The 60,948-nt window shown below is 53.6% G+C and overlaps 3 protein-coding genes across 3 annotated transcripts in view; all 3 read left to right on the forward strand.

Annotated features, from left to right (window-relative positions):
- The window catches only part of LOC140417923 (uncharacterized), a 15,525-nt gene extending 1,221 nt beyond the window's left edge, over nt 1-14,304 (forward strand). Inside the window, exon 2 of the mRNA XM_072501355.1 lies at nt 13,339-14,304. Within this exon, the coding sequence (XP_072357456.1) occupies nt 13,339-14,304 (966 nt within the window). The remainder of the gene's footprint in view (nt 1-13,338) is intronic.
- Nucleotides 14,305-23,057: 8,753 nt separating this feature from the next.
- Nucleotides 23,058-39,399, forward strand: LOC140422691 (uncharacterized). The gene is made up of 2 exons (XM_072507656.1): nt 23,058-23,146; nt 37,676-39,399. Exons 1-2 carry the CDS (start codon nt 23,078-23,080, stop codon nt 39,320-39,322), a joined length of 1,716 nt encoding a protein of 571 aa, XP_072363757.1. The 5' UTR covers nt 23,058-23,077; the 3' UTR covers nt 39,323-39,399.
- Nucleotides 39,400-48,127: 8,728 nt separating this feature from the next.
- Nucleotides 48,128-58,850, forward strand: LOC140419813 (uncharacterized). The gene is made up of 2 exons (XM_072503827.1): nt 48,128-48,223; nt 54,128-58,850. The coding sequence occupies exons 1-2, from the start codon at nt 48,164-48,166 to the stop codon at nt 58,691-58,693; spliced, it is 4,626 nt and encodes a 1,541-aa protein (XP_072359928.1). The 5' UTR covers nt 48,128-48,163; the 3' UTR covers nt 58,694-58,850.
- The last annotated feature ends 2,098 nt before the right edge of the window (nt 58,851-60,948 follow it).

The raw sequence follows: 60,948 nt of genomic DNA on the forward strand, positions 1-60,948 counted from the left end.
TCTACACTATTCCCTTATCGCCCATATGTCTATCCAATGACCATTTGAATACCCTTAGTGTTAGCGAGTCCACTACTGTTGCAGGCAGGGCATTCCACGCCCTTACTACTCTCTGAGTAAAGAACCTACCTCTGACATCTGTCCTATATTTCCCCTCAATTTAAAGCTATGTCCGCTCGTGCTAGACATCACCATCCGAGGAAAAAGGCTCTCACTGTCCACCCTATCCAATCCTCTGATCATCTTGTATGCCTCAATTAAGTCACCTCTTAACCTTCTTCTCTCTAACGAAAACAGCCTCCAGTCCCTCCGCCTTTCCTCATAAGATCTTCCCTCCATACCAGGCAACATTCTGGTAAATCTCCTCTGCACCCTTTCCAATGCTTCCACATCCTTTACTATAATGCGCCGACCAGAATTGCACGCAATACTCCAAATGCGGCTGCACCAGAGTTTTGTACAGCTGCAACATGACCTCATGGCTCCGAAACCCAATCCCTCTACCAATAAAAGCTAACACACCTTACGCCTTCTTAACAACCCTCTCAACCTGGGTGGCAACTTTCAGGGATCTATATACATGGACACCGAGATCTCTCTGCTCATCCACACTGCCAAGAATCTTACCATTAGCCCAGTACTCTGTCTTCCTGTTATTCCTTCCAAAATGAATCACCTCACACTTTTCTGCATTAAACTCCATTTGCCACCTCTCAGCCCAGCGCTGCAGCTTATCTATGTCCCTCTGTAAGTTGTAACATCCTTCCGCACTGTCCACAACTCCACCGACTTTAGTGTCATCTGCAAATTTACTCACCCACCCTTCTACGCCCTCCTCCAGGTCATTTATAAAAATGACAAACAGCAGTGGCCCTAAAACAGATTCTTGTGGTACACCACTAGTAACTGGACTCCAGTCTGAACATTTCCCATCAACCACCACCCTTTGTCTTCTTCCAGCTAGCCAATTTCTGATCCAAGCTGCTAAATCACCCTGAATCCCATGCCTCCGTATTTTCTGCAGTAGCATACCGTGGGGAACCTTATCAAACGCTTTACTGAAATCCATATACACCACATCAACTGCTTTACCCTCGTCCACCTGTTTGGTCACCTTCTCAAAGAACTCAATAAGGCTTGTGAGGCACGACCTACCCTTCACAAAACCGTGTTGACTATCTCTCATCAAATTATTCCTTTCCAGATGATTATACATCCTATCTCTTATAAAACTTTCCAAGACTTTGCCCACAACAGAAGTAAGGCTCACTGGTCTATAGTTACCGGGGTTATCTCTGCTCCCCTTATCATAGAAGTTACAGTGCAGAAGGAGGCCATTCGGCCCATCGCACCTGTGCCATTCAAATACAACCATGTAAATATTCTAACCCCATTTTCCATCATTTGGCCCATGACCTTGTGTTCCCTGAGATCACAAGTGTACATCTAAATACTTCTTAAATGTTCTGAGGGTTCCCGCCTCCATCCCCCTTTTCAGGCAGCGAGTTCTAGACTCCCACCAGCCTCTGGGTGAAAAGGTTTTCCCTCACATCCCCTCTAAACCTCCTGCCCCTTACCTTAAATCCAAGCCCCTGGTCGCTGATCCCTTCACCAAGGGGAAAGGTTTCTTCCTGTCTACTCTTATCTATACCCCTCGTAATTTTATACACCTCAATCATGTCCCCCCTCAGTGTCCTCTGCTCCCAGGAAAACCATCCCAGTCTATCCAATCTCTCTTCACACTAAAACTCTCCAGCCCAGGCAGCATCCAGGTAAATCTCTGCATCCTTTCCAGTGCGATCATATCTCTCCTGTAACGTGGATTCCAGAACTGCACACAATCCGCTAGCTGTGGCCTAACCAACATTTTATACAGTTCCAGCACAACCTCCCTGCTCTTAAACCATATGCCTCGGCTGATAAAGGCAAGTATACCACATGCCTTCTTAATCACTGTATCCACCTTAAGGGATGGGTGTACATCCACACCAAGGTCCCTCTCTGATCCTCGGGGCTTACCAGGGTCCTGCCATTTATCATGGATTCCCTTGCCCTGCTTGTCCTTCTGTTATGGGCCAGGGTTTAGAGAACCCCAAAGTGTATCATGGTATCACCTGACCCACAACTTTTACTAGATTGTGGTATGGGGAGCACACGGCCCAGTCTACAGGTGTGGTACGGCAGAAATGGAAAAGTATGTTTTAAAGCAAAACAATGTTTATTCTGTAAACTCAAGTTAAACTTTTTAAAACATACAGTGAACATCTCAGCAATCGTCAATTCAAATACAACCCCCAAAGAATACAACACTAAGTAATCCTTTAAGCTTTCCTTTTAACATCCATAAGACTTAAAACACCTTTTACCAGAAGCACATCAGGTTAAAGTCACTCCTGTTATTAGTTTTAAATCACCAGGATCGATTCACAGTCTTTAGAGCCCCAGGGTGAGTTTTCAGCCGCACATTGGCAGCCTCCATTTGGAAGACGGCCTCTTGTTTCCACTTCCGCGACACTGGCCGGCTTCATTCCCCCCGTCTCAGCTCGTCCGCTGCTGAAACCCCTCGCCCATGCCTTTGTCATCTCCGGCCTCATCTCTCGGCTGCTCTCGTTAAACGCCGGCTCACCCAAACCCCTGGCCCTCCCATGTCCGGGATCGCGCTGACCCCTCATTACAGAATCCCCAGTGACGAAAGAGGCCATTCGGCCCGTCGAGTCTGCTCCGACCCTCCGAATGAGCACTTTACCGAGGCCCACTCCACCCACCACACTATCCCTGTAACCCTGAGCAGCCGGAGGAAACCCACGCTGACACCGCGAGAATGTGCAGACTCCGCACAGACAGTGACCCAAGGCCGGAATTGGACCCTGGCGCTGTGAGGCGATAGTGCTGACCAACGTGCTGCCCTTGGTCCAGCAACACCTTAATTTTAAAATTTGCACCCTGGTTTTAAAATCCATCCATGGCTTCATTCCTCCACCCCCTGCCGCCTCCCTATCTCTGTAATCTCCTCCAGACCCAACCCCGACCATGGGGCAACATGGTAGCACAGTTTCACAGCTCCAGGGTCCCAGGTTCGATTACCGGCTTGGGTCACTGCATGTGCGGAGTCTGCACGTTCTCCCCGTGTCTGCGTGGGTTTCCTCCGGGTGCTCCGGTTTCCTCCCACAGTTCAAAGACGTGCAGGTTAGGTGAATTGGCCATGTTAAATTGCCCTTTGTGTCCAAAAAGGTTAAGTGGGGTTAGTGGGTTACGGGGATAGGGTGCAGGCGTGGGCTTAAGGGTGCTCTTTCCAAGGGCCGGTGCAGACCCGATGGGCCGAATGGCCTCCTTCTACACTGTAAATTCTATGGTTCTATTCTCTCCGCCTGTCTACCTTGCTACCCTCCTTTCAAACTCTCCTTACAACCGATATCTTCTGGTTTCCTTGGAGCAGAGAAGGCCGAGGCGGTGGGGGGGGTGGACCTGATCACGGTGCACAAAATTATGAGAGACTTAGATAGAGTGGGCAGGAAGAAACTTTTCCCCTTCGCGGAACGATCAATAACTATTGGTCTAAGGTGAGGGGATTTGAGGAAAATCGTTCTCACCACCAGAGGCTGGTGGGAATCTGGAACTGGCTGCCGAAAGGCTGGTGGAGGCGGGAACCCTCACAACATTTAAGGAGCACTTTGATGACCACTTGACACACCACAGCGTACAAGGGCAGCACACCAAGTGTTGGAAAACGGGATGAGAATAGATAGGCCGACTTGATGGCCGACGTGGACAGAATAGGTCGGAGGGCTTCTTTCTGTGTCTGTAAGGCTGTGTGACCCCAGCGAGGGGGGGCAGGAAGGGTGTTCATTTGCACTAGAGAGGGTGCAGAGGAGATTCACCAGGCTGCTGCCTGGGCTGGAGCGTTTCAGCGATGAAGAGAGGATGGTTAGGGCTGGGGCTGTTTTCCCTGGAGCGGAGAGGGCTGAGGGGAGCCGATCTCGTCTGATCTCGGAAGCTAAGCAGATTCGTGCCTGGTTAGTACTTGGATGGGAGAGAAGGCTGAGGGGGGGGGGACTTGGTTGAGGTGTACAAAATTATGAGGGACATAAATAGGGTGGACTGGAAGGAACTTTTCCCCTTAGAAGAGGGGTCAATAACCAGGGGGCGTAGATTTAAGGCGATGGGCGGGAGATTTAGGGGGGACTCAAGGGAAAATCTGAGGAGACCCAGGTTCCAATCCCGTCACGGCAGATTGGTGAAATTTGAATCTGGGCAAAGATATACAATTAAAAAGAACCGTACTTGTCCGCTAATGTCCCCTTTAAGGAAGGAAATCTGCCGGCCTGGCCTACACGTGACTCCAGACCCTTGTCAGGGTCCTTCCCGTTCTTTCCCCTTTCTTTTATTTTGCCGTTAACATTTTTGATCCATGGATGATTAATGGACCTGTGTCTTCACGTCAAGCTGCAGAGAGAATGAGGAACCGAGAGGTTACAGGAGTGAGTGAACACTCTGCTAGTATCTGCTAGTTTGAACAGGAGCTTCATTTGGCACCAGAGAGAGAGAGAGAGAGATATGGGTCGGAACTCTGTTACGACACCCTGGGCTAGTGCGCGCTCAATTCCAGCCCCACATGCGCCAGAGTCACAACACAAATGAATGGACCGATAATTTTAATAAAAATCTTTGGCCCGTGGCTGTCCAATAATTACAGTCACCCGGTTTGTAAGTTGAAACACAATTACTGTTTATAATGAGGATAATGGTGAAATATGCAGTAAATACAACTGGATTAAAGGGGACAGGCTAATGCCGACTACCCTCCTTTAACTGTCCCACCCTCTACCCCCACACACAAGACAAACAAACACAGAGGGGTGGAAAGGGGTAAAACTAATACGGGTGAGGGTCAAAAGATAAGAGTATTTGCTTCGAATGGTGGTTCTTCGCCACGCGCTCCTCACAACACGCTGTTTTTTTTAATATAAATATTTTATTGAAAATTTTTGGTCAACCAACACAGTACATTGTGCATCCTTTACACAATATTATAACAACACAAATAACAATGACCTGTTTTATAAACAGAAAATGAATAAATAATAAATAACAAAAATGAAAACTAACCCTAATTGGCAACGGCCTTATCACAAGTAACACTCTCCAAAAATATAATTTAACAGTCCAATATATAATTATCTGTCGCAACGACCTATACATATTATACCGTATATATTAACAACCCTGAGAGTCCTTCTAGTTCCTCCTCCGAGCCCCCCCCCCCCCCGGATCCTGGGCTGCTGCTGCTGCCTTCTTTTTTCCATTCCATCTATCTTTCTGCGAGGTATTCGACGAACGGTTGCCACCGCCTGGTGAACCCTTGAGCCGACCCCCTTAGAACGAACTTAATCCGCTCTAGCTTTGTAAACCCTGCCATGTCATTTATCCAGGTCTCCACCCCCGGGGGCTTGGCTTCTTTCCACATTAACAATATCCTGCGCCGGGCTACTAGGGACGCAAAGGCCAAAACATCGGCCTCTCTCGCCTCCTGCACTCCCGGCTCTTGTGCAACCCCAAATATAGCCAACCCCCAGCTTGGTTCGACCCGGACCCCCACTACTTTTGAAAGCACCTTTGTCACCCCCATCCAAAACCCCTGTAGTGCCGGGCATGACCAAAACATATGGGTATGATTCGCTGGGCTTCTCGAGCACCTCGCACACCTATCCTCCACCCCAAAAAATTTACTGAGCCGTGCTCCAGTCATATGTGCCCTGTGTAATACCTTAAACTGAATCAGGCTTAGCCTGGCACACGAGGACGACGAGTTTACCCTGCTTAGGGCATCTGCCCACAGCCCCTCCTCGATCTCCTCCCCCAGCTCTTCTTCCCATTTCCCTTTTAGTTCATCTACCATAGTCTCCCCTTCGTCCCTCATTTCCCTATATATATCTGACACCTTACCATCCCCCACCCATATCTTTGAGATCACTCTGTCCTGCACCTCTTGTGTCGGGAGCTGCGGGAATTCCCTCACCTGTTGCCTCGCAAAAGCCCTCAGTTGCATATACCTGAATGCATTGCCTTGGGGCAACCCATATTTCTCGGTCAGCGCTCCCAGACTCGTGAACTTCCCATCCACAAACAGATCTTTCAGTTGCGTTATTCCTGCTCTTTGCCACATTCCATATCCCCCATCCATTCCCCCCGGGGCAAACCTATGGTTGTTTCTTATCGGGGACCCCCCCAAGGCTCCAGTCTTTCCCCTATGCCGTCTCCACTGTCCCCAAATCTTCAGTGTAGCCACCACCACTGGGCTTGTGGTGTAGTTCCTCGGTGAGAACGGCAATGGGGCTGTCACCATAGCCTGTAGGCTAGTCCCCCTACAGGACGCCCTCTCTAATCTCTTCCACGCCGCTCCCTCCTCCTCTCCCATCCACTTACTCACCATTGAAGTATTAGCGGCCCAATAATACTCACTTAGGCTCGGTAGTGCCAGCGCCCCCCCCATCCCTGCTACGCTGTAAGAATCCCTTCCTCACTCTCGGGGTCTTCCCGGCCCACACAAAACCCATGATGCTCTTTTCAATCCTTTTAAAAAAAGCCTTCGTGATCACCACCGGGAGGCACTGAAACACAAAGAGGAATCTCGGGAGGACCACCATCTTAACCGCCTGCACCCTCCCTGCCAGTGACAGGGATACCATATCCCATCTCTTAAAATCCTCCTCCATTTGTTCCACCAACCGCGTTAAATTTAACCTATGCAATGTGCCCCAATTCTTGGCTATCTGGATCCCCAGGTAACGAAAGTCCCCTGTTACCTTCCTCAACGGTAGGTCCTCTATTTCTCTACTCTGCTCCCCTGGATGCACCACAAACAACTCACTTTTCCCCATGTTCAGTTTATACCCTGAAAAATCCCCAAACTCCCCAAGTATCCGCATTATTTCTGGCATCCCCTCCGCCGGGTCTGCCACGTATAGTAGCAAATCGTCCGCATACAAAGATACCCGGTGTTCTTCTCCTCCTCTAAGTACTCCCCTCCACTTCTTGGAACCCCTCAACGCTATCGCCAGGGGCTCAATCGCCAGTGCAAACAATAATGGGGACAGAGGGCATCCCTGCCTTGTCCCTCTATGGAGCCGAAAATATGCAGATCCCCGTCCATTCGTGACCACATATCGGGGCCCTATACAACAGCTGCACCCATCTAACATACCCCTCTCCAAAACCAAATCTCCTCAACACCTCCCACAAATAATCCCACTCCACTCTATCAAATGCTTTCTCGGCATCCATCGCCACTACTATCTCCGTTTCCCCCTCTGGTGGGGGCATCATCATTACCCCTAACAGCCTCCGTATATTCGTGTTCAGCTGTCTCCCCTTCACAAACCCAGTTTGGTCCTCGTGGACCACCCCCGGGACACATTCCTCTATTCTCATTGCCATTACCTTGGCCAGGATCTTGGCATCTACATTTAGGAGGGAAATAGCTTTTCCTTCTTTAAGAGAAGCGATATCGTTGCTTCAGACATAGTCGGGGCAGTTGTCCCCTTTCCTTTGCCTCATTAAAGGTCCTCGTCAATACCGGGGCGAGCAAGTCCACATATTTTCTATAGAATTCGACTGGGAATCCATCCGGTCCCGGGGCCTTTCCCGCCTGCATGCTCCTAATTCCTTTCACCACTTCTTCTACCTCGATCTGTGCTCCCAGTCCCACCCTTTCCTGCTCTTCCACCTTGGGAAATTCCAGCCGATCCAAGAAGCCCATCATTCTCTCCCTCCCATCCGGGGGTTGAGCTTCATATAATTTTTTATAAAATGTCTTGAACACTCCATTCACTCTCTCCGCTCCCCGCTCCATCTCTCCTTCCTCATCCCTCACTCCCCCTATTTCCCTCGCTGCTCCCCTTTTCCTCAATTGGTGTGCCAGCAACCTGCTCGCCTTCTCCCCATATTCGTACTGTACACCCTGTGCCTTCCTCCATTGTGCCTCTGCAGTGCCCGTAGTCAGCAAGTCAAATTCTACATGTAGCCTTTGCCTTTCCCTGTACAGTCCCTCCTCCGGTGCTTCCGCATATTGTCTGTCCACCCTCAAAAGTTCTTGCAGCAACCGCTCCCGTTCCTTACTCTCCTGCTTCCCTTTATGTGCCCTTATTGATATCAGCTCCCCTCTAACCACCGCCTTCAACGCCTCCCAGACCACTCCCACCTGGACCTCCCCATTATCATTGAGTTCCAAGTACTTTTCAATGCACCCCCTCACCCTTAGATACACCCCCTCATCTGCCATTAGTCCCATGTCCATTCTCCAAGGTGGGCGCCCTCCTGTTTCCTCCCCTATCTCCAAGTCTACCCAGTGTGGAGCGTGATCCGAAATGGCTATAGCCGTATACTCCGTTCCCCTCACCTTCGGGATCAACGCCCTTCCCAGCACAAAAAAGTCTATTCGCGAGTAGACTTTATGGACATAGGAGAAAAACGAGAACTCCTTACTCCTAGGTCTGCTAAATCTCCACGGGTCTACACCTCCCATCTGCTCCATAAAATCTTTAAGTACCTTGGCTGCTGCCGGCCTCCTTCCAGTCCTGGACTTCGACCTATCCAGCCCTGGTTCCAACACCGTATTAAAATCTCCCCCCATTATCAGCTTTCCCATCTCTAGGTCCGGAATGCGTCCTAGCATCCGCCTCATAAAATTGGCATCATCCCAGTTCGGGGCATATACGTTTACCAAAACCAGCGTCTCCCCCTGTAGTTTGCCACTCACCATCACGTATCTGCCCCCGTTATCCGCCACTATAGTCTTTGCCTCGAACATTACCCGCTTCCCCACTAATATAGCCACCCCCCTGTTTTTCGCATCTAGCCCCGAATGGAACACCTGCCCCACCCATCCTTTGCGTAGCCTAACCTGGTCTCAGTTTCAGGTGCGTTTCCTGTAACATAACCACATCTGCCTTAAGTTTCTTAAGGTGTGCGAGTACCCGTGCCCTCTTTATCGGCCCGTTCAGCCCTCTCACGTTCCACGTGATCAGCCGGGTTGGGGGGGCTTCCTACCCCCCCCCCCTTGTCGATTAGCCATCACCTTTTTCCAGCTCCTCACCCGGTTCCCACGCAGCTGTATCTCCCCCAGGCGGTGCCCCCCCGCCCATCCCCTCCCATACCAGCTCCCCCCTCTCCCCAGCAGCAGCAACCCAGTAATTCCCCCCTCCCCCCCCCCCCCCCCCCCCCGCTAGACCCCCCGCTAGCGTAATTACTCCCCCCATGTTGCTCCCAGAAGTCAGCAAACTCTGGCCGACCTCGGCTTCCCCCCGTGACCTCGGCTCGCACCGTGCGACGCCCCCTCCTTCCTGCTTCTCTATTCCCGCCATGATTATCATAGCGCGGGAACCAAGCCCGCGCTTCTCCCTTGGCCCCGCCCCCAATGGCCAACGCCCCATCTCCTCCACCTCCCCTCCTCCCCCCATCACCACCTGTGGAAGAGAGAAAAGTTACCACATCGCAGGATTAGTACATAAAACTCCTCTTTCCCCCCTTTTTAACCCCCCTCTTTGCCCCCCACATTCGCCCCACCACTTTGTTCAAACGTTCTTTTTAATAACCCGCTCATTCCAGTTTTTCTTCCACAATAAAAGTACACGCTTCATCCGCCGTCTCAAAGTAGTGGTGCCTCCCTCGATATGTGACCCACAGTCTTGCCGGTTGCAGCATTCCAAATTTTATCTTCTTCTTATGAAGCACCGCCTTGGCCCGATTAAAGCTCGCCCTCCTTCTCGCCACCTCCGCACTCCAGTCTTGATAAACGCGGATCACCGCGTTCTCCCATTTACTGCTCCGAGTTTTCTTTGCCCATCTAAGGACCATTTCTCTATCCTTAAAACGGAGGAATCTCACCACTATGGCTCTGGGAATTTCTCCTGCTCTCGGCCCTCGCGCCATCACTCGGTATGTTCCCTCCACCTCCAACGGACCCGCCGGTGCCTCCGCTCCCATTAACGAGTGCAGCATCGTGCTCACATATGCCCCGACGTCCGCCCCCTCCACACCTTCAGGAAGGCCAAGAATCCTCAGGTTGTTCCTCCTTGCGTTGTTCTCCAGTGCCTCCAACCTTTCCACACATCGTTTCTGATGTGCCTCATGCGTCTCCGTCTTCACCACCAGGCCCTGTATGTCGTCCTCATTCTCGGCTGCCTTTGTCTTCACGACCTGAAGCTCCCGCTCCTGGGTCTTTTGTTCCTCCTTTAGCCCTTCGATCGCCTGTAGTATCGGGGCCAACAGCTCTTTCTTCATTTCCTTTTTGAGCTCTTCCACACAGCATTTCAAGAACTCTTGTTGTTCAGGGCCCCATGTTAAACTGCCACCTTCCGACGCCATCTTGGTTTTTGCTTGCCTTCCTTGCCGCTGTTCTAAAGGATCCACTGCAATCCGGCCACTTTTTCCATCCGTATCCAGGGGGGATTCCCTTCTGGTTTACCGCACAGTGTTTTTAGCCGTCAAAATTGCCGTTGGGGCTCCTATCAAGAGCCCAAAAGTCCGTTTCACCGGGAGCTGCCGAAACGTGCGACTCAGCTGGTCATCGCCGGACCCGGAAGTCCACACAACACGCTGTTGATCAAAGCATCCAGTTTACCGCTGGATGATCTTCCTCGCAGAGTCATTCATTCAGGACTCGCATGCCGCAGGCTTTCTTCAGGAGAGACACTTTGGTTTTTATTAAACTGGGCCTTCATCTCGAAGGCTCACGTTCCGGCCTATTTCTTGAGGCACTTTATCGCACGTCAAAGCCGGCTTCCAGATCGTGGTCTGACTCCACGGCCTCTGCAGCCCCCAGGGAGCGGTGCCCCAGGGACTTGCCGGGGAGAGAGTCGGCCCACAGAGTGGCCTTCTGTCGCGGGCTCAGCTGGCTCCTTCGGGAGAAGAATAATTCGAACCCTCCATCCAAGCTGCAGAATTAAAAGTGAAACCACACTGGAACCTTGTGACTTCAGAATCTTGCCGGTGTGGTGAGATCCAATTGCCACCTGTTACCGGGCAGACCTCAGCCCTTTGGGACAATTCATTGGCCACCAGTCAAATCAATCAATCCAAGCCATCACTGATGTAAGTCAGAGTCAGTCGAAAACAGCAAAGCCTTCTGGATTCTCCTGTTTGAATTAAAGGCACAGGCTGCATTGCCAAGGGGCTGGCTTAGCACAGTGGGCTAAACAGCTGGCTTGTAGTGCAGAACAAGGCAGCAGCGCGGGTTCAATTCCCGTACCGGCCTCCCCGAACAGGCGCTGGAATGTGGCGACTAGGGGCTTTTCACAGTAACTTCATTGGAGCCTACTTGTGACAATGAGCGATTATTATTATTATAAAGTCACAGGTCCATTAGGCAACCATGGATCAAAAATGTCACGGTAAAAATAAAAGGGGAAAATAAGGGAATTAAACAGCAAGGAGCCTTGCAACCTGGTTTGATTTGATTGGCTGTGGCCCAATGAATTGGCCCAAAAGGCGATTGGATCCTGTCCCAGAGTGAACGGTTTTCAGAGTCCCAAGGAGTTTCAGTTTAACTCCTGGACACAGAAACACAAGGACCTGCTTTTTCTCCCTCTTCAGAAAGGCTGTGAGTTGATGTATTCTTGAAGCTGCGGCGAACCTGGATGAATGAATCAACAGGAAAAGCATTAAAGGCTGCAAAACAAAACCAGGACACTCTCTCTCCAAAAAGGCTGCGATTGCTGTTTCCTTAAACTTCAGAGGCCTGAATGTATCTTCGGCAACAAACTACAATAGAAAGCAAGGTTTGATTAGGAACAGGGTGCTGGGAACACCCGCCTGCAACAAAGACTTTTTCTTTTTGACTTTTTTTTTTACCCCTTTCTTCGCCTCTGTGTTTTTCTGTCTTGTGTGTGTATAGAGGGTGGGGGAAAGTTAAAGTGGGGAATTAGGAATTAGATAAGAGTTGACCAGTTGTATTTGCTGCATATTTCAGCATATGAGCAGCAAGGTAGCACAGTTGTTTCACAGCGCCAGGGTCCCAGGTTCGATTCCCCGCTGGGTCACTGTCTGTGCGGAGTCGGCGCGTTCTCCCCGTGTCTGCGCGGGTTTCCTCCGGTTACCTCCCACTGTCCAAAGATGTGCGGGTTAGGTGGATTGGCCCTGCTAAATTGCCCTTTGTGTCGAAAAAGGTTAAGTGGGGGTTACGGGGATAGGGTGGAGACCCGGGCTTGAGAAGGGTGCGCTTTGTAAGGGCCGGTGCAGACTCGATGGGCCGAATGGCCTCCTTCTGCCCTGTAAACTCTGATTTTATTATAGTTCTTTTGTTGTAAATAAAAAGTGTTTACTTTTACAAACCTTCTCCCCTTCCCCATTTTGTACCCCCATCCCACTTCATACTCCCATCTCATTCACTCCCCTCACCCCAAACCTGGTGACTGTAATTATTGGCCCGCCAAGGGTCAAAGACCTTGGGTATTTTTCGAGGAATTATTGGTTGATTCACTAATGTTGTGACTCAGGGGCCTGTGTGGCTGGAATTGACCGCACACCAGCCCAGGATGTCGTAACACCCTTGCCTCTTAAAATGCCCCTCAAGCGGCCTAAGAGGGGCAATTAAGAATGGGCAACACATGCAGATAGTGAGCCCAGATCCCATGGACGGTCGATGATGTTGCCGCAGTCACCGTTACTGAGATTACTGCTGTAATTTCAATATCTATTCATTAGAATTTAAATGCCTCCAGTTGTTTGTGAGATTTGAACCTGTGTCCCTCCCCACCGAGAGCATTAACCTGGATTACAAAGCCAACGTGTCCCCATAAGAGGGGTGGGCAGTGAGGGGGGGAGAGATGGGATGGGGCGGTGGAGGGATGGGATGAGGGGGAGAGGATGGGATGAGGAGAGTGAATGAGATGGATGAAGTGGGATGGGGGTACAAAATGGGGAAGGGGGAGAAGAGGGGACGGGGGACAGAATGGGATGGGGGAAAGGGACGGGATGGGGGGGTACAGAATGGGAGTGGAAGAGAATGGTTGACGGGCGGGAGTGAGATGAGGTACGGAATGGGATGGGTCCGTAGAGGATGGAGTGAGGGGAGGAAATGAGAAAGGGGGAAGAGGATGGGATGGAGGAAGGGGGGGTGAAAAGGGTGGGATGGGATTTGAGGGCAGAAGATTGGATCGGGGACAGATTAGGGGGGGTTGTGTAAAATGTGGGATGGATCTGGGCTGAGGATGGGATTGGGTGGGGTGAAGGGTGTGTTTGGGTGGGACGACCGGAGAAGGTAGGACATGTTTAACAGGGGTAAGGGCAATGCCCTGGGGGAACTCCCTCTCATTCTCCTCTCTGTTCTGTCTCCGCCCCCAGGCCTCACACACGTCGGACGAGTTCAGGATCTCGAGCATGGAGAACACCACTTCCGACGAGATAGAGAGCATCATGTCGCTGGCGCAAGAGATAGTGGCAACGCAGCAGTCGTCAGGAACCAAGGACCGGGCCTCCGATAGCGTCTGCGATTTCCAGGCCATGGAGACCCCGGTGGCCGAGAAGGCAGGGGGGAAGCGGGGCAGCACCGGCAGTTGCAAGGACCAGGAGTGGAGGCCCGAGACAGAGCCCATCGCGCCCGACGAACTGGAGCTGTGTTGCATCCTGGACCAGCGCTCCGACATGGAGCCCACTGCCTCGCACCTGCGTCTCCGCTGCTTCATCGCTGGCAGCAGCAAGCCCTGGAGCGATGGGGGGCCACAGCCAGCATCCACCTGCTCTTCCGCCGGCCAGCGCCCGTTGTCGGCGGAGCCCCCTTCTGGGCCGGCCTCAGCCCACCTCCTCCCGGAGCAGCCACCCTGCGGCTGCGTTAGCGAGATGTACCGGGCTGCCGAGTCCATCTGGGAGGCCGAGTTGTCCGTGCTCTCCCACACCGATGATTACAGCTCAGCATCCGGCATGCCGCTCGAGGTCTCAGTCACTGACCTGGGCCTGGACTGCCTGACAGCCGCCTTCTCTGAGAGCCCTCCCCTGTCTCCACAACTTTCCTTGCAGTGGCAGACTGCCGCCCAGAGGCCCAGCTCCAGACCTCCGCTGCTGGCAACAGAACCCCAGCAGACCGGCCTGTACGGCAACACTTGCTCCATGCTCAGCCCCATGCCAATCTCAGTACCGTGCCAGAGCCTCGAGCCCATCCGTAAGTCCAGCGTCGGACCCAGCCAGCACCCAAGCCCTGGACACAGTCCAAGCCTCGGGCCTAGTCAGAGCACCGGATCTGGCAGCAGGCAGGTGACCGCGTCAAGCCAGAGCCCCAGGTCCAGCCGGAGTCCCAGTCTCGGGCCTAGCTAGTCCTCCGGGCCCAACCACAGCCCTAGCCCTAGCACCGGGCCTAGCCAGAGCCCCCTGCTCAGCCACTGGCCTAGTCCTGGGCATAGCCAGAGCCTTCAGCCAAGCCTGGGCCCCAGCCTCCCGCTCAGCCATGCTTCTCAACCCAGCTTGGGGTATGTCCCTGGGCCCAGCCAAATGCTGAACTCCCGGGTTAGCCTCGGTTCTCAATCCAGCACGTCGCCCAGCGTCCACTTCCCTCAGCCCGCCAACAGCCCTCAGACCAGCAACGTGGTGCTGAGCCAGCAGACTGAGTCCCTAACGGGGACCAGCTGGAGCCCCGCCCAGAGCGTCCTGACCACCCACAGCTTGCAGCTGGGCCACACGTCGGAGCAAGAAAATGACCCGAGGCATACGCACAGCGACGGGTCAAGCATGTTCTACATGAGTTCGGATGTCGCCACGTCAAGGACCATCGAATCATTCCCCTTGGGCAAACAGAGTGACTTCTACAGATACCGCAGCCCGGGAAATCAGCAAGGAGGGAGGGAGAGGAGTATAGATTCCCGTTTGCAAGCGTCTCACATCTTGGGCACCCAAGCCAGACCGCGCAACGGCAAAGATGACGATCGGCGTTTAGATCATACCTATTATGGGAATGTAGACATGGAGTACTTGTACCCCTCAGAAGAAAAAAGCTGAAGGCTTGAGCACGAGAGGCGGAAAGGGGCAAATGGCTTGGTGGTGGCGGTCGGGGTGGAGGCATTGAGTGGAGCAGAGGGCGGGAAAGGCAGGTGGCTGCTGAGGAACCACTCGCAGAGCAAAGACGTGTAAATAACTGGCATAAAATAAAGATTTTTTTTTTTGGTCTCCTTTCTGACCAAGACTACATGTAACACATATATATATATGATCTTTATTGTCACAAGTAGGCTTACATTAACACTGCAATGAAGTTACTGTGAAAAGCCCCAGTCGCCACATTCCAGCCCCTGTTCGGGGTCACAGAGAGAGAATTCAGAATTCTCAGCTGGTACAGGAATTGAACCCACGCTGCTGGCCTTGTTCTGCACCACAAACCAGCTGTCTAGCCCACCGAGCTGAACCTGTGAGGTCTTTGACAGTTCTGTCAAAGCTTTTCAGCGTCGCCCCATCAGGACGACGCGCAGGGCTCCCCATGTCAGGACGACGTCAGAGTGTGCGGGCAGCACGGTGGCGCAGTGGGTTAGCCCTGCTGCCTCACGGCGCCGAGGCCCCAGGTTCGATCCCGGCCCCGGGTCACTGTTCATGCGGAGTTTGCACGTTCTCCCCGTGGTTGGGTTGCTTTCGCCCCCACAACCCAAAGATGTGCAAGGCTAGGTCCATGACTGTCATGGAACAAACAAATGAGCTGATTCCTGTCCTGTTCAGGAACCACATAAAGGGTGTCTTTTAACACCACACCGTCATGTGTGGTCAGAGCATTTTTAAACCTATCGTAAGGTGCTGTAAATTTTCCTTTTAAAATCTCCCTGAGATTGCTGTCCTGCTTCTGGGCCTGCACTAAATCCTCGATATTAGTCTGCGAGACCTGAACTGCATTCACTGGTGCGCATTCGGGGGTGTCCAAAAATATTCATGCCTGGAACCTGCTTTTGCCCCCCAGGGGGGGGAGGAACGATGGTGACTACGAACTTTAACTATTCCAAAAGTCCTGTTCTGTGCTCGTTCTAAAATGTGACGGAGCAATGGGGCTGAAGGGAGGGGTTTTCCATCTGCGGAAACAAATCCTCTTGCTTTCCACAGGGGTATGAATTCTGTCAGGCTGTTGCAGACATAGAGGCTGTCCGAATATATGTCTGCTGGGCTGGGGAAGGAATCTGGGTGGTCCACTATGTATGCGATGGACGCAAGTTCTGCTGCCTGCGCGCCTAAGTGTCCTGGAAGTTTTATTGCTATTTCTTCTAGGGCACGTCCCTGCTCGTCCTCGACGTAAATGCCGCATCCTGTTGTGCGCTTCCCTTCTAATACTGTGGAAGAACCATCCACATATATCCTAATGGGTTCGCACGTGTCTGTGTGCTTGGGGCTCTGGGTTGAACTACCTATCTTTCTGGGGGGTGTTTTAGCAATAAAGGGGCCTGTGTTGTGGTGTGGAGAGATAATGTCACATTCATGGGGGGTTCCGGGGTACTGTAGGTTATCGGCTAAAAAGGTGTGGGTCTTTGTCCTTTTAATAGCAATGTGCCGTCCCTGCAAAAGAAGGGTCCATCTCGCTGCTCTTATTTGACTGACGGTACCGTCTTTAAGTCTTCCGTCCAGTAAAAGTTGGGTGGGGGTGTGTTCTGTGAGGATTGTGATGGGGTTTAGTCCGGTTATGTAAGGAAAATACTGTACTGCCCAAAAAACTGCGAGCAGGTGCCTTTCACAGGCTGAAAATCCCTGCTCCACAGCATCTAAAACTCGGGAGGCGTAAGCCGTGCCGTTACTGGAGGAGCACGGCCGAAAGGGTGCGGTCTGTGCTTGCTACTTCTATAGCGTAAGGGGAAAGCGGGTCTGGAACTTGTAGTGCGGGGGCTGCTATGAGTGCTCTTTTCAACGAGTCCACAGCATCCGTATGCTGCGGAAGCCATTCCCAGGGGGCTCCTTTCTTTAGGAGGTCTGAGAGGGGTGCTGCCTTGCTGGCGAAACCGTCAATATGGTTTTGGCAGTAGCCAACCAGTCCTAAAAACGACCGGAGGGCTGAAACGTTCTGGGGAAGGGGCAATTTAGCAATCGAGTCAATCCTTTACATGCTCGATCTCGCGTTTACCATGTGTGATAATTGTACCCAAATATATCACCTTGTTTTCCAACATCTGGGTCTTTTTGGAGTTTACTTTACATCCAATTTCTTGTAGGAGTTCCAGGAGTTCGGACAGAAGCTCGATGTGCTCTTCCTTGGTGTCTGTCTGCAGTAGTAGGTCGTCTACGTACTGGACCAGACATTCGGGGCGAGAAAATTTGGCTAAACCATTTGCCAGCTGTCGGTGGAAAATGGAGGGGGAGTTGTGGAATCCTTGTGGCAGGCATGTCCACGTGTACTGTTGGTTTTTAAAGGTGAAGGCAAATTTGTACTGGCACGCCTTTGCCAATGGAATGGACCAGAATCCATGACTGATATCCAAAACCGTAAAGTATCGCGAATTGAGTCCTTGCTTGAGCATGGTCTCGGGACTTGTGGCTACTGTGGGGGCTGTTGCGGGGGTGATTTTGTTGAGTTCCCGGTAATCGATGGTCAGTCGCCATGATCCATCGAGCTTTCTCACTGGCCAAATCGGGGCATTATTAGTGGAGGCTACTGATCTAAGTACGCCCTGCTCTAATAAGCTGTTGATTACTTTTGCGATTTCTCCCTGTGCTTCTTGGGGAAATCCATATTGCTTTTGGGGTCTAGGGACAGGTCCTGTGATTTGTACTGAACCAGTCATCCAGCCACAGTCGTGTGTGTGGGTCGCGAATGCTGTCCTGTTCTTTTGTAACACTGCCCTAACCTGCTTGTCCGTGCTAATCGTGGTCGGGTTAAACCAAAATCCGCCTACTGCACTAATTTTGTTGTCGTATTCACCTATTGTGAGCGTTGCGGGGGCTCTTGCGGATTTTGCCATTTTCCAGACACATTGGTTGACTGGATCAAAGGATAGGTTGTGGGAATTCATAAAATCTATGCCCAAAATGTGTTCTGCTGTGTGGGGCAGGTCGACTAAGACTACGGGGTGCTTGGTGGTGATGTCGCCAATTTGAATGGGTACAGGGGCTGTGATGTGTCCCTGCTGTGAGTGGCCTGTAAAGCCACTGAGGGTGATGGTGGCTGTAGTGGGCCACGTGTCCTTTTGGAACATGGTGGAGGAATTTATTGTGGTGCGGGACCCTCCTGTGTCCCAGAGAAACTCGATGGGCTGTCCCTGTATTTTTGCTGCAACTACCGGTCGGCCGGACCTATCCCAAAGGGTGTCGCAGACCCAACTGGGGGAGCCCGAACACTGTCAGTCCGTTCCGTTCAGGTCCGTCTGATCTGAACGGGTGCTCACACTATGTATGGGCTCTGTCTTATTCTTATTCAGGGTGCCTGCCTGCTGGGCTCTCGGTGGCTTTTGTGGGGCATTGCATTCTCTTGCAAAGTGTCCTAACTGTCCACAGTTGTAACACTCCTGTGAATTTGGTGGGGGGCTGTTCCTGCCTTCATTTACCCATGCGGGGTTCTGGTGTGCCTTAACTGCGTGGATGTCTGCTTCTGCCTGTTGTTCTTCGGGATTTTTAACTGCGGGTTTGTTTTGTACAGACTGCTCCCAGGCGCGGGACAATCTTTTTACGACCCATTTCTCATTATGAGCGTCCTCTGAGGGGTCATAATTCGCGCAAGCTTTTTGTCCTGTTTCTGTGGCATGGGAGATAAGGGTGCAGGTCCATTTGGCCAAGTTGTCTGGGAACAAATAGGTGCGGTCTAAGTCTCCGAAAACTGCTGCAAAATGGATCCATGGGTGCTCGGTTTTCTTTTGCCTGCACTTATTGAGGCCATCTACGGGGTCACCCCGGTTATACCCGATCGCATCCAGGATCGCGGTATGCATTTCTGTAAGGGCGCCTCCTCCTACATTCTGTGGGTCGGGAAGGGCTGCGATAACCGAAGGGTCTAAACTCAAAATTGTGAGCTTCCCGTGCTCTCGCTCACCAGGCCGTACATGGTCGCCTGCTGCTTTACTCTGGCAAAGAAGTGGTGCGGGTCTGAGGTGGGGAGGAACGGTTTGATTTTCTCGCACGGGTCCCGTAATTGGGTCACTGTTAAGGAGGTGGTGTACAAAAATTCTGTGTCGTCCGATGTGGCTGTGCGGTGGGTGGTGACCAGGTTCATTGGAGCCTGAATTATCTGCTCTGTGGGGGGTTGGGGCGCTTTTCTCTTTTGGGGCTTTCCCTGCGCACATGTTCCCTGAACATATCTCTGCGCTGTTTCATTTAACTCTTCCCAATCAGGGCCGTCTTCCTCATCTAACTTTGATCCAAAGGTTTCCTGGAATCCTTTTTGAACTGAAAGCAGAGATTGCAGATCTGCAATCTGCTTCCGGCACTTTGCGTGGTCTCGTGAGCTTTGTCTTTGCTCCGTGGTGGCAGCATGGAGTGCTCTTAACGCTGCCTTCAGGTCACTACACTGCCTCTGCAATGCCTCTACCTGCTTCGTGGTTTCCTCTCGTACCAGGACTGCACGTTGCGTGTCCTGATAGGCCTTTTCGTACTGGAATTGGAAGCTGCTTAAGTGCGCCAGACAAGACTGGTGTGCCCACTTGGCATCATCCACCTCTCCGTCTTTTGCTGCCAACTTCCTCCTTAACTCTACGTTCTCTCTCTCTACCTCACTGACATCGACCTTGCTCATTCGATGTATGCCTACTATCTCTTCCCGGAGCGTCCTAACGACCTCCTCTGTGCCTCGCAACTGTGCCAAACAGGACACGATTGCCATCGGCCTGCAAGCTTTTCCTAGGCTCTTCTTATGAATCTCGCTCAGGTTCTCCCACCAAGTATGTCCTATACTCCCTGGACCTGCTTCCTCATTGTTACAGAATTTGCTCCAAAGGGGCCATCCTTTCCCTTTGAGGTACTTCCTGATTTCTTCTTCCCAAACAGGACATTGTCCTACTCTACCGCTGCTGGTCGCTGCGACCACGAATTCTTCTGGGTTCATGAGGCGTTGCATTGCCATCTTTCCCATCTGAATGCTTCTTTAAAATTTGGAACAAGGGGGACTAAGGCGGTGCTGTAATTACGGGTACGGCTTTCGCTATTTTCCGGAATACAAACTCCCGACAGTTTTGTCGCAACAAAAATCTACCAGTATTACCTTATCGCCCTGTTAGTTACGCATGCATACACACACTTCCGAATTATGAGGATTGATCAGAACTGCTTGAACACTTGTGGTTTTCTGTTCCCAATTGGATCTTTAATTCAAATATTTGGGTTCTCCCAGAGTGGTTAAGCCACTTCTAGATCAGGTCCCGTCAGATGTCGCCAGTAATATGTTGCTAACTTTTGGTTGGTTCAATTGGCTCTGTATTATAACCTTTGCTCTCGAGTCACCAGATATCTTTATGATACCGCCACGAGGTTCAAGTTCAAGTAATGATTAATAACTCAATACACCAATTAGTAAGATTCAAATCAAAGCACATTTATTATACACAGTAAATCGCTACTCATGCATAAATTCTACTTCCAAGCTACTTCTATAACTAACAGGCCTATACTTAGCTTCGGACTGGCCCACCAGGTCAGGGGAACAAATGGCCTTTCGTTCGGGTTCTGAGTCTGCGGGATTCAAAAGCCGGTATGGATTGGTAGCTAGGAGCGTCTATCTCGTAGCGAGCGTTGACTTAAGACTTACGGTCTTTTGGCGGCAGCTGAACAGGTCACGGTCAAGGGTTGGTTCGCGTTGCTAAGTGACCCTGTCAAGAAGGATGATTTGAACTTGGGGGCTTAACTTTATAGTCCCCAGGGGCTTCCCGCCTTTCGGGGCGGACCCCGTACCTGGTTCCAAGTGATTGGACTTCGTTCCAATCGCTTGGTTCGATTTCTCCAATACTGGAATGGTTCCCTGATCGATGGGTGGTCTTGAGGTGTCCGTTAACCTCTTTTATGTTGGCTCCTGCTGGCGCCGGGTGTCTGTCTTAGTTTTGTTTATCCCAAATGTTTTGATTGTTCCCGGGGAACGCTCATTAGTATGTTGATGGCTGCTACATTATTATGCAGATGGTTGCTGGTATCGATGCTGTCTGTGCTTTTGCAGAGTTTAATACACAGTAAACTTGCACCTGCTAGTTTCTGCCTGTGTTGGCTGAATTTCCCTTCAGCCTTTGCTGCTCTCCATTTTACGTCGGGAGTTGGCCAACCCAGGTGGCTTCAGCAACCACTGTCATCAAGGCCCTCGATAGCATCTTTGCACTGTTCGGGTTCCCCGCTTACATACACAGTGATAGGGGGTCCTCCTTTATGAGTGACGAACTGCGTCAATTCCTGCTCAGCAAGAGCATTGCCTCGAGCAGGACAACCAGTTACAACCCCCGGGGTAACGGACAGGTAGAGAGGGAGAACGGAACGGTCTGGAAGACCTTCCTACTGGCCCTACGGTCCAGGAACCTCCCAGTCTCCCGCTGGCAAGAAGTCCTCCCGGATGCCCTCCACTCCATCCGGTCACTGCTTTGTACGACCACCAATCAGATACCACACGAACGTCTCCTTGTCTTCCCTAGGAAGTCCTCTTCTGGGACCTCGCTCCCGACCTGGCTGGCAGCACCAGGACCCATCCTGCTCCGAAAACATGTGCGGGCGCACAAAAGTCGGACCCGTTGGTCGAGAGGCTCCATGCTAACCCCCAGTACGCCTACGTGGCGTACCCCAACGGCCGACAAGATACGGTCTCCCGACGGGACCTGGCGCCCGCCGGAACCCCACGCACATCCCAGCCACCAGTCCTCCCCCCACAGGCGCTCCCTTCCCAGGTCAACCGTTTTCCCCACCAGCGCCGTCTATGGGTGCCGAAGCCACGCTCCGGGAGTCACAGATGCCCGAGCCTCCACCGGAGTCACCACCGAAGCTCCGACGATCACAGAGGACAACCAGGGCCCCCGATCGACTGATTGCTTCATTTTAATTGTAAACTGTAAATATAAACCATCAAATGTACATAGCTATCAGAATTGTAAATAGTTACTAAACACTGTACGGAGGTATTACGGTACCTCCATAACTAATTATACCATGTTGCCATGTTTTGTAGTTTCAGGCCACCACCCCCGCCGGACTCTATTTTAACAGGTGGTGAATGTGGTATTATAGGTATTACGGTACCTGATAGGCTAAAGCACCATTGATGGAAACTATATGCTTTCTATTGGTTAGAATGATAGCTTCGCCCTGCTAGGCGGGGTATAAGAACCCGTGCCGCCCCAGCAGCCTTCATTGTGTACCTGAGCTGCTGGGGGAAACATCTAGCTTATTGAAGCCTTCAGTTGGACTACAACCTCGCTTTAGTGGTCATTAATCGTGCATCAAACTGTAAGCTACTTTTGGGTTTTGATGTTCAATATTTTAATCGTGTGTTAGTAATACAGTTTGTTTTAATATAACCACATCCCTATTTAGTGTGAAATCACTCCTGGAGCGAAGTATACTTTCCTCACAGTCTTGCAAAATTAAAATAAAATATTGGGGTTTCTGTCCAGTACCCTAGCAGCTGATGGGGTCTGGTCTGGGATCATAATAACTAAATTAATTTAAATTCCACCAGTTAGGTGGCAGCACGGTGGCGCAGTGGGTTAGCACTGCAATCTCACGGCGCTGAGGTCCCAGGTTCGATCCTGGCCCCGGGTCACTGTCCGTGTGGAGTTTGCACATTCTCCCCGTGTTTGCATGGGTTTCGCCCCCACAACCCAAAGATGTGCAGGGTAGGTGGATTGAACACGCTAAATTGCTCCTTAATTGGAAAAAATGAATTGGGTACTCTAAATTTATAAAAAATAAAAAAATAATTCCACCAGTTATGACTGCCGGATTTGAACCTGTGTCCCCAGGTCAAGCGGGGCGAAAGATTGCGCGCGAGGGCGACCATGTTGGGAGATGCGGCAGACACCTTCTCGCGTGAGTTCCCATGTACCCCTCCCCCCGAGCAAGGGAGAACTTCTGCTCCTATGGGATGCAGGAATTGAAACCTCAGGGTTAACCGGTGAGGTGTGAGAAATTACTATAACTCAGTTTCTTCCTGTTTCCCAAGCAATCAGACAAAGGCATGGATCCTGCCAGAGCTCAAAAAACATCGCCAGTGACCATCAGCTACACCGACGTTGACCAGGCTGAGGTAGGGCATCGTTCCCGCCCTTCCTCGCGCACGGTCTCTGGGCCGTGGACTTGGGTTTCGAGAGCAGACAATCTGGCTGCCCTGGGAACGGGATTCAGAAATCGTTGCGGTTGCTCCTCCTCTTCCCGCAGTGGATGATTCGCGTGCGCCTCCTTCCCCCCTGTCACCTCAAACCCCCTGCTCCATTCGACACCATCATGGCTGATCTTCGAGCTCAGCTCCTGCTCACTCCCCAATCGAATCCAACACTTCCCTCAGTGTCCAGAAATCTGTCCGGCCCAGCCTTGAAGGCACTCAACGGCGGAGCCTCAACCGAATTCCCAAGATTCACAACTCTCCGAGTGAAGACATTTCTCCTCCTCTCGGGCCCAAAATGGCCGCCTCCCCATCTGAGACTCTTCTGTATTCCCCATCCTAGCTGGGGGGCGGGAATCGACCTTTTGGCCTCTCTCCTTTTGAATTTTATACGGTCCATCAAAATCGACTCTTATTCTTATAAACACCAGACGATCGACTCAGCCCCCTTCTTCTCAGAGGACAGTCCCTTCTTCCCAGGAGGTTTTCCAGTGCACCTTCATTACACTCCCTCAAAAGCAGTTTTCCCTCAGCAAGGAGACCAAAACCGAGCACATTGCTCCCAAAGGAATTGAAATCTGATGTTCAAACGAGGGAGGGGAGACCGAGGGAGGGAAGGGGAGGAGAGAGGCTGTGGGAGGAGAGGCTGAGGGGGGCAGGGGGGGGGGGGGGGGGGCGAGGGGGGCGGGGGGGGGGGGGCGAGGTGGGGGGGGGGACTGTGAGACGGAGGGGAGGCAAAGCGAGGGGAGACCAAGCGACGGGAGGCCAAGCGAGGGGAGACCAATCAAGGGGAGACTTGAGCGAGGGGCCCGAGACAGGGGAGGCTGAAGCACGGGAAGCCGAGGGAGGGGAGTTCGATGGAGGGAGGTGTGACCCAAGGGAAGGGAGATCGAGGGAGTGGAGACCGAGGGAGGGAGACTGAGGAGTGGGGGTGGGCAGGGAGACCGAGGGATGGAAGGGAGACTGTTGGGGAGAACGAGAAAAGGCAGATATGGGGAGGGATGACTGAGGGGAGGGACACTAGAACATAGAACATTACAACGCAGTACAGGCCCTTCGGCCCTCGATGTTGCGCCGAACTGTGAAACCACTCTAAAGCCCATCTACACTATTCCCTTATCGCCCATATGTCTATCCAATGACCATTTCAATACCCTTAGTGTTAGCGAGTCCACTACTGTTGCAGGCAGGGCATTCCACGCCCTTACTACTCTCTGAGTAAAGAACCTACCTCTGACATCTGTCCTATATCTCCCCTCAATTTAAAGCTATGTCCGCTCGTGCTAGACATCACCATCCGAGGAAAAAGGCTCTCACTGTCCACCCTATCCAATCCTCTGATCATCTTGTATGCCTCAATTAAGTCACCTCTTAACCTTCTTCTCTCTAACGAAAACAGCCTCCAGTCCCTCCGCCTTTCCTCATAAGATCTTCCCTCCATACCAGGCAACATTCTGGTAAATCTCCTCTGCACCCTTTCCAATGCTTCCACATCCTTTACTATAATGCGCCGACCAGAATTGCACGCAATACTCCAAATGCGGCTGCACCAGAGTTTTGTACAGCTGCAACATGACCTCATGGCTCCGAAACCCAATCCCTCTACCAATAAAAGCTAACACACCTTACGCCTTCTTAACAACCCTCTCAACCTGGGTGGCAACTTTCAGGGATCTATATACATGGACACCGAGATCTCTCTGCTCATCCACACTGCCAAGAATCTTACCATTAGCCCAGTACTCTGTCTTCCTGTTATTCCTTCCAAAATTAATCACCTCACACTTTTCTGCATTAAACTCCATTTGCCACCTCTCAGCCCAGCGCTGCAGCTTATCTATGTCCCTCTGTAAGTTGTAACATCCTTCCGCACTGTCCACAACTCCACCGACTTTAGTGTCATCTGCAAATTTACTCACCCACCCTTCTACGCCCTCCTCCAGGTCATTTATAAAAATGACAAACAGCAGTGGCCCTAAAACAGATTCTTGTGGTACACCACTAGTAACTGGACTCCAGTCTGAACATTTCCCATCAACCACCACCCTTTGTCTTCTTCCAGCTAGCCAATTTCTGATCCAAACTGCTAAATCACCCTGAATCCCATGCCTCCGTATTTTCTGCAGTAGCATACCGTGGGGAACCTTATCAAACGCTTTACTGAAATCCATATACACCACATCAACTGCTTTACCCTCGTCCACCTGTTTGGTCACCTTCTCAAAGAACTCAATAAGGCTTGTGAGGCACGACCTACCCTTCACAAAACCGTGTTGACTATCTCTCATCAAATTATTCCTTTCCAGATGATTATACATCCTATCTCTTATAAAACTTTCCAAGACTTTGCCCACAACAGAAGTAAGGCTCACTGGTCTATAGTTACCGGGGTTATCTCTGCTCCCCTTATCATAGAAGTTACAGTGCAGAAGGAGGCCATTCGGCCCATCGCACCTGTGCCATTCAAATACAACCATGTAAATATTCTAACCCCATTTTCCATCATTTAGCCCATGACCTTGTGTTCCCTGAGATCACAAGTGTACATCTAAATACTTCTTAAATGTTCTGAGGGTTCCCGCCTCCATCCCCCTTTTCAGGCAGCGAGTTCTAGACTCCCACCACCCTCTGGGTGAAAAGGTTTTCCCTCACATCCCCTCTAAACCCCCTGCCCCTTACCTTAAATCTAAACCCCTGGTCGCTGATCCCTCCACCAAGGGGAAAGGTTTCTTCCTGTCTACTCTTATCTATACCCCTCGTAATTTTATACACCTCAATCATGTCCCCCCTCAGTGTCCTCTGCTCCCAGGAAAACCATCCCAGTCTATCCAATCTCTCTTCACACTAAAACTCTCCAGCCCAGGCAGCATCCAGGTAAATCTCTGCATCCTTTCCAGTGCGATCACATCCCTCCTGTAACGTGGATTCCAGAACTGCACACAATCCGCTAGCTGTGGCCTAACCAACGTTTATACAGTTCCAGCACAACCTCCCTACTCTTAAACCATATGCCTCGGCTGATAAAGGCAAGTATACCACATGCCTTCTTAACCACTGTATCCACCTTAAGGGATGGGTGTACATCCACACCAAGGTCCCTCTCTGATCCTCGGGGCTTACCAGGGTCCTGCCATTTATCATGGATTCCCTTGCCCTGCTTGTCCTTCTGTTATGGGCCAGGGTTTAGAGAACCCCAAAGTGTATCATGGTATCACCTGACCCACAACTTTTACTAGATTGTGGTAGGGGGAGCACACGGCCCACTCTGCAGGTGTGGTACGGCAGAAATGGAAAAGTATGTTTTAAAGCAAAACAATGTTTATTCTGTAAACTCAAGTTAAACTTTTTAAAACATACAGTGAACATCTTAGCAACCATTAATTCAAATACAACCCCCAAAGAATACAACACTAAGTAATCCTTTAAGCTTTCCTTTTAACATCCATAAGACTTAAAACACCTTTTACCAGAAGCACATCAGGTTAAAGTCACTACTGTTATTAGTTTTAAACCACCAGGATCGATTCACAGTCTTTAGAGCCCCAGGGTGAGTTTTCAGCCGCACATTGGCAGCCTCCATTTGGAAGACGGCCTCTTGTTTCCACTTCCGCGACACTGGCCGGCTTCATTCCCCCCGTCTCAGCTCGTCCGCTGCTGAAACCCCTCGCCCATGCCTTCGTCATCTCCGGCCTCATCTCTCGGCTGCTCTCGTTAAACGCCGGCTCACCCAAACCCCTGGCCCTCCCATGTCCGGGATCGCGCTGACCCCTCATCACAGAATCCCCAGTGACGGAAGAGGCCATTCGGCCCGTCGAGTCTGCTCCGACCCTCCGAATGAGCACTTTACCGAGGCCCACTCCACCCACCACACTATCCCTGTAACCCTGAGCAGCCGGAGGAAACCCACGCTGACACCGCGAGAATGTGCAGACTCCGCACAGACAGTGACCCAAGGCCGGAATTGGACCCTGGCGCTGTGAGGCGATAGTGCTGACCAACGTGCTGCCCTTGGTCCAGCAACACCTTAATTTTAAAATTTGCACCCTGGTTTTAAAATCCATCCATGGCTTCATTCCTCCACCCCCTGCCGCCTCCCTATCTCTGTAATCTCCTCCAGACCCAACCCCGACCATGGGGCAACATGGTAGCACAGTTTCACAGCTCCAGGGTCCCAGGTTCGATTACCAGCTTGGGTCACTGCATGTGCGGAGTCTGCACGTTCTCCCCGTGTCTGCGTGGGTTTCCTCCGGGTGCTCCGGTTTCCTCCCACAGTTCAAAGACGTGCAGGTTAGGTGAATTGGCCATGTTAAATTGCCCTTTGTGTCCAAAAAGGTTAAGTGGGGTTAGTGGGTTACGGGGATAGGGTGCAGGCGTGGGCTTAAGGGTGCTCTTTCCAAGGGCCGGTGCAGACCCGATGGGCCGAATGGCCTCCTTCTGCACTGTAAATTCTATGGTTCTATTCTCTCCGCCTGTCTACCTTGCTACCCTCCTTTCAAACTCTCCTTAAAACCGATATCTTCTGGTTTCCTTGGAGCAGAGAAGGCCGAGGGGGTGTGGGGGGGGTGGACCTGATCACGGTGCACAAAATTATGAGAGACTTAGATAGAGTGGGCAGGAAGAAACTTTTCCCCTTCGCGGAACGATCAATAACTATTGGTCTAAGGTGAGGGGATTTGAGGAAAATCGTTCTCACCACCAGAGGCTGGTGGGAATCTGGAACTGGCTGCCGAAAGGTTGGTGGAGGCGGGAACCCTCACAACATTTAAGGAGCACTTTGATGACCACTTGACACACCACAGCGTACAAGGGCAGCACACCAAGTGTTGGAAAACGGGATGAGAATAGATAGGCCGACTTGATGGCCGACGTGGACAGAATAGGTCGGAGGGCTTCTTTCTGTGTCTGTAAGGCTGTGTGACCCCAGCGAGGTGGGGCAGGAAGGGTGTTCATTTGCACTAGAGAGGGTGCAGAGGAGATTCACCAGGATGCTGCCTGGGCTGGAGCGTTTCAGCGATGAAGAGAGGCTGGTTAGGGCTGGGGCTGTTTTCCCTGGAGCGGAGAGGGCTGAGGGGAGCCGATCTCGCCTGATCTCGGAAGCTAAGCAGATTCGTGCCTGGTTAGTACTTGGATGGGAGAGAAGGCTGAGGGGGGGGGGGACTTGGTTGAGGTGTACAAAATTATGAGGGACATAAATAGGGTGGACTGGAAGGAACTTTTCCCCTTAGAAGAGGGGTCAATAACCAGGGGGCGTAGATTTAAGGTGATGGGCGGGAGATTTAGGGGGGACTTGAGGGAAAATCTGAGGAGACCCAGGTTCCAATCCCGTCACGGCAGATTGGTGAAATTTGAATCTGGGCAAAGATATACAATTAAAAAGAACCGTACTTGTCCGCTAATGTCCCCTTTAAGGAAGGAAATCTGCCGGCCTGGCCTACACGTGACTCCAGACCCTTGTCAGGGTCCTTCCCGTTCTTTCCCCTTTCTTTTATTTTGCCGTTAACATTTTTGATCCATGGATGATTAATGGACCTGTGTCTTCACGTCAAGTTGCAGAGAGAATGAGGAACCGAGAGGTTACAGGAGTGAGTGAACACTCTGCTAGTATCTGCTAGTTTGAACAGGAGCTTCATTTGGCACCAGAGAGAGAGAGAGAGAGATATGGGTCGGAACTCTGTTACGACACCCTGGGCTAGTGCGCGCTCAATTCCAGCCCCACATGCGCCAGAGTCACAACACAAATGAATGGACCGATAATTTTAATAAAAATCTTTGGCCCGTGGCTGTCCAATAATTACAGTCACCCGGTTTGTAAGTTGAAACACAATTACTGTTTATAATGAGGATAATGGTGAAATATGCAGTAAATACAACTGGATTAAAGGGGACAGGCTAATGCCGACTACCCTCCTTTAACTGTCCCACCCTCTACCCCCACACACAAGACAAACAAACACAGAGGGGTGGAAAGGGGTAAAACTAATACGGGTGAGGGTCAAAAGATAAGAGTATTTGCTTCGAATGGTGGTTCTTCGCCACGCGCTCCTCACAACACGCTGTTTTTTTAAATATAAATATTTTATTGAAAATTTTTGGTCAACCAACACAGTACATTGTGCATCCTTTACACAATATTATAACAACACAAATAACAATGACCTGTTTTATAAACAGAAAATGAATAAATAATAAATAACAAAAATGAAAACTAACTCTAATTGGCAACGGCCTTATCACAAGTAACACTCTCCAAAAATATAATTTAACAGTCCAATATATAATTATCTGTCGCAACGACCTATACATATTATACCGTATATATTAACAACCCTGAGAGTCCTTCTGGTTCCTCCTCCGAGCCCCCCCCCCCCCCCCCCCGGATCCTGGGCTGCTGCTGCTGCCTTCTTTTTTCCATTCCATCTATCTTTCTGCGAGGTATTCGACGAACGGTTGCCACCGCCTGGTGAACCCTTGAGCCGACCCCCTTAGAACGAACTTAATCCGCTCTAGCTTTATAAACCCTGCCATGTCATTTATCCAGGTCTCCACCCCCGGGGGCTTGGCTTCTTTCCACATTAACAATATCCTGCGCCGGGCTACTAGGGACGCAAAGGCCAAAACATCGGCCTCTCTCGCCTCCTGCACTCCCGGCTCTTGTGCAACCCCAAATATAGCCAACCCCCAGCTTGGTTCGACCCGGACCCCCACTACTTTTGAAAGCACCTTTGTCACCCCCATCCAAAACCCCTGTAGTGCCGGGCATGACCAAAACATATGGGTATGATTCGCTGGGCTTCTCGAGCACCTCGCACACCTATCCTCCACCCCAAAAAATTTACTGAGCCGTGCTCCAGTCATATGTGCCCTGTGTAATACCTTAAACTGAATCAGGCTTAGCCTGGCACACGAGGACGACGAGTTTACCCTGCTTAGGGCATCTGCCCACAGCCCCTCCTCGATCTCCTCCCCCAGCTCTTCTTCCCATTTCCCTTTTAGTTCATCTACCATAGTCTCCCCTTCGTCCCTCATTTCCCTATATATATCTGACACCTTACCATCCCCCACCCATATCTTTGAGATCACTCTGTCCTGCACCTCTTGTGTCGGGAGCTGCGGGAATTCCCTCACCTGTTGCCTCGCAAAAGCCCTCAGTTGCATATACCTGAATGCATTGCCTTGGGGCAACCCATATTTCTCGGTCAGCGCTCCCAGACTCGTGAACTTCCCATCCACAAACAGATCTTTCAGTTGCGTTATTCCTGCTCTTTGCCACATTCCATATCCCCCATCCATTCCCCCCGGGGCAAACCTATGGTTGTTTCTTATCGGGGACCCCCCCAAGGCTCCAGTCTTTCCCCTATGCCGTCTCCACTGTCCCCAAATCTTCAGTGTAGCCACCACCACTGGGCTTGTGGTGTAGTTCCTCGGTGAGAACGGCAATGGGGCTGTCACCATAGCCTGTAGGCTAGTCCCCCTACAGGACGCCCTCTCTAATCTCTTCCACGCCGCTCCCTCCTCCTCTCCCATCCACTTACTCACCATTGAAATATTAGCGGCCCAATAATACTCACTTAGGCTCGGTAGTGCCAGCGCCCCCCCCATCCCTGCTACGCTGTAAGAATCCCTTCCTCACTCTCGGGGTCTTCCCGGCCCACACAAAACCCATGATGCTCTTTTCAATCCTTTTAAAAAAAGCCTTCGTGATCACCACCGGGAGGCACTGAAACACAAAGAGGAATCTCGGGAGGACCACCATCTTAACCGCCTGCACCCTCCCTGCCAGTGACAGGGATACCATATCCCATCTCTTAAAATCCTCCTCCATTTGTTCCACCAACCGCGTTAAATTTAACCTATGCAATGTGCCCCAATTCTTGGCTATCTGGATCCCCAGGTAACGAAAGTCCCCTGTTACCTTCCTCAACGGTAGGTCCTCTATTTCTCTACTCTGCTCCCCTGGATGCACCACAAACAACTCACTTTTCCCCATGTTCAATTTATACCCTGAAAAATCCCCAAACTCCCCAAGTATCCGCATTATTTCTGGCATCCCCTCCGCCGGGTCTGCCACGTATAGTAGCAAATCGTCCGCATACAAAGATACCCGGTGTTCTTCTCCTCCTCTAAGTACTCCCCTCCACTTCTTGGAACCCCTCAACGCTATCGCAGGGGCTCAATCGCCAGTGCAAACAATAATGGGGACAGAGGGCATCCCTGCCTTGTCCCTCTATGGAGCCGAAAATATGCAGATCCCCGTCCATTCGTGACCACGCTCGCCATCGGGGCCCTATACAACAGCTGCACCCATCTAACATACCCCTCTCCAAAACCAAATCTCCTCAACACCTCCCACAAATAATCCCACTCCACTCTATCAAATGCTTTCTCGGCATCCATCGCCACTACTATCTCCGTTTCCCCCTCTGGTGGGGGCATCATCATTACCCCGAACAGCCTCCGTATATTCGTGTTCAGCTGTCTCCCCTTCACAAACCCAGTTTGGTCCTCGTGGACCACCCCCGGGACACATTCCTCTATTCTCATTGCCATTACCTTGGCCAGGATCTTGGCATCTACATTTAGGAGGGAAATAGCTTTTCCTTCTTTAAGAGAAGCGATATCGTTGCTTCAGACATAGTCGGGGCAGTTGTCCCCTTTCCTTTGCCTCATTAAAGGTCCTCGTCAATACCGGAGCGAGCAAGTCCACATATTTTCTATAGAATTCGACTGGGAATCCATCCGGTCCCGGGGCCTTTCCCGCCTGCATGCTCCTAATTCCTTTCACCACTTCTTCTACCTCGATCTGTGCTCCCAGTCCCACCCTTTCCTGCTCTTCCACCTTGGGAAATTCCAGCCGATCCAAGAAGCCCATCATTCTCTCCCTCCCATCCGGGGGTTGAGCTTCATATAATTTTTTATAAAATGTCTTGAACACTCCATTCACTCTCTCCGCTCCCCGCTCCATCTCTCCTTCCTCATCCCTCACTCCCCCTATTTCCCTCGCTGCTCCCCTTTTCCTCAATTGGTGTGCCAGCAACCTGCTCGCCTTCTCCCCATATTCGTACTGTACACCCTGTGCCTTCCTCCATTGTGCCTCTGCAGTGCCCGTAGTCAGCAAGTCAAATTCTACATGTAGCCTTTGCCTTTCCCTGTACAGTCCCTCCTCCGGTGCTTCCGCATATTGTCTGTCCACCCTCAAAAGTTCTTGCAGCAACCGCTCCCGTTCCTTACTCTCCTGCTTCCCTTTATGTGCCCTTATTGATATCAGCTCCCCTCTAACCACCGCCTTCAACGCCTCCCAGACCACTCCCACCTGGACCTCCCCATTATCATTGAGTTCCAAGTACTTTTCAATGCACCCCCTCACCCTTAGATACACCCCCTCATCTGCCATTAGTCCCATGTCCATTCTCCAAGGTGGGCGCCCTCCTGTTTCCTCCCCTATCTCCAAGTCTACCCAGTGTGGAGCGTGATCCGAAATGGCTATAGCCGTATACTCCGTTCCCCTCACCTTCGGGATCAACGCCCTTCCCAGCACAAAAAAGTCTATTCGCGAGTAGACTTTATGGACATAGGAGAAAAACGAGAACTCCTTACTCCTAGGTCTGCTAAATCTCCACGGGTCTACACCTCCCATCTGCTCCATAAAATCTTTAAGTACCTTGGCTGCTGCCGGCCTCCTTCCAGTCCTGGACTTCGACCTATCCAGCCCTGGTTCCAACACCGTATTAAAATCTCCCCCCATTATCAGCTTTCCCATCTCTAGGTCCGGAATGCGTCCTAGCATCCGCCTCATAAAATTGGCATCATCCCAGTTCGGGGCATATACGTTTACCAAAACCAGCGTCTCCCCCTGTAGTTTGCCACTCACCATCACGTATCTGCCCCCGTTATCCGCCACTATAGTCTTTGCCTCGAACATTACCCGCTTCCCCACTAATATAGCCACCCCCCTGTTTTTCGCATCTAGCCCCGAATGGAACACCTGCCCCACCCATCCTTTGCGTAGCCTAACCTGGTCTCAGTTTCAGGTGCGTTTCCTGTAACATAACCACATCTGCCTTAAGTTTCTTAAGGTGTGCGAGTACCCGTGCCCTCTTTATCGGCCCGTTCAGCCCTCTCACGTTCCACGTGATCAGCCGGGTTGGGGGGCTTCCTACCCCCCCCCCCTTGTCGATTAGCCATCACCTTTTTCCAGCTCCTCACCCGGTTCCCACGCAGCTGTATCTCCCCCAGGCGGTGCCCCCCCGCCCATCCCCTCCCATACCAGCTCCCCCCTCTCCCCAGCAGCAGCAACCCAGTAATTCCCCCCTCCCACCCCCCCCCCCCCCCCCCCCGCTAGATCCCCCGCTGGCGTAATTACTCCCCCCATGTTGCTCCCAGAAGTCAGCAAACTCTGGCCGACCTCGGCTTCCCCCCGTGACCTCGGCTCGCACCGTGCGACGCCCCCTCCTTCCTGCTTCTCTATTCCCGCCATGATTATCATAGCGCGGGAACCAAGCCCGCGCTGCTCCCTTGGCCCCGCCCCCAATGGCCAACGCCCCATCTCCTCCACCTCCCCTCCTCCCCCCATCACCACCTGTGGAAGAGAGAAAAGTTACCACATCGCAGGATTAGTACATAAAACTCCTCTTTCCCCCCTTTTTAACCCCCCTCTTTGCCCCCCACATTCGCCCCACCACTTTGTTCAAACGTTCTTTTTAATAACCCGCTCATTCCAGTTTTTCTTCCACAATAAAAGTACACGCTTCATCCGCCGTCTCAAAGTAGTGGTGCCTCCCTCGATATGTGACCCACAGTCTTGCCGGTTGCAGCATTCCAAATTTTATCTTCTTCTTATGAAGCACCGCCTTGGCCCGATTAAAGCTCACCCTCCTTCTCGCCACCTCCGCACTCCAGTCTTGATAAACGCGGATCACCGCGTTCTCCCATTTACTGCTCCGAGTTTTCTTTGCCCATCTAAGGACCATTTCTCTATCCTTAAAACGGAGGAATCTCACCACTATGGCTCTGGGAATTTCTCCTGCTCTCGGTCCTCGCGCCATCACTCAGTATGCTCCCTCCACCTCCAACGGACCCGCCGGGGCCTCCGCTCCCATTAACGAGTGCAGCATCGTGCTCACATATGCCCCGACGTCCGCTCCCTCCACACCTTCAGGAAGACCAAGAATCCTCAGGTTGTTCCTCCTTGCGTTGTTCTCCAGTGCCTCCAACCTTTCCACACATCGTTTCTGATGTGCCTCATGCGACTCCGTCTTCACCACCAGGCCCTGTATGTCGTCCTCATTCTCGGCTGCCTTTGTCTTCACGACCTGAAGCTCCCGCTCCTGGGTCTTTTGTTCCTCCTTTAGCCCTTCGATCGCCTGTAGTATCGGGGCCAACAGCTCTTTCTTCATTTCCTTTTTGAGCTCTTCCACACAGCATTTCAAGAACTCTTGTTGTTCAGGGCCCCATGTTAAACTGCCACCTTCCGACGCCATCTTGGTTTTTGCTTGCCTTCCTTGCCGCTGTTCTAAAGGATCCACTGCAATCCGGCCACTTTTTCCATCCGTATCCAGGGGGGATTCCCTTCTGGTTTACCGCACAGTGTTTTTAGCCGTCAAAATTGCCGTTGGGGCTCCTATCAAGAGCCCAAAAGTCCGTTTCACCGGGAGCTGCCGAAACGTGCGACTCAGCTGGTCATCGCCGGACCCGGAAGTCCACACAACACGCTGTTGATCAAAGCATCCAGTTTACCGCTGGATGATCTTCCTCGCAGAGTCATTCATTCAGGACTCGCATGCCGCAGGCTTTCTTCAGGAGAGACACTTTGGTTTTTATTAAACTGGGCCTTCATCTCGAAGGCTCACGTTCCGGCCTATTTCTTGAGGCACTTTATCGCACGTCAAAGCCGGCTTCCAGATCGTGGTCTGACTCCACGGCCTCTGCAGCCCCCAGGGAGCGGTGCCCCAGGGACTTGCCGGGGAGAGAGTCGGCCCACAGAGTGGCCTTCTGTCGCGGGCTCAGCTGGCTCCTTCGGGAGAAGAATAATTCGAACCCTCCATCCAAGCTGCAGAATTAAAAGTGAAACCACACTGGAACCTTGTGACTTCAGAATCTTGCCGGTGTGGTGAGATCCAATTGCCACCTGTTACCGGGCAGACCTCAGCCCTTTGGGACAATTCATTGGCCACCAGTCAAATCAATCAATCCAAGCCATCACTGATGTAAGTCAGAGTCAGTCGAAAACAGCAAAGCCTTCTGGATTCTCCTGTTTGAATTAAAGGCACAGGCTGCATTGCCAAGGGGCTGGCTTAGCACAGTGGGCTAAACAGCTGGCTTGTAGTGCAGAACAAGGCAGCAGCGCGGGTTCAATTCCCGTACCGGCCTCCCCGAACAGGCGCTGGAATGTGGCGACTAGGGGCTTTTCACAGTAACTTCATTGGAGCCTACTTGTGACAATGAGCGATTATTATTATTATAAAGTCACAGGTCCATTAGGCAACCATGGATCAAAAATGTCACGGTAAAAAAAACGAAGGGGAAAATAAGGGAATTAAACAGCAAGGAGCCTTGCAACCTGGTTTGATTTGATTGGCTGTGGCCCAATGAATTGGCCCAAAAGGCGATTGGATCCTGTCCCAGAGTGAACGGTTTTCAGAGTCCCAAGGAGTTTCAGTTTAACTCCTGGACACAGAAAGACAAGGACCTGCTTTTTCTCCCTCTTCAGAAAGGCTGTGAGTTGATGTATTCTTGAAGCTGCGGCGAACCTGGATGAATGAATCAACAGGAAAAGCATTAAAGGCTGCAAAACAAAACCAGGACACTCTCTCTCCAAAAAGGCTGCGATTGCTGTTTCCTTAAACTTCAGAGGCCTGAATGTATCTTCGGCAACAAACTACAATAGAAAGCAAGGTTTGATTAGGAACAGGGTGCTGGGAACACCCGCCTGCAACAAAGACTTTTTCTTTTTGACTTTTTTTTTACCCCTTTCTTCGCCTCTGTGTTTTTCTGTCTTGTGTGTGTATAGAGGGTGGGGGAAAGTTAAAGTGGGGAATTAGGAATTAGATAAGAGTTGACCAGTTGTATTTGCTGCATATTTCAGCATATGAGCAGCAAGGTAGCACAGTTGTTTCACAGCGCCAGGGTCCCAGGTTCGATTCCCCGCTGGGTCACTGTCTGTGCGGAGTCAGCACGTTCTCCCCGTGTCTGCGCGGGTTTCCTCCGGTTACCTCCCACTGTCCAAAGATGTGCGGGTTAGGTGGATTGGCCCTGCTAAATTGCCCTTTGTGTCGAAAAAGGTTAAGTGGGGGTTACGGGGATAGGGTGGAGACCCGGGCTTGAGAAGGGTGCGCTTTGTAAGGGCCGGTGCAGACTCGATGGGCCGAATGGCCTCCTTCTGCCCTGTAAACTCTGATTTTATTATAGTTCTTTTGTTGTAAATAAAAAGTGTTTACTTTTACAAACCTTCTCCCCTTCCCCATTTTGTACCCCCATCCCACTTCATACTCCCATCTCATTCACTCCCCTCACCCCAAACCTGGTGACTGTAATTATTGGCCCGCCAAGGGTCAAAGACCTTGGGTATTTTTCGAGGAATTATTGGTTGATTCACTAATGTTGTGACTCAGGGGCCTGTGTGGCTGGAATTGACCGCACACCAGCCCAGGATGTCGTAACACCCTTGCCTCTTAAAATGCCCCTCAAGAGGCCTAAGAGGGGCAATTAAGAATGGGCAACACATGCAGATAGTGAGCCCAGATCCCATGGACGGTCGATGATGTTGCCGCAGTCACCGTTACTGAGATTACTGCTGTAATTTCAATATCTATTCATTAGAATTTAAATGCCTCCAGTTGTTTGTGAGATTTGAACCTGTGTCCCTCCCCACCGAGAGCATTAACCTGGATTACAAAGCCAACGTGTCCCCATAAGAGGGGTGGGCAGTGAGGGGGGGAGAGATGGGATGGGGCGGTGGAGGGATGGGATGAGGGGGAGAGGATGGGATGAGGAGAGTGAATGAGATGGATGAAGTGGGATGGGGGTACAAAATGGGGAAGGGGGAGAAGAGGGGACGGGGGACAGAATGGGATGGGGGAAAGGGACGGGATGGGGGGGTACAGAATGGGAGTGGAAGAGAATGGTTGACGGGCGGGAGTGAGATGAGGTACGGAATGGGATGGGTCCGTAGAGGATGGAGTGAGGGGAGGAAATGAGAAAGGGGGAAGAGGATGGGATGGAGGAAGGGGGGGTGAAAAGGGTGGGATGGGATTTGAGGGCAGAAGATTGGATCGGGGACAGATTAGGGGGGGTTGTGTAAAATGTGGGATGGATCTGGGCTGAGGATGGGATTGGGTGGGGTGAAGGGTGTGTTTGGGTGGGACGACCGGAGAAGGTAGGACATGTTTAACAGGGGTAAGGGCAATGCCCTGGGGGAACTCCCTCTCATTCTCCTCTCTGTTCTGTCTCCGCCCCCAGGCCTCACACACGTCGGACGAGTTCAGGATCTCGAGCATGGAGAACACCACTTCCGACGAGACTGAGAGCATCATGTCGCTGGCGCAAGAGATAGTGGCAACGCAGCAGTCGTCAGGAACCAAGGACCGGGCCTCCGATAGCGTCTGCGATTTCCAGGCCATGGAGACCCCGGTGGCCGAGAAGGCAGGGGGGAAGCGGGGCAGCACCGGCAGTTGCAAGGACCAGGAGTGGAGGCCCGAGACAGAGCCCATCGCGCCCGACGAACTGGAGCTGTGTTGCATCCTGGACCAGCGCTCCGACATGGAGCCCACTGCCTCGCACCTGCGTCTCCGCTGCTTCATCGCTGGCAGCAGCAAGCCCTGGAGCGATGGGGGGCCACAGCCAGCATCCACCTGCTCTTCCGCCGGCCAGCGCCCGTTGTCGGCGGAGCCCCCTTCTGGGCCGGCCTCAGCCCACCTCCTCCCGGAGCAGCCACCCTGCGGCTGCGTTAGCGAGATGTACCGGGCTGCCGAGTCCACCTGGGAGGCCGAGTTGTCCGTGCTCTCCCACACCGATGATTACAGCTCAGCATCCGGCATGCCGCTCGAGGTCTCAGTCACTGACCTGGGCCTGGACTGCCTGACAGCCGCCTTCTCTGAGAGCCCTCCCCTGTCTCCACAACTTTCCTTGCAGTGGCAGACTGCCGCCCAGAGGCCCAGCTCCAGACCTCCGCTGCTGGCAACAGAACCCCAGCAGACCGGCCTGTACGGCAACACTTGCTCCATGCTCAGCCCCATGCCAATCTCAGTACCGTGCCAGAGCCTCGAGCCCATCCGTAAGTCCAGCGTCGGACCCAGCCAGCACCCAAGCCCTGGACACAGTCCAAGCCTCGGGCCTAGTCAGAGCACCGGATCTGGCAGCAGGCAGGTGACCGCGTCAAGCCAGAGCCCCAGGTCCAGCCGGAGTCCCAGTCTCGGGCCTAGCCAGTCCTCCGGGCCCAACCACAGCCCTAGCCCTAGCACCGGGCCTAGCCAGAACCCCCTGCTCAGCCACTGGCCTAGTCCTGGGCATAGCCAGAGCCTTCAGCCAAGCCTGGGCCCCAGCCTCCCGCTCAGCCATGCTTCTCAACCCAGCTTGGGGTATGTCCCTGGGCCCAGCCAAATGCTGAACTCCCGGGTTAGCCTCGGTTCTCAATCCAGCACGTCGCCCAGCGTCCACTTCCCTCAGCCCGCCAACAGCCCTCAGACCAGCAACGTGGTGCTGAGCCAGCAGACTGAGTCCCTAACGGGGACCAGCTGGAGCCCCGCCCAGAGCGTCCTGACCACCCACAGCTTGCAGCTGGGCCACACGTCGGAGCAAGAAAATGACCCGAGGCATACGCACAGCGACGGGTCAAGCATGTTCTACATGAGTTCGGATGTCGCCACGTCAAGGACCATCGAATCATTCCCCTTGGGCAAACAGAGTGACTTCTACAGATACCGCAGCCCGGGAAATCAGCAAGGAGGGAGGGAGAGGAGTATAGATTCCCGTTTGCAAGCGTCTCACATCTTGGGCACCCAAGCCAGACCGCGCAACGGCAAAGATGACGATCGGCGTTTAGATCATACCTATTATGGGAATGTAGACATGGAGTACTTGTACCCCTCAGAAGAAAAAAAAAGCTGAAGGCTTGAGCACGAGAGGCGGAAAGGGGCAAATGGCTTGGTGGTGGCGGTCGGGGTGGAGGCATTGAGTGGAGCAGAGGGCGGGAAAGGCAGGTGGTTGCTGAGGAACCACTCGCAGAGCAAAGACGTGTAAATAACTGGCATAAAATAAAGATTTTTTTTTTTGGTCTCCTTTCTGACCAAGACTACATGTAACACATATATATATATGATCTTTATTGTCACAAGTAGGCTTACATTAACACTGCAATGAAGTTACTGTGAAAAGCCCCCAGTCGCCACATTCCAGCGCCTGTTCGGGGTCACAGAGGGAGAATTCAGAATTCTCAGCTGGTACGGGAATTGAACCCACGCTGCTGGCCTTGTTCTGCACCACAAACCAGCTGTCTAGCCCACCGAGCTGAACGTGTGAGGTCTTTGACAGTTCTGTCAAAGCTTTTCAGCGTCGCCCCATCAGGACGACGCGCAGGGCTCCCCATGTCAGGACGACGTCAGACTGTGCGGGCAGCACGGTGGCGCAGTGGGTTAGCCCTGCTGCCTCACGGCGCCGAGGCCCCAGGTTCGATCCCGGCTCTGGGTCACTGTTCATGCGGAGTTTGCACGTTCTCCCCGTGTTTGGGTTGCTTTCGCCCCCACAACCCAAAGATGTGCAAGGCTAGGTGGACTGGCCACCCTTAATTGGAAAAAGGAATTGGGTACTCTCGTACCCAATAGTGCCCCTTTAGAGTCCATACTGTGCAGAAGGAGGTCATTTGGACCATCGTGTCTGCACCGCTCCTCCAAAAGAGCAGCCCACCTCGGCCCACTCCCCCGCCCAAGCTCTCCCCAGCTGGCCTGCGCATCTTTGGAAACTATGGGGGCAATTTTAGCATGGCCGATCCACTTAACCTGCACACCTATGGCCTTTTCAGGGGCTGCTCTCTTGATTTGTCCCTGAGTTTGCCCAAATTAATATAATTGCTCCAACCTAAAGTAGTATTGGCCAGCTCCGCTTTGGAATAGTGCCACACGATCTCATACATCCACTCGAGCAAGCAGACAAGGACATGGCAGAAGGCCTCCTCTGAAAGAAGCAATGCTCCCCAATGCTGCGGCCTTGATTCTGCTGCTCAGGTTCTTAGTTGGGGGGATAGGTGGAATTTTACACCAGCGGGAGTTTACCGTCCCGCCAAAGTCGAGGGAACTTCGAATGACATTGATGAGCCCCTCAGTCCACTGCCCTCTCTCCCCCCCCACCCTCCACCCCCCAACTCACCGCTGCGACAGAGCCATACAATTCCGCTCCTGGAGTGGAACACAGAAACAGGGCGTCACCAGAATGTCGCCAAAGCCGTACAGCTTTGGAGCAGAAGACCAAAAGTACTTGGTGAAAGAGGTAGCTTTTAATGGTGTTTTAAAGAAGAGAGTTTAGGGAGGGAATTGCCGGACCGAGAGCCGATGTAGGCCAGCGAGCATCCTGGGATGGTGGGAGAATGGGAGCTCAGGTTTACAGGGTAGAAAGTGGGAGGGTAGTCCAGGAGTGTGACACTGAAGATCAAGACATTAGGATCCTGGGCGAGAACCCAACTATTTGCAATTTGTGAAACTGGGAGGTGACCGCACCACAGGAGTGATAACACTGACCACCAAGACAATCTTTTCATTTACACACAGAATTAACCACAGAAGCAACAAAGAAATAGCTTTACAGTTAACAGTTGCAGCAGTTCTTAAGTGAAAGGAAAATCTTTGAACATAGGACATACAGTGCAGAAGGAGGCCATTTGGCCCATCGAGTCTGCACCAACCCACTTAAGCCCTCACTTCCACCCTATCCCTATAACCCCTCCTAACCTTTTTAGTCACTAAGGGCAATTTATCATGGCCCAGCCACCTAACCTGCATTTCTTTGGACTGTGGAAGGAAACCAGAGCACCCGGAGGAAACCCACGCAGACATGGGGAGAAAGTGCAGACTCCGCACAGACAGTGACCCAGTGGGGAATCGAACCTGGGACCCTGGCGCTGTGAAGCCACAGTACTATCCACTTGTGCTACCATGCTGCCCTTACTCCCTACACCTGTAACTATATATTCCAATTACATAAACCAATATAGTTCAAATACCACTTATAAATAACGTTTAACAATCAGGTTTACTTGCTTTTCTCTGTGCAGGGCTCTTGGAGAGAACCTTTCAGGGGCACACCAAAAGATACTTCTTTTCAGACTAAGGTTTTTTGGCAAACAGACTACAGACAGACCTGGCTCCTCTTAATTACATCCCCTGCACCCAAAGCATAAGGCATACTTCTGCCTCCCACAAGATGTCCCATGACCTGTTTAGCCAGGACCAAATACAATGGCTGGAATTCTCTGGCCATTGGGTTTCTCTGTTCCTGCCGGCAGTGTACCCCCACCCGTGGGTTTCCCGGTGGAGTGGGGTGGCTTTAATGAGACATCCCTTTGACAAGTAGTGGGAGTAGAGAATCTTGCTGCCAGCGAACAGACTGCCGCCAAGAAACACGAAGCGGCCACGGGACCGGAGTATCCAGGCCAATATCTCATGAATTATCTCCACCCCAGGGACCACAAACTAAAACAATATTCCATTAGCCACCTATCTGTAAACAAGTAAATGCTTCTTGAATTTATCAGCAGAACATTGCTCCAGTCCTGCAAAATCAAGGATTATCTCACTTTTATGACCCCTTAATCCCAATTTTGGCAGACATATTGGCTGTATACGTCCAAACCCCTTTTTTAAAAGAAGCAACATTACTGCAACAAATATAAAATATAACGATTTCCTACATTCATCACAATAGTAACTTACAAAAGGGAACCCGATATGTCTGCTTGGAGAGAAACGAGCTGATTGGGGACACGTACACGGTGCACAAAACCTAAGAAGATCACATTCCTGGGAAGTTTTGTGTCCGGATAGCTACTCGGACGCTTTGGGTCCCTGGAAAAAGGAACTGGAGTTTGCCATTCAGCCCATCGAACCTGGCAGCCAGTTAGAGCTCCCCCTACAAGGAACCTCTGAGCAGCTGCAAGGTGCCTCCTGCCCCGCCCCACCCGACTTTCCCTGTCTCCCACTGCTTGGTGGGGGCTGTAGTCCCTCCTGGCGGCGGAGCCAATCGGCCGGCGGACTACAAGTCCCAACATGCATCGCGTGCCCTTTCAGGGAGATCAACGGAGCATTCGCCCCACTCCCCTGGCCACGCTCGCGGGGCTGATGCGCCATTGGGCATGCGTGGTAGATCCCCGTCTTCCAGCGTCAGAATGGGGCTATTACACGTGCTCCTTCGGGACAGGGCCACTTGGCATGCGAGGTCCCGCCCCCCACTCCGCGTGACTGTCGAGCGGGCATCACGTGGGCCCCTGGTGGGCCGGGGCTGAGCATGCGCGACAGTTTTCTCCCGCAGGGGCGTGAAGCGAACATTATCCGGGGAGGGAACAAGGGGAATGAGCATGCGCGCGGTTCCGTTTCCCGCCTCGGCTGCGGAGCAGTCATCACGTGAACCCCGGGGAGGCACTGAGCATGCGCACTTGCTGCTTTCCCCGCCAGCTGGTATGACGCGAGTGACTGAGCATGTGCATTTGCTCCTTTCCCCGCCAGCTGGTATGACGTGTAGACTGAGCATGCGCTTTTCCCGCCTCACAGTGCCTCGTGCTCGGGAGGGGGGGGTGAGGTAACAATGGTGTGGGGGTGGGAGGGGACGGGAAGCTGAGTCTGCGCAGTAACCGTGCCGGCCATTTTGAGCCGCCTGCGTGCAGGGTGAGGGAAATGTGCAAAGGCTCAGGGTGGGAGTGTTGGAGGGGGCACTCCAGGGGATGGGGGAGTAAGTCCAGGGGATGGGGGAGTAAGTCCTGGGGATGGGGGAGTAAGTCCAGGGGATGGGGGAGTGAGTCCAGGGGATGGGGGAGTAAGTCCAGGGGATGGGGGAGTAAGTCCAGGGGATGGGGGAGTAAGTCCTGGGGATGGGGGAGTAAGTCCAGGGGATGGGGGAGTGAGTCCAGGGGATGGGGGAGTGAGTCCAGGGGATGGGGGAGTGAGTCCAGGGGATGGGGGAGTAAGTCCAGGGGATGGGGGAGTAAGTCCAGGGGATGGGGGAGTAAGTCCAGGGGATGGGGGAGTAAGTCCAGGGGATGGGGGAGTAAGTCCAGGGGATGGGGGAGTAAGTCCAGGGGATGGGGGAGTGAGTCCTGGGGATGGGGGAGTGAGTCCTGGGGATGGGGGGAGTAAGTCCAGGGGATGGGGGAGTAAGTCCAGGGGATGGGGGAGTAAGTCCAGGGGATGGGGGAGTGAGTCCAGGGGATGGGGGAGTAAGTCCAGGGGATGGGGGAGTAAGTCCTGGGGATGGGGGAGTAAGTCCAGGGGATGGGGGGAGTAAGTCCAGGGGATGGGGGAGTAAGTCCAGGGGATGGGGGGAGTAAGTCCAGGGGATGGGGGAGTGAGTCCTGGGGATGGGGGGAGTAAGTCCAGGGGATGGGGGAGTAAGTCCAGGGGATGGGGGGAGTAAGTCCAGGGGATGGGGGAGTGAGTCCTGGGGATGGGGGGAGTAAGTCCAGGGGATGGGGGAGTAAGTCCAGGGGATGGTGGAGTGAGTCCAGGGGATGGGGGGGTAAGTCCAGGGGATGGGGGAGTAAGTCCAGGGGATGGGGGAGTAAGTCCAGGGGATGGGGGTAAGTCCAGGGGATGGGGGAGTAAGTCCTGGGGATGGGGGAGTAAGTCCAGGGGATGGGGGAGTAAGTCCAGGGGATGGGGGAGTAAGTCCAGGGGATGGGGGAGTAAGTCCAGGGGATGGGGGAGTAAGTCCAGGGGAGGGGGAGTAAGTCCTGGGGATGGGGGAGTAAGTCCAGGGGATGGGGGAGTAAGTCCAGGGGATGGGGGAGTGAGTCCAGGGGATGGGGGAGTAAGTCCTGGGGATGGGGGAGTAAGTCCAGGGGAGGGGGAGTAAGTCCAGGGGATGGGGGAGTAAGTCCTGGGGATGGGGGGTAAGTCCAGGGGATGGGGGGGTAAGTCCAGGGGATGGGGGGGTAAGTCCAGGGGATGGGGGAGTAAGTCCAGGGGATGGGGGAGTGAGTCCAGGGGATGGGGGAGTAAGTCCAGGGGATGGGGGAGTAAGTCCTGGGGATGGGGGAGTAAGTCCTGGGGATGGGGGGAGTAAGTCCAGGGGATGGGGGAGTAAGTCCAGGGGATGGGGGAGTGAGTCCTGGGGATGGGGGAGTGAGTCCTGGGGATGGGGGGAGTAAGTCCAGGGGATGGGGGGGTAAGTCCTGGGGATGGGGGAGTAAGTCCTGGGGATGGGGGGGTAAGTCCTGGGGATGGGGGGGTAAGTCCTGGGGATGGGGGGGTAAGTCCAGGGGATGGGGGAGTGAGTCCAGGGGATGGGGGAGTAAGTCCAGGGGATGGGGGAGTAAGTCCAGGGGATGGGGGAGTAAGTCCAGGGGATGGGGGAGTGAGTCCTGGGGATGGGGGAGTGAGTCCTGGGGATGGGGGGAGTAAGTCCAGGGGATGGGGGAGTGAGTCCAGGGGATGGGGGAGTAAGTCCAGGGGATGGGGGAGTAAGTCCAGGGGATGGGGGAGTAAGTCCAGGGGATGGGGGAGTGAGTCCAGGGGATGGGGGAGTAAGTCCAGGGGATGGGGGAGTAAGTCCTGGGGATGGGGGAGTAAGTCCTGGGGATGGGGGGAGTAAGTCCAGGGGATGGGGGAGTAAGTCCAGGGGATGGGGGAGTGAGTCCTGGGGATGGGGGAGTGAGTCCTGGGGATGGGGGGAGTAAGTCCAGGGGATGGGGGGGTAAGTCCTGGGGATGGGGGAGTAAGTCCAGGGGATGGGGGGGTAAGTCCAGGGGATGGGGGAGTAAGTCCAGGGGATGGGGGAGTAAGTCCTGGGGATGGGGGGGTAAGTCCAGGGGATGGGGGGGTAAGTCCAGGGGATGGGGGAGTAAGTCCAGGGGAGGGGGAGTAAGTCCAGGGGATGGGGGAGTAAGTCCTGGGGATGGGGGAGTAAGTCCTGGGGATGGGGGAGTAAGTCCTGGGGATGGGGGTGTAAGTCCAGGGGATGGGGGAGCAAGTCCAGGGGATGGGGGAGTAAGTCCTGGGGATGGGGGAGTAAGTCCAGGGGAGGGGGAGTAAGTCCAGGGGATGGGGGAGTAAGTCCTGGGGATGGGGGAGTAAGTCCTGGGGATGGGGGGGTAAGTCCAGGGGATGGGGGGGTAAGTCCAGGGGATGGGGGAGTAAGTCCTGGGGATGGGGGAGTAAGTCCTGGGGATGGGGGGGTAAGTCCAGGGGATGGGGGAGTAAGTCCTGGGGATGGGGGAGTAAGTCCTGGGGATGGGGGAGTAAGTCCTGGGGATGGGGGGGTAAGTCCAGGGGATGGGGGGGTAAGTCCTGGGGATGGGGGGGGTAAGTCCAGGGGATGGGGGAGTAAGTCCTGGGGATGGGGGGGTAAGTCCAGGGGATGGGGGAGTAAGTCCTGGGGATGGGGGGGTAAGTCCAGGGGATGGGGGAGTAAGTCCTGGGGATGGGGGGGTAAGTCCAGGGGATGGGGGAGTAAGTCCAGGAGATGGGGGAGTAAGTCCAGGGGATGGGGGAGTGAGTCCTGGGGATGGGGGAGTAAGTCCAGGGGATGGGGGAGTAAGTCCAGGGGATGGGGGAGTAAGTCCAGGGGATGGGGGAGTAAGTCCTGGGGATGGGGGAGTAAGTCCAGGAGATGGGGGAGTAAGTCCAGGAGATGGGGGAGTAAGTCCAGGGGGGTGGGGGTAAGTCCAGGTGATGGGGGAGTAAGTCCTGGGGATGGAGGAGTAAGTCCAGGGGATGGGGGTAAGTCCAGGTGATGGGGGAGTAAGTCCAGGGGATGGGGGAGTAAGTCCTGGGGATGGGGGAGTAAGTCCAGGGGGGGGGGGGTAAGTCCAGGTGATGGGCGAGTAAGTCCTGGGGATGGAGGAGTAAGTCCAGGGGATGGGGGTAAGTCCAGGTGATGGGGAGTAAGTCCAGGGGATGGGGGAGTAAGTCCTGGGGATGGGGGAGTAAGTCCAGGGGATGGGGGAGTAAGTCCAGGGGATGGGGGAGTAAGTCCTGGGGATGGGGGAGTGAGTCCAGGTGATGGGGGAGTAAGTCCAGGGGATGGGGGAGTAAGTCCAGGGGATGAGGGAGTAAGTCCTGGTGATGGGGGAGTAAGTCCTGGGGATTGGGGAGTAAGTCCTGGGGATTGGGGAGTAAGTCCTGGGGATGGGGGAGTGAGTCCAGTGGATGGGGGGGGGAGTAAGTCCTGGGGATGGGGGAGTGAGTCCAGGTGATGGGGGAGTAAGTCCAGGGGATGGGGGAGTAAGTCCAGGGGATGAGGGAGTAAGTCCCGGGGATGGGGGGGTAGGGACTAAGTCCAGGGAATGGGGGGGGTGGGGGGGGAATCCAGGGGAGGATTGAGGGGGGGGCATTTAGTTCAGGGGAGGAGGGGGGGGGGTAACACGTCCAGGGGGAGAGAGGTTGGAGTAAGTCCAGGGAAGGGAGGTGGGGGGTAGTAAGTCGAGGGACGGGGGTGGGGTAGTAAGTCCAGGGGAGGGGTGGGAGCAGTCCAGGGGAGGCAGCTCTGGGTGAGGAGACAGTTCAGGAGACTAGAGGAGATGTCTGAATGATGCCGACCTGCTGCACCCACCATGTGAATCCACGTGGTGGGTTCAACAGCCTCACTTCCATTCTGTGGGTAGGAACCTCCTTCGGGTCATCGTCATCCTGGGGAAACAAATAATTAACAACACCATCAGACTTAAAGGGAGAGCACATGACTGTGCAAAGACGGGTGGCAGGTCAGGAGATTGGACAGAAGCGATGGGCTGTGTCAGCAGGGCTAAAACTGAGCATTACCCGCTGCAGTATGTTCTGTGCAGATGTCGAGAAACGCATATTACTGGCGTGGGGTCATTTTGACAATGTTGGGGGTTTTTGAGTGGGGGGGGGGGGGGGGGGGGTAGGTGGGAAGGGTGGAGTTGGTCAGCAATCTGTGAGATCCCTTCAGGGCATCTCAAAAAGCATCCTGTGTCCGGGCAGCACGGTGGCGCAGTGGTTAGCACCGCTGCCTCATGGCGCCGAGGTCGCGGGTTCGAATCCCGGCTCTGGGTCGCTGTCCGTGTGGAGTTTGCACATTCTCCCCGTGTTTGCAGGGGTTTCGCCCCCACAACCCAAAGATGTGCAGGGTAGGTGGATTGGCCGCGCTAAATCGCCCCTTAATTGGAAACTTCTTGCTCTTTAATCGTATATCGAGGGGGCGGGGCAGAGGTACGATTCTGAACGCTGCAGTTCTCAGCCCACCTCCCATTCGCCAGAAACATCACTGCTTCCACCACTCCAATCCCCTAACTCTTACCTAGACCCATTCATCACCCACCATTCTAGTCCAAACTCACCTTCTAGATGGTAGTGGTTATGGTTTGGAAGGTGTTGTCGAAGGAGCCTTGGTGAGTCGCTGCGGTGCATCTTGTAGATGGTACACACGCTGCTGTCGCTGTGCGTCGGTGGTGGAGGGAGTGAATGTTTGTGGATGGGGTGCCGATCAAAGCGGGGCTGCTGTGTCCTGGGTGGTGTTCAGCTTCTCCCAGGACACATTCCAGGATGTTGATCGCGGGGGGGGGGGTTGGGGGGGCTGCTGGAGGCGATCGAATTCAGCGATGGTAAAGTTGCAGAATGTCAGGGTTACAAACAGCCGCTGAGAGGGTTTTGAGGGATTTTTTCAGCTAGGCCAAGGCAGGCGGGTGAGTTGAGAGATCAGCACTTTCTTCAATGGCAAAGTCTCTGCCGAGGTTTCACCTGAGTATTTTTGTTCAGGACAGCCACATCCAATGGAGAAGACGGGTGACAGATGGAGAATTTGGACAACAGCCAGCCCTCCACTGACCGCAGGACGCTCGGTGTTCCCAGAGTAAGTTGTGCATTTGACAGACCCTTGGTCAATCCGACCGCTCACGTCTTGCCTTTTCGGCCTGCGTTAGATTCTCTCAGTACGGGCCCTTTCAAAGAAGCACTTTTCACCCTTTGGGTCCTGCGGTCAAAATGGTGGTGTGGGAGGATGGGTGGATAGGGAGAGGGGTGCAAAAGTGAAGAAGGTCAAACACTCCCAAGACATGGGGTTAGATATAGAGTAAAGCTCCCTCTACACTGTCCCCATCAAACACTCCCAGGACAGATACAGCACGGGGTTAGATACAGAATAAAGCTCCCTCTACACTGTCCCCATCAAACACTCCCAGGACAGGTACAGCACGGGGTTAGATACAGAGTAAAGCTCCCTCTACACTGTCCCCATCAAACACTCCCAGGACAGGTACAGCACGTGGTTAGATACAGAGTAAAGCTCCCTCTACACTGCCCCCATCAAACACTCCCAGGTCAGCTACAGCACGGGGTTAGATACAGAGTAAAGCTCCCTCTACACTGTCCCCATCAAACACTCCCAGGACAGGTACAGCACGGGGTTAGATACAGAGTAAAGCTCCCTCTACACTGTCCCCATCAAACACTCCCAGGACAGATACAGCACGGGGTTAGATACAGAGTAAAGCTCCCTCTACACTGTCCCCATCAAACACTCCCAGGACAGGTACAGCACGGGGTTAGATACAGAGTAAAGGTCACTGTACACTGTCCCCATCAAACACTCCCAGGACAGGTACAGCACAGGGTTAGATACAGAGTAAAGCTCCGTCCACACTGTCCCCATCAAACACTACCTGGACAGGTACAGCACGGGGTTAGATACAGAGTAAAGCTCCCTCTACACTGTCCCCATCAAACACTCCCAGGACAGATACAGCACGGGGTTAGATACAGAGTAAAGCTCCCTCTACACTGTCCCCATCAAACACTCCCAGGACAGGTACAGCACGGGGTTAGATACAGAGTAAAGCTCACTGTACACTGTCCCCATCAAACACTCCTAGGACAGGTACAGCACAGGGTTAGATACAGAGTAAAGCTCCGTCCACACTGTCCCCATCAAACACTCCCATGACAGGTACAGCACGGGGTTAGATAGAGAGTAAAGCTTCCTCTATACTGTCCCCATCAAACACTCCCAGGACAGGTACAGCACGGGGTTAGATACAGAGTAAAGCTCCCTCTACACTGTCCCCATCAAACACTCCCAGGACAGGGACAGCACGGGGTTAGATAGAGAGTAAAGCTCCCTCTACACTGTCCCCATCAAACACTCCCAGGACAGGGACAGCACGGGGTTAGGTACAGAGTAAAGCTCCCTCTACACTGTCCCCATCAAACACTCCCAGGACAGGAACAGCACGGGGTTAGATACCGAGTAAAGCTCCGTCCACACTGTCCCCGTCAAACACTCCCAGGACAGGTACAGCACGGGGTTAGATACAGAGTAAAGCTCCCTCTACACTGTCCCCATCAAACACTCCCAGGACAGGTACAGCACGGGGTTAGATACAGAGTAAAGCTCCCTCTACACTGTCCCCATCAAACACTCCCAGGACAGGTACAGCACGGGGTTAGATACAGAGTAAAGCTCCCTCTACATTGTCCCCATCAAACACTTCCAGGACAGGGACAGCACGGGGTTAGATACAGAGTAAAGCTCCCTCTACACTGTCCCCATCAAACACTCCCAGGACAGGTACAGCACGGGGTTAGATACAGAGTACAGTTCCCTCTACACTGTCCCCATCAAACACTCCCAGGACAGGGACAGCACGGGGTTAGATACAGAGTAAAGCTCCCTCTACACTGTCCCCATCAAACACTCCCAGGACAGGTACAGCACGGGGTTAGATACAGAGTAAAGCTCCCTCTACACTGTCCCCATCAAACACTCCCAGGACAGGTACAGCACGGGGTTAGATACAGAGTAAAACTCCCTCTACACTGTCCCCATCAAACACTCCCAGGACAGGTACAGCACGGGGTTAGATACAGAGTAAAGCTCCCTCTACGCTGTCCCCATCAAACACTTCCAGGACAGGGACAGCATGGGGTTAGATACAGAGTAAAGCTCCCTCTACACTGTCCCCATCAAACACTCCTAGGACAGGGACAGCACGGGGCTAGATACAGAGTAAAGCTCCCTCTACACTGTCCCCATCAAACACTCCCAGGACAGGGACAGCACGGGGTTAGATAGAGAGTAAAGCTCCCTCTACACTGTCCCCATCAAACACTCCCAGGACAGGGACAGCACGGGGTTAGGTACAGAGTAAAGCTCCCTCTACACTGTCCCCATCAAACACTCCCAGGACAGGAACAGCACGGGGTTAGATACCGAGTAAAGCTCCGTCCACACTGTCCCCATCAAACACTCCCAGGACAGGTACAGCACGGGGTTAGATACAGAGTAAAGCTCCCTCTACACTGTCCCCATCAAACACTCCCAGGACAGGTACAGCACGGGGTTAGATACAGAGTAAAGCTCCCTCTACACTGTCCCCATCAAACACTCCCAGGACAGGTACAGCACGGGGTTAGATACAGAGTAAAGCTCCCTCTACACTGTCCCCATCAAACACTCCCAGGACAGGTACAGCACGGGGTTAGATACAGAGTAAAACTCCCTCTACACTGTCCCCATCAAACACTCCCAGGACAGGTACAGCACGGGGTTAGAAACAGAGTAAAGCTCCCTCTACGCTGTCCCCATCAAACACTCCCAGGACAGGTACAGCACGGGGTTAGATACAGAGTAAAGCTCCCTCTACACTGTCCCCATCAAACACTCCCAGCACAGGTACAGCACGGGGTTAGATACAGAGTAAAGCTCCCTCTACACTGTCCCCATCAAACACTCCCAGCACAGGTACAGCACGGGGTTAGATACAGAGTAAAGCTCCCTCTACACTGTCCCCATCAAACACTCCCAGGACAGGTACAGCACGGGGTTAGATACAGAGTAAAGCTCCCTCTACATTGTCCCCATCAAACACTTCCAGGACAGGGACAGCACGGGGTTAGATACAGAGTAAAGCTCCCTCTACACTGTCCCCATCAAACACTCCCAGGACAGGTACAGCACGGGGTTAGATACACAGTACAGTTCCCTCTACACTGTCCCCATCAAACACTCCCAGGACAGGGACAGCACGGGGTTAGATACAGAGTAAAGCTCCCTCTACACTGTCCCCATCAAACACTCCCAGGACAGGTACAGCACGGGGTTAGATACAGAGTAAAGCTCCCTCTACACTGTCCCCATCAAACACTCCCAGGACAGGTACAGCACGGGGTTAGATACAGAGTAAAGCTCCCTCTACGCTGTCCCCATCAAACACTTCCAGGACAGGGACAGCATGGGGTTAGATACAGAGTAAAGCTCCCTCTACACTGTCCCCATCAAACACTCCTAGGACAGGGACAGCACGGGGCTAGATACAGAGTAAAGCTCCCTCTACACTGTCCCCATCAAACACTCCTAGGACAGGGACAGCACGGGGCTAGATACAGAGTAAAGCTCCCTCTACACTGTCCCCATCAAACACTCCCAGGACAGGTACAGCACGGGGTTAGATACAGAGTAAAACTCCCTCTACACTGTCCCCATCAAACACTCCCAGGACAGGTACAGCACGGGGTTAGATACAGAGTAAAGCTCCCTCTACGCTGTCCCCATCAAACACTTCCAGGACAGGGACAGCATGGGGTTAGATACAGAGTAAAGCTCCCTCTACACTGTCCCCATCAAACACTCCTAGGACAGGGACAGCACGGGGCTAGATACAGAGTAAAGCTCCCTCTACACTGTCCCCATCAAACACTCCTAGGACAGGGACAGCACGGGGCTAGATACAGAGTAAAGCTCCCTCTACACTGTCCCCATCAAACACTCCCAGGACAGGTACAGCACGGGGTTAGATACAGAGTAAAACTCCCTCTACACTGTCCCCATCAAACACTCCCAGGACAGGTACAGCACGGGGTTAGATACAGAGTAAAGCTCCCTCTACGCTGTCCCCATCAAACACTTCCAGGACAGGGACAGCATGGGGTTAGATACAGAGTAAAGCTCCCTCTACACTGTCCCCATCAAACACTCCTAGGACAGGGACAGCACGGGGCTAGATACAGAGTAAAGCTCCCTCTACACTGTCCCCATCAAACACTCCCAGGACAGGTACAGCACGGGGTTAGATACAGAGTAAAACTCCCTCTACACTGTCCCCATCAAACACTCCCAGGACAGGTACAGCACGGGGTTAGATACAGAGTAAAGCTCCCTCTACGCTGTCCCCATCAAACACTTCCAGGACAGGGACAGCATGGGGTTAGATACAGAGTAAAGCTCCCTCTACACTGTCCCCATCAAACACTCCTAGGACAAGGACAGCACGGGGCTAGATACAGAGTAAAGCTCCCTCTACACTGTCCCCATCAAACACTCCCAGGACAGGTACAGCACGGGGTTAGATACAGAGTAAAACTCCCTCCACACTGTCCCCATCAAACACTCCCAGGACAGGTATAGCACGGGGTTAGATACAGAGTAAAGCTCCCTCTACGCTGTCCCCATCAAACACTTCCAGGACAGGGACAGCATGGGGTTAGATACAGAGTAAAGCTCCCTCTACACTGTCCCCATCAAACACTCCTAGGACAGGGACAGCACGGGGCTAGATACAGAGTAAAGCTCCCTCTACACTGTCCTCATCAAACACTCCCAGGACAGGTACAGCACGGGGTTAGATACAGAGTAAAGCTCCCTCTACACTGTCCCCATCAAACACTCCCAGGACAGGTACAGCACGGGGTTAGATACAGAGTAAAGCTCCCTCTGCACTGTCCCCATCAAACAGTCCCAGGACAGGGACAGCACGGGGTTAGATACAGAGTAAAACTCCCTCTACACTGTCCCCATCAAACACTCCCAGGACAGGGACAGCACGGGGTTAGATACAGAGTAAAACTCCCTCTACACTGTCCCCATCAAACACTCCCAGGACAGGTACAGCACGGGGTTAGATACAGAGTAAAGCTCCCTCTACACTGTCCCCATCAAACACTCCCAGGGCAGGTACAGCACGGGGTTAGATACAGAGTAACGCTCCCTCTACACTGTCCCCATCAAACACTCCCAGGACAGGGACAGCACGGGGTTAGATACAGAGTAACGCTCCCTCTACACTGTCCCCATCAAACACTCCCAGGACAGGGACAGCACGGGGTTAGATACAGAGTAAAGCTCGTTCTACACTGTCCCGATCAAACACTCCCAGGACAGGTACAGCACGGGGTTAGATACAGAGTAAAGCTCCCTCTACACTGTCCCCATCAAACACTCCCAGGACAGGTACAGCACGGGGTTAGATACAGAGTAAAGCTCCCTCTACACTGTCCCCATCAAACACTCCCAGGCCAGGTACAGCACGGGGTTAGATACAGAGTAAAGCTCCCTCTACACTGTCCCCATCAAACACTCCCAGGACAGGTACAGCACGGGGTTAGATACAGAGTAAAACTCCCTCTACGCTGTCCCCATCAAACACTCCCAGGACAGGTACAGCACGGGGTTAGATACAGAACTGAACTCCAGGTGCCTGAGTCTGTGTGTCTGTGTGGAGTTTGCACATTCGCCCCGTGTCTGCGTGGGTCTCACCCCCACAACCCAAAATGGGTAGGTGGATTGGCCACGATAAATTGTCTATTAATTGGGAAAAAAATAATTTTAAATTTTAAAAAAGGATTGTTTAACAAGGGCTGTCCCGTCATGGAATCACATCTAATTTTGGAGACTTTGTGTTGATTTTGACATGCATCCTATCACACTCGGTGCTCGCTTCTTGAATGAATCTTTAATCTCGTGTCTTTGGCTGTCTTGTCGCAGGACGAAGTCCAGGAGGAATCAGAAGAAGGAAGCAGATCAGTGTCCGACAGTGACCCAGCAACCCCGTCCGGCAAACACCAGGAGGAGTCCGGCTTGTCCCGCCCATCCAAGAGGACGTCTCCATGGAGGGACGAGAACGAGGCGTCAGGTTCAAATACGGTTGCAGTCCTCCTCATCCCTCATGACCTCCGCATCCCAGTTACCTTGACGACGGACAAGAGCGGCGCGGCCTTTGCCTGGCGTCGCCAGAACAAGCCTCCCCGACCTGCCTCGTCCCCAGCCGTGCCCCCCAGCGACGGAGCCCAGACAGACATCTCAGCGTCAGGGAGCGATACGGAGCCTTCCCGCTCCATGAGTGGGAGTGGGGGCGCCTACGAGGTAGCCGCACGTATCTGGGAGGCAGAATTAGCACCCTTGACAACACCACCAACCCAGGCCCGTGGTGGAGTGAGGGCATCCAAATTCAGGTGGCGGGTTGGAGCACCCAACTGGGATCAGGAATTCAGTAACTCGGTTGAGCAGCAGCGCTCCACTCCGGATTCCTCTGCCACCGAGGGAACCATCACTCCGCTTCCAAACGACACCGCGCTGTCTACTGCCAATGCTGGGAGCCTGGCAAATAAAGCTGCACCCCCCATCAATCCAGAATTGGACACCATCATGAATGTCCCTGAGCAGGCTACCATCTTGGATGATGCCAAACAGGCCGCCATCTTGAATGTCGCCGGGCAGGACGCCATCTTGGATGTCGCCGAGCAGGGCGCCATCTTGGATGTAGCGAATCAGGCCGCAATCTTGGATGTCAGCAAGCAGGCCCCTATCTTGAATGTCCAGGAGCAGGCCAACCCTGAGCTTACCACCATTATAGATGGCACCACGTATGTCACACGTCACAAAGCTACTGCTGCAATCTCAGATGGAGGCACATCGAACTCCTGGCAGGATGTCCCAGTCCTGATGGAGGATCTCGAGCATGCCGTGCCCTCAGAGGACGACACCTCGTACGCCATCGCCTCCCTGTCCGAATCGAACGGGCACCAGTCGACCTTGTCCCTAGGCCCAGAAGACAAGGTGACCACAGCAGCCCCCTCCCTCACCTTGGGCACGCTTCCCGAACCCGGCTCGGAGGAACCATCAGTCCGGCCAGGCAACACCGTCTGGTTCGCCAGTTTAGACAATGACCGGGCCTTCAACACCACCACCTCCGCTATCATGACTGCCAGCCTGGACAGGGTGCCCAGTGCCAACTTCAGATCTGCTAATGCGGTCACTGAGGGCTTGCACCAGCCCATTGATAGCGACCGTCCGGGTACTGATTTACCCGCTGCCGTGGCCCAGGAAAATGAAGTGCCAGGCAGTGCCAGCCTGGACCCAGGGGCAGTGGCAGCGCCAGTGGTTTCCGGCAGCAGGGGCACATTCGGCGAGAGACCCACGCCCGCAGCAGCTGCCACCATGTTGGCGGAGCTCCTTGAGATGACCTTGGCATCCCTCGGCCAGGGACCCGCTGACCCCCCGCCCAACCTGACCGAGAGCCCACTGGAGGACGGTGACAATCCCTTCTCAATCGCCGCCGAGCTCGTCGCCAGGATGCTACGTGCCATGGTGGTGTCCCCAGGCCTTCCCCGCGACAGCCCGCCTGGTACCCCCCAACCAGTTAACAGTGCCCCTTCCCGCTCCTCCAACGGTGGCCCCCTGGCAGCCCGGCAAGCCAGTAGCGACAGGAACACCACCAATACCCTGGGCACCAAGGACACACCTTTATACGGAACTACCAGCCTCGGGGGTCCGAATGGGGCTCAACCAATTGACGCCACGGGGGTATTTGGCAGGGCGGTAGGTGCTGAGGCGGCCCCTCCCATCGGCCATCAAGTTCACCCCCTGAGCGAGAACCCACATGCCACTATTGAAGCCAAGAGCAGCGTGGAAATTTTAGACGTCAGGGACAGGAGGGAGACCGCACCCTTGGCTGGTGATCGCCCGGACACATCCCTCCGCTCCAAGAGGCCCCCCGTCGACTTCTCGGTGGACCGCGAGGCCGCATCTGTCCCCGGGGGTCCCGCTGCCTTCGGAAGCAAAAGTGGAGTCATGGCCCAACAAGGCAGCATCACCAAGGGCAGAGTTGCAAATCTGGATGCCGAGGGGAGAGCTCAATCAAGCCAACCCTCTGCCCTAATGAGCGACGGGCCCAACGGGCCTCTGAGATCCAACAACAGCCTGGACACTGGGGCCGGCGTGGAGGGAGAAGAGATATCAGGCATGGGCTATGCTGACGTCCGAATGGGTAACGTGGAGGGCACTGGGCAAAAAGCCCCGGTTGACCACCTGACAGGCAGCGTTGCGAAGGCCTGGCTTTATGCAGCAGATCCCCCTGAGTTGGGCAGCAAGGACCAAGACATATCCCAGCATGGCAGCACCGCAGAGGACGCTGGGGCAATCATGGACACCGGGCATGCGCCCCCCTCGGGTCGGCCCTCCGGCCCCCTCGGCCTGGAATCTGACCCCAGCAGGTACGTGGCCACCACCTGGACCCCCACCGGTCCCTTCCCCAGCCCCGTGACTGCACTCCGACAACCCAGCAGCAGCATCAGGGCCACCCTGGGTCGCGTGGACAGCATAGGGACGCCCTCTCTCATCCGGCCAAGCCACCTCACCAGTGGCGGTCCAAGCCCAATTGGTGAGGTCTACACCAGCCGGGTCATCCTGGCCATGTCAGAGACGGAGCTGGCGTATCCCTTGGACAGTCCGTTCGGCTTCGCAACCGGTGGTCTGGGTTCCACTCCAGAATCAAAGGCCAGCAGGAACCTTCAGGCCAGCAGGGCCCAAATGATCCATACGGGTCCTCCCTCCAACCTCTGGAGCGATGCTGCAGTGTCAACCCCGGAATCGGACAAGAGCAAAGATGTGGGAACGTCCACTGAGTCTGGAGAGATATCGCCCTCGGCTCAGCCAGGCAGCCGTGTGAGTGGGAGTGCAGTGTCAACCAAGGAATCGAACCCCCGCAGAGATGTGGGGACAGCCACTGAGTCTGGAGAGATATCGCCCTCGGCTCAGCCAGGCAGCCGTGTGAGTGGGACTGCAGTGTCAACCCCGGAATCGAACCCCCGCAGAGATGTGGGGACAGCCACTGAGTCTGGAGAGATATCGCCCTCGGCTCAGCCAGGCAGCCGTGTGAGTGGGAGTGCAGTGTCAACCCCGGAATCGGACATGCGCAGAGATGTGGGAACCATGGTGGATGCTGAAGAAATGAGTCACTCAGACAACCTCTTGACTGACGGCGCTCGCACAGCAGACAGTGCCCCAGTCACCGACACCCTGTCCAGTCCCGCAGATCCCGCTGGCTTTGCAAGACGGCTCCCCGCTGCAAATCCGCATCGCCGCTACTCCAGTGCGGCTGAAGAGAGCGACTCTCCTGTCGGGGGCTTCTCCGTCTCCACAAGCGACGGCGCGGGCAAGTCCAGCACGGCCATGGAGCGCAAGGGGATCGCCGACAGTATGGCCGGCTACGAGGACAGCGGCGCTGACCCCGGGGAATTGCTGCTCCGCCGGCAACCCGGATCCTTTCCTTCCCCTGGCTCCGAGCGCCCCCGGCAGGCCTTGACCAGAGTGACCACCGGCAAGGGCCTCACCGCCATGAGCATCGGCTCCCCTGGCGACCCCGAGTCATCCATCAGCATTGTCGTCAACAAGAAGGCATCTCCCTCCAGAGAGTCCTTGATGCTTGAGGTCAGTGTCCTGGGCTTGCCTCGGGGCTCTCTGCGTCACCGGGGCGGAGCAGCGGTTGGCCCCAGCTCCACAGGTGGTGAGGAGAGCCCTCGTTCCGGGGATTTGCCTCACCTTATCGGGGGCCCGAGCAGAATGCCTGGAGCCACCAACCACCTTGCAGGAGAAGTGAGCGAGGTCTTAAGTCTCACCGGAGTTCAAAGCGGATCCTTCACTCGTTCCCAACACAAGTCCCATGCAGCCACCAGAACGGATGGTGCGCCGGCGTCTCTTGAGCTCACCTTGGCGGGCAGTGGGTTCAGGCCAGTTCCCGCTGTCCCAACCCCGCCCGTTGCCCAACCAACCCCCGCAACCTCCCCCCTTCCAGCCATCCGCTCACCACTGCCCCTCCTCTCCTGGCAGAGGGAGGTCCCCGGGAGCCCTGACTCACGCACCTCCCTGTCTGCCACCCCCCCCCTCTCAACCAGCATCCACACGGACATCCTGCGGGAGCCTGGCCCCAGCTTTGTCGGGGGCTCCTCTGAGTTGGCACGGGCTCCCTCCCTCGTCCGACCTGGGCTGAGCGGCGGGGGCGAGCTGAGGGAAACCTCTCTGGTGCCCAAGGTCTCGGCCTGGGCGCAATCCCTGTCATACACCGGCAAAGAGGAGGAGGAAGAGGAGGAGGATGAGGAGGAGGATGACGAAGAAGCAAAGAATGTTCTGGAAGCTGCCATCTCTGACACCGACCTGATGGAAGTGTCCTGGGACGACGCCGAATACTGGGAGACCTTCTACTACGTCTCCCTGGTGGCTGCACGTGAGCTCTTGCGCAGGCGGAGGAGGATGTGGGCCAGAGGGCAGAAATGATCAGCCGCCATCTTGTTTGCCCTGCCCAAGATGGCCGACAGTGGGCAACATGAGGGTGTAAATAGTTGGTGAACTTTGCAGCCAATTGTGGCAGGGCTTTTAAAAAAAAACACATCAAGGTATTTGGGAATTAATTATTGTATTATTTATTTATTAAAAAGAGAAATTGTTGGTAGATTGACTTTACTTCTTTTCCCCCTGCATTGGCCATTCAATGGCGCCCGAACTGCCATCGTGTCAGCCGCCTTGGGCTTCTGTTTTGGCCAGGTCGTTGAGATTGACACTCACTCTCCCCAGCCCCCCACCCCGTGTTCAGCCACTGACCAAGATAAAATATGTTGCCAATTGCTGAGAACCGATTCAAAACTCCTGATTGTGCTGATTGTCTGTGGCCACGGCACACATGCACAGTCAACTCAAAAGTCTGCAACTTCTTGAAATCTGGAAGAAAATGCTGGGAACCGTTCAGCAACCGGGTCTGGCGGTTTGGGCTGAGGGCAACAAACAGAATTAACGTCTCAGCTCTGGCATTGCGTCACAACGGAGGAATTTCTTTCTTTCAGCGCGATGTTTTACACCGTGGCCTTCAATACTTTAACCCAGCATTTGATGCCCATCTGTATTGCCACCTTGAACTTGAGCGTGGGCTCAATTACCCACACCTCGCCTTTGGTGGCTCCAAGTCCCACCAACTCAACAAAATCCATCACCGGAGGCAAAGGGCAAGACATCGGCCTCTCTTGGCAGCTGCACTCCCGCATCGTCCGCCACTCCAATGTCGCCACCTCCGGATCCTATCCCCAGAATCTTGGACATAACATCTGAGAACCCCTGCCAGAACCCCCTCTGGACTTGTCCAGAACATGTGGATATGCCCCCCCCCCGCCCCGTGGGCCGCCCTGCACACTGCACACCTATCCTCCATCGCCGCAAGGAACCACTCATCTTCGCACACAACGAGGATGAGTTCACCCTGCGCAGGGCTTCCTTGCACCCCATGGCCCTCACCTCCCCACCCAACTCCTCCCTCCTTTTGCGCTTGATCTCCTCCACCGGAGGAGCGCCCTCCCTCTCCATCAGCTCCCCATAAATGGCTGACACTCCCCCCTCCCCAGTGTCTTCCTCTCGGACAGCGACCTATCTCACAACAGCGGAGGCGGCAGACCCAGGAAGGATGGCACCTCTCTCCTCACAAAGTCTCTGACCTGCAGGGCATCGGTTTCCTCAAGCTCCTCCAGGCGTGCAAGCTTGTCCCCGACAAACGACTCCCTTAAGTACTCCAACCCCACCTGCCCCCCACCCCCGGAACCTCGCGTCCAGCCCCGCCGGCACAAGCCTATGATTGTCACATGTCGCCGCCCACAAAGACATGCCCTCCAATCCGAAGTGTTGTGTGCACTGGTTCCAAGCTCAGACAACCACCAGGCTCACAGAATACCGGATCGGCAACAACGGATGGGGCACCCAACATTATAATAATAATCTTTATTGTCACAAGTAAGCTTACATTAACACTGCAATGAAGTTACTGTGAAAAGCCCCCAGTCGCCACATTCCGGAGCCTGTCCGGGTCACAGAGGGAGAATTCAGAATGTCCAATTCACCCAACAGCACGTCTTTCGGGACTTGTGGGAGGAAACCGGAGCACCCGGAGGAAACCCACGCAGACACGGGGAGAACGTGCAGACTCCGCACAGACAGTGACCCAAGCCGGGAATCGAACCTGGGATCCTGGCGCTGCGAAGCAACAGTGCCGACCACTGTGCTACCGTGCCGCCCTACAACAACAGTGCCCTCTACCACATCCCCTTACACGCCGCAGCCGCCATCCATTCCCACACCGACCCCCGCTCCACTGCCCATTTCCTAACCATTGAGTTATTCGCCGCCCAGTAATTGTTCATCAAGCTCAGCAACGCCCCCTCTCCACAAACACACTCCTCACCCACGGCGTCTTCTCCACCCACCCGAACCCCAAATTTACCCCATTCACCTTCCTAAAGAAAGGGACTTGGGAACAAAGATGGGGACGTTCTGGAACATGAACAAGAACCTGGGCAGCACTTCATTTTAACCGTCCGCACGCACCCAGCCAGTGACAGCGGCAACACATCCCACCTGCTTAAAGTCCGCCTTCATTCCCTCCGCCAGTCCTGCCAAATTCAATTTATGCCGGACCCAGTTCTGCGCCACCTGTATCCTAAGATAGCGAAAACTCCGCCCCCATCACCCGGAACGGCAGTTCCCCTTGCCTC

Source organism: Scyliorhinus torazame, chromosome 5, assembly GCF_047496885.1.
Source record: "Scyliorhinus torazame isolate Kashiwa2021f chromosome 5, sScyTor2.1, whole genome shotgun sequence".
NCBI classification, from domain to species: Eukaryota; Metazoa; Chordata; class Chondrichthyes; order Carcharhiniformes; family Scyliorhinidae; genus Scyliorhinus; species Scyliorhinus torazame.

What these genes read in the sequence shown, in the direction of transcription:
- LOC140422691 (XM_072507656.1), top strand. Translation starts at nt 23,078, where the DNA reads ATGGATCCTGCCAGAGCTCAAAAAACATCGCCAGTGACCATCAGCTAC. An exon ending in CCGACGTTGACCAGGCTGAG is followed by an intron (nt 23,147 to 37,675) that starts GTAGGGCATCGT and finishes CTCCGCCCCCAG; the next exon opens with GCCTCACACACGTCGGACGA.
- LOC140419813 (XM_072503827.1), top strand. Translation starts at nt 48,164, where the DNA reads ATGGAGAATTTGGACAACAGCCAGCCCTCCACTGACCGCAGGACGCTC. An exon ending in GGACGCTCGGTGTTCCCAGA is followed by an intron (nt 48,224 to 54,127) that starts GTAAGTTGTGCA and finishes GTCTTGTCGCAG; the next exon opens with GACGAAGTCCAGGAGGAATC.